Genomic DNA, 72,089 nt, shown 5'->3' on the forward strand with positions numbered 1-72,089 from the left:
TGCCTGACTTTCTAGATGACGCATGAGGCCCACAGAAAGTATTTTCTTCTCGGAGGAATATTCTCCTTGTGAGTAATTTGAACTCAGCTATCTCCACCAACTTAAGAGTACACATAGGTGGCAGGCAAACAGGGTTCCATCCGGAGATGGTGCCAAGGAAGGGAACTTCACAGTGTAAGTTGCCCATCTGCAAGATTAGCAATGCCTGGTTATTTGTGTGCTCAGCTGGCCTCCTGAGACAATGCAAGCTACTGTCCTGAAATGAGACTCCAGAGCAGAGTCTTTAAAATTGCCTTCTATATGTGTATTTTATAAATAGTCCTAATGCACCTTAGAAGAGGCCAAATGGCATGTAATACAGTTCAAATACAGTTGTTAGTGAGAGCACTAGATGATCAGTTCCTTTTGGAGATGCTTTGACACTGTACATTCTCATTCGTAGCTTCTTTCCTGGGCTCTAACTGCAGTGTCCTTGTTTGAACAAATAGCAATGAATGCCATGCATTCAGGGAAATGTTTGCACTGAATTAGGGTTTAGGATTGTTCTTTGCATTGGTCCCATTCCAAGAAGTAACTGACTCGTTTTATAATGGAACCATCCTAAAAGGATAAATCAGGGTGACCCACTTGGAGTCTTTTAAAACAATGGCTACATCTGCATTTCTAAAAAAACGAAAGAAAACGACCGGGAACGGGAACATCCCAAATCAGAACCATGCCCAGAAACAAAAATATCCTTCTCAGGGAAAAAAAAAAAGAGGAAAGAAAGAAAAAGAGTAAAACCAGGGAGGCATTTTAGTTCCCTGTCACGTCAAGCTGATCATAATTGGCTTTAACTGGCACTCCAGCCAGGCCCATCTTCCACGAACTTGTTAGGCTAAAGCTACCCATTTCTTGCAAGTTCACTTGAGAAGCCCTTATTGTTTTGTCCAATTCATATTCTCTTCTTCCTACAAAATGGATGCCTTCAGACCGAATTACTGCTGGCGGACTCGCTATGGAATTAGTAGTCTTAGAGAACTTAGGCTAGCATCTGGCTTGGCATTTTAGGGTACAGCAGTGTCTTCAAATAGTTTGAGGGGATTCCATATCATTGCCCACAGGAGCAAAAAGGGCACTTAAGATGCAGAACAGTGTGAGTATGCCTCCAGTCATGACTTGTTACTGTTATCCCAGATTTAAAAGAAATAATAATTCAATGTTTTTTTTTTCTTTTTAAAATTTATCATATCGAGGCTGCAATATACTTTGCTCCACAGGGCAATGAAAGTGTTTACCAAGTTTGAGTTGTTTTTGTGTCCATAACATGCAGTGGAAATCTGAACTCTGCCTCCTTTTCAGAGCATGGCTATTAAGTAGCCTCTGTATAAGTCCACGTGTTTGGAAAAGAACAGTGAGCTATTTAGACACAGAGCTCCTGGACACGGTTTTAACAGCTGGGAAGCCTGTGTGGTAGAAAAGACTGCTGCATATGATGCTTCATGGTGACTCTGTGTCTACCCCAAGATGGGGAAGCTAAATCACAGCCCTTGTAGGCACACTCTACCAGGCACTAAAGTGATCATCACACTGGCTACCTCCTGCTGAACATATGCTGTGTGCAATGTGGTTTGCAGAGCCCCAACTGATATATTTCTTTCAATGGAGGTATACAGTTATTCCACTTTTTTGAAAGGAGAGGGATGAGTTAACCAAAGCTGCAACCCCTGAGTCAGAAAATGATTTCAGACATAATTACATGTGACTGTCAATAAATATCGTTTGTGGTATGCTAAAGTATCGTCTAACTATTTGTGGGTGTGAACTTTCTGTTCTCCATACAGAGTTAATGGAGAAAGGCAAGAAGAGAATAGAGAAAGGTGTTTGGGGTAAAAATGACTGCAGACTGCAATGCATGGAGAATCACAGAAGGCCCCCAGCATGGCCAAGTCTCTGCAGGCAATCAAGAGGCAGATGCAGAGTGGAGGATACATGTGAGCAGGAGCAGACTAAAAGTTTATTGTTTTGTTTCTTCTTTTTCTTTTTTGTAGCGTGCAGTGGTTACTGCAGAGGTTCATAACTAGTCAAAGAGCTGAGGATAAGTTACTGTTGAGTACTCAGTCCTAAATGGAACCTCTGTATCATCTCCTCCAAGGTTCAGGGAGCATCTTGGAAGAGGGGACAGAAAGAATGTAAGAGCTAGGTGTTGTAGAATGCTGTCCTCTGGGCATGGCATGGCCATTGTGTACTTGAACTCACGGCAGCTGTTGCTATGCTCACAGATCCAAATTGCAGTCATCACTGTTCCATGAAGGATTAGGCAGGAACTCATGCAGCCCTACCCCGTGATGGAGAACTGTAGATAGTTCCTGGTTCCTGGGAGAGGAAGGGTTATTTGCTTCCATGATGTAATCACGTGTAAGTTGCCCTCACATGTACTCCTGTATGTAAGCAATGCTAATTAAATTAATTGGGTCAGAGAGAGAGAGAGGGAGGGAAGGAGAGAGAGAGAGAGAGAGAGAGAGAGAGAGAGAGAGAGAGAGAGAGAGGAAGGAGGAGGAGGAGGAGGCGGAGGAGGAGGAAAAGAAGGAAGAAAAAGAGATGAAAGTAGGAGGGGCCTGTATAGGAAGAGAAAGGAGGTAAGTGGGAGCAGGATGGGACATGAGAGGGGGATGGGGAGTCAATGCAATCAGTCATGTATACATGGATGCAAACATCAGAATAACACCCATTATTGTATATAATTAATACATGCTAATAAACTTTGAAAAAGTCCCACCAGTTGATGAGATAGCAACAGAATGTGCAGGAAGAGAATGCTCAGACAGCATCTTGACAACTCAGTGAGTTACTGTGATATGTGAAGGGATCATTTTCCTTCACAAACTACAGGCCAGAGACAGCCATATGATACTGCCCAGTTATCAGGAGTTGGTTAGAAAACTCTTGCCCATGTCAGGAAGAATTACAGATGTGCTATAGAAAACTTTACTTCTCAATCTGTAAGGCTTTTTTTAAATGAATTCACTATTTTTACTTAAATAAAGGTATTTGAAAGGGAATTTGGTCTATTCTTAATAAAATCTTTGATTAATAATTATATTTCTTTAAAACATAGGAGAAAATCAAAATAATTTTGAGACTAATAGTTTATATGTCACTCAAATAATACCCCCATGGACCACCTTAAGAAATCCTATTCTAATGTAAAGCAGTTCATTTTTTTTTTAATGACCTGGTATTTATCTGCAACATTCAAAGCATTTTATGTGATTTTTGTTTGTTTGTTTCATTTTTCGAGACAGGGTTTCTTTGTGTGGTCCTGGCTGTCCTGTATCTCTGTAGTTCTGTAGACCGGGCTGGCCTGGAACTCGGAGATCCACATGCTTCTGCTTCCCGAGTGCTGGGATGAAAGGCGTGCACCACTACCATGGCCAGCTCATGCGCTTGGTTCCTGATGCTGCCCATTGCCCAGGGTTAGGGACCAGGTGGCAGAGGCAGAGCAAGAACGCTGGTGCCCGGATTGCAATGAAATTGTTTCCACTCCCTCTCCTTGGTTTGTTGAGGAGCTGGAGGGCGATGGCTGCCCCTGCTACTTAGGGTGCTCTGCGCATTTATGAACTGGATTCATCGTTTCATGCTGAGTGGACTAAATATTTTAACGCTATCATAATGGTAAAACAATGGCTTTCGTTGTCTTCAGAATTCAGTAAGGGATTACCAGGGCCTGTAGATGGAAGTAGGGTCAAGTCAGGTGAAGAAGGGGTTAGAAGTGGTGAGGTACACTTCATAACCATTTGCTGTTACTGAGTTCCTTTTATATATGATAGCAGTGTCTCCATTTCATTGTGGTGGCAATTGTGCAGTTCAGTCACAATGAGGATTGTTGGGTGAGATGCTTTAAGTGCCCGGAGAGAATATGAACTGAGTTGTATTTTAATGATGTTCTAAAAGCGAGTGACAAAGGATACAAAACATACAATATTCAAAACATGTTGCCCATAAGATTTAAGCCTAGTTAAGTCACATAATTGTGTTCTTCTCTTGATCTTAAGAGACCATTGAGGTCTGTCTCATGTCCCTTAGCTAATGCCTCTCTAGAAACCATCTGGCCTGTCACTGCTCACACATAGAAAGGTCAGATCCTGATGCCCTGTGCCCTTTGGGACCCTCTCTTGGCACTGTAGACATTTTCATTCCATAGCAGAAGACTTGGCTGCATCTTGGGAAAAATGACCTGTATTCCACAGAACACGCCATGTGGTCCAGGAAGACCACACCACCAACTGCTCAATTTTTCTAGGAAGTACCCAGGGCCAATCTATTGTTTTAGCTTGTAAAAACAGACATAAACATAAGCAAATGTCTAATCACTTAGCTTTTTATCAGTCCCAGAGTAAAATAGTTAAATTATTTAATACCAATTTGAAGGGGAGTTTTTTTGGTTTTGTTTTAAACTAATAGCATAAAGATCATTTGTATGTTTTTTTTTTTTTTTGGAAAGCCTGTTTGGAACTAGGAAGGTGTTTAATATTATGCAGGAGTATTAAATATTGGCTCATATAATCTCTGAAGCACCCCGGGATGTGCTTAGTGAGGTGGACTGCTGTGTGTGCATGATTGTCACTGAAAGTCTGCCCAAAAGTGCACAGTAGGAGAGATCACTCTGATGTAACCAGTGTGGAGTAGCAGCCATGTGTCAGGGTGGGCTCACCAACTGTAATAAATGGACCTCTTGACTGGAGGTGACACTAACAGCAAAGGTTACATGTGTGTGGGTGTATACGAGACATTCCAGTTTTGCTGCAAACCTAAAAGTCCTCTCAAAACTGTCAAATAAAAAAAATCAGAGAAAGCGTCACCTAAGCAGAGACCCCATGCTTATTTTTCTTAGTTTACAACAGCCTTCGTTTATTTATCTTTCTGTGAAAAGATTGCCTCTTTCAGTCACAGATGTGGGGTTTTGTTGGAAGGTCTTCAAATTTTATATTTAAGATTTATATAAAAATCATTTCTTTCCTTAGCAACTAGCAATGTTGAAAAGAGCCAGCCGTCCTCTGGCTTGGATCCATATTACCCATTTGAGAACATCAGTGTGTGAAGCAATGGCAGTATTTGAGCATATGCAATTAGACTGAGTTCACAGCCTTCTTTCATTTCTCATGCTAGCCAGTTTAGTATGAGCTTCATCCCTATATTAAAAAACCACCATACTTACACACACACACATACACACATACACACACACACACACACACACACACACACACACACACATCAATCTGGCTAAAAACTAGAAAAAAAGTATTATTCTTAATATATTGTATGTTAAAGGAGGAGTCTTATACACATCTAAAATTTTAAAGGTAAATCTGGTCTTTCCAGACAGTAGTCTTTCTAAAATAGTTCCTTTCTTTTTGATGATGGTCTTCTCTTGAATGTGTTGTGAAACATTTCTGTGTCCCGAATGCCATCTGTACACAGAGTGGTAAAAAGTTACCCTCCCGTGTCCGGTAGAGTTTCCTTTAGCAATCAAGTACATGAGCTGCCAGGAACAACCTGTTCTTCTTTCCAGCTATTCAGTTTCATCACCATCTTCTTTTCACTCTTAGCAAGGTCTCAAGTGTACCCGACGGTTCTCTACCATAACACATAATAGAAGAGCAGTTGGCCTTCCATTTTCTTCATTCTGTTCTTACCATACTTTTGTGATCACATCATAATTTTAGCTATCATTAGCTTATATTTTGAGTGCACAGACTGAGATTTTGCTTGCTCTTTCCCTATAGTTGTTCATCGACATTAAACATCTAAATATGTTTAAAACAAGTCTAATAAATCCTTAAAGTATCAAATTGGAACCAATACAGACAAATCTGGGGAAATTATATAGGTGTGGTTCGCGTCTAACCTACCATCATTATGTTAAATCGTGATGTCTGAGGCAGCTGGTTGAATTTATATATTAAACATAAATTTTCTAAGTGACACTTTTACTAATACAGCATGATTTCACTTTTCTGAACTTCCAGTCTTATTTCATTAGAATGACTCAAATAGCTACACTAGAAACTCACAAAAATTTTCATCGGATTTAAGGTTTATGGAACATGTCACCTAAAAGATGTAAAAGCTACATAGCTCTCATTTCTTTCTTTTTTTATGCTGTTATTTCAAACTCAAAAGACTTACAATGAATGGAAATGGGGTTCAGAACTGAATGGGAATATATTAAAAATCCAAATTTGGACAAAAACCATTTTATATTCTGTGTGCATAACTATAGTTTTTTTAAATTTATTATTAAACTGTTGAGAGGAATCAGTGTACTCCAGGATTTTAATGAGTCTGTGAATAAAAAAATTATTTTCACATTTTCTTTCTGAGCTAATATTAATTCAGATGATAGATGATGTATATAATTTTCCCTATGATCCTTCAAGTGACCAGATTTCAACCAGCCATGACAGTGGACATGTTGTGTCGTTGCACAGTGGAATAGACAAGGCAATGGCTATTGAAAGTACAGAATGGACATACCCACAGTCCAGTGGTCACTATGACTGTCATTATTATTTGACTTATTTAGTGATGTATTTTTTTGTGGTTCTAACTGCCTTCCATGGATTTGTTTTAATACAGTCTTCTCAAAGCTGAATACCTGAACATGTGCCTTGCACACCACACTACAAAAGTGGGAACGAGAAGAATGATCCACTTAGTAGGGAAAGTCACAGCTTCCCATGGCTCCAGAATTACTGCCAAACCTACGAAATCTGTATAAATGTCATAGCAATGGCTGCGTGGCACAGACTGCTGATGGAGTGGACTGCAAGATCCAGACTGGATATAGGATGATAGAGGATATAAAGGCGAAAGAAGCTTTGTGTCCCCCATTAAGAAGAAGAATGTGAGAAATGTCAAGGATCGTGAATGGGGTGAAGGTTAAAACCATATCTTCTCCAGAGTTTTTAAGGGTGGGAACTATAACTAGCATAGGAGGAATTTACCAAAGTTCTCAGCTTTGATTGGTTTTGTCTGTATTGCAACCCTCAGCCTCTTGTGTAAATAATCACTCTGCATTTCTTAAGTGAATATTTCTTATTTGATTGAACTGTACAACCACTCTCATAAACTAAAAGGTAACCGGTAACCTTTCCCTCCTTCCCTTTACCCTCTTTCTGCCCTTCTCCGACTTGCCATTTCCTCTCTAGTATCAAGCATGCAACTATGTCTTGACCAGTTCTCTGGGTGAAAAATTAAAAGTTCATGCCACCACAGGCTGACTATATAATAATTTAAAATAGTAAGAGTGTGGTGGTTTGAAAAATATAAAGCATTTTTAGTCATTTATCATTAACACAATTCTGCAGACAATGGGACCTCCATTTAATCATCTACCTCTCTGGGCTGCCAGAGTCCTTTGGGTCCACTCCCGACATCAATACTAAAAGGATCAGGCAGGCTGTTTAAATCAGTGGAGATTTAAAGCAATGTGGAAGGAAGCTGGAAAAGGAAACTCAAACCTCCACACCCGCCCACCTGTGTTTCAGCTGCAAAGCTTCCAAGAAGAAAATTAACAGAGAAAAAAAGAGACCAGGAGTGGAACGGAGAGTGAAGAGAGCAGTCAATGGAATTGCTCCCTGAATCAGAAATGGAATACCCCCTCGACTCAGGGTCAAGGTTCTGCTGCCGAGTTAGATTGTTTCCTGGTGCAGCTTTCTTCAATGAATCAGACTGCAAAAAATCCTAAGGGAAAAAAAAAGGCCAGGGAAAATGAATCAAAGACTTAGGGATTCTATCCTATCAGGAAGAAACTGCCTATATCCAGATGAATCCATTCATAGCTTCTACCCCTCAGTAGAATCGACTGTTTAACACACGAGTTCTGTCAATTCAATGCACTTTCTAATCTGCTAGGTTGTACACGTCTTTGAAATGAATCATAATAAAACAATAGCAAGGGGAAAAAGCACTAACATTTCAGCAATGCAATTTCTTGGGCCAGATGGGAAACCACTTGAGCTTAAAATGGACTGAAATGAATAAGGGAAGAAAATATAAAACCTTGTGTATATTTAGTTCATAACCAAAATTTCCTGATGTGTGCTTCCTTATAATGTTTCCGAGTTTCAGGTTTGGCTTATGAAACATATTGGAGTCGAACTGTGGAGACTTCCATTAACCTACATACAAATGCACAGTGTGAAGTTATTTCTGGAATCTTCCACGTGACTGAACAGAACGCTCAAAATGAACTCTTAGGCTCCCTAAAAAACAAGCCTCTGTCCTTCACGGCAGCTTATGACCTACCCTGTCCTTCAGGTTCTTCAGGGACAGCAATGTCACAAGCTCTTAATCACCTGTTTAGTTCACTGCCAATGATACTTTCTTTTGCACTTTTATGCCTTAGATTAGGCTGTCCCCCCCCCCAACCTTCCTTAAGTGACTGGCAGCCTGGAATAATATGTTCTGGGGTTTATAAGTTGTCTGCTCATATCTATTTTTTTCATGTGAATGCTAGCTGCTTTTGAAGATAATGAGATAATTTTAGACCTAAAGAGGCTTGTCAGAACAGAAAATTTCCACATACCTTTTATAATTTAATTGAACTTTAATGGCTTTCCATGAATATTCCTTTTCTCTTCTACAGTCTAATCCAGGACTCCACACTACATGTGACTGTCTTCTCCTCCCTCCATGCCTGCTCCCTTCTTCTCATCTCCCTTTCATCTCCCTCCTCTCTTCCTTCTTCTTTTGCTTCCTTCTTTCTAGCCCTCCTCTACTGCCTGGTTTCCTAAGATGTTCCAAGATGATCCCAGATCTAGAATTAACCAGTTCTCTGAGTAACATGTTTCTTTATTTGAGAATGGTATCGACAAACCAAGATTTAGACATTAGGTATTCCTTACCACTTCTGGTTATTGCTAATTCTTATTCCTCCTATGGATAGAATTAGGGCCCCATTTGTTACTAATTCCAGCCTACTCAAACAAATTTACAACTCCAGCCCAGAACCATGGAGCTCCTGTTAGCATTTACCTTTCCTTATCCCCCAAAAATGTGTGGCTTGTGCTCCCCCATCTAAACCTACTCATCTTCTTGATACGCGTGTAGACATATTTTGTCCAGCAGAGAAGCACACACTTTTGACAAATGTACAAAGTCACATCACCAGTTGCAGAGTTCTGCGGCAAACACTTCATTACCACAAATTTGGCTCAGACTGGCCCTCTCTACAGTGTTAGTTTCCAAGCATTGTATGAAAGCAATCTCACTTTCTGTAGCCTTCCAAATCTGACTTCTTTCACTTACCAATAGGCATTTGAGTCCATCTTATTTCTGCATGCCTCAGTAAATAGACTGTTTCTCTTCATTTTTGAATGGTACTCCATTTTACAAATGTCCCACAAGTTTTTTCCCTCATTCACAATGTCAAGACACTTGCATTGTTTCCTGCATATAATTAAAAACACTGTAAATAAAACCGTAGTATATACACACATTGAAGTTTTCATGTGCGTATAACTTTCATTTCCCAGGATCAGATGCCCACAGGAACAATGTTTACAAATATTTTATAAAAATATTTAATTTAACTTTATAAGAAATTGATTGACAATTTTTGCATGTCTGTATCACCTTTATATTTCTACCAGTAATATACATATGACCATACTACCGCTTTGTGACCTTGCCTATACTTAGTATTATTCTCAAATCCTCTACCCTCAGGCCATTCAATTAGAGTCATTTTTTAGTGTTTTTCAATACTCTGTAATAATTTTGTATCATATCTTCTTTTAGTCTTGGTGTTGTTCATTCTATCTTCTCTGATTTGTTGAGCTTTTTTATTTGATTGATTTGCCTACTGAGTCCATTGGTTCCTGAAAGCAGCACTAAAAACTTTTGTTACCAATACCTCATTTAAGTTTTGTGCCCTCTCTGTCTGTTCCTTTTAAGATTTTGTTGTTCACACATCAGATATGCACTTGTTGTTCACATATCACACATACAGATATACACCTGGATATTATTACATGTTGTTGGGTAATTGATACACTTTCACTGTGTGTCTTTCTTCATAATAACATTCCTTCTTCTGAAGACTTCATTGCTCCCATGTCACCCTGGTCCAGGAGTTTTCTTTTGGTCAAACAAAACTCATGTTTAGGATTTTCTTTGAGCCTTTATAACTCTCCTGTTCTACTTTTCCATTAAAGAAGGTGTGTCTTATGAACAAAAGTCAGCTGAGACTTGCTTTCTCATCTTGACAGTCTTTACCTTCAAGCTATTTATTTTATATAATTATATTCCTGAATTTGTTTCATGTGGTGCTTTCCTACCCCCTGTTTTTTGTTTGTTCTTTACTTTATTTCTTTGTCAGGTGAACATTTCCTTCAATTCTATGGGTTTTTTTCCATATTGGTTTATTTTTCAATATCCTTTAAATATTTTAACAGCTTTCCTAGAGTTTAAAAATAGACATCTTCAACTAATCAAACTTATGATATTTTCCATATATCAAGATGTTTCCAATTCCTGTCTAGCCTTATTTCTGTAAACTTATTGGTACACATGCTTCAATCAAACTGCCTTGATAATATTTTTTCTATCTTCAATGGTTTCTACACCAATTAAAGATAGATAACAGCATTTTACTTTACCCTCATAAGGTTCTTTTCTAGCATTTTCTTTTATTGTTTAGACTGTAGTTTCAGACTGATATAATTCTTCCTCACCATGAAGAAATACCTTTGACCTTTCTTGGAGACTATGCCCTTTTGTAGTAGACGGCCACACAGAGAGTTTGGGGGCAGCTTGGGCTACATGAGACCCTGTTTCAAACAAACGAAAAAACTAAAAAGAATGTCTGAGAATTGGCAGTCGGGGCGGGAGGGAACCTAGGAGACTAGAGAAGGAAAACCAGATGCAAGTGGTGATTTGATGTTTGTTGATTTTTTTGAAGGGTCTTGGGTTTTGTTTGTCTGAGATAATGCCTGATTTTCTTCATTTTTGAAAGATAATTTTATGGGTTATTGAATTCAAACTTAATTTTCATTTTCTTTTATCACCTTAAATGTGTTACTCCATTGTAATCTCAGTTGAAGTCTACCATAATTCTTTCTGTTGTGTATGCTATATTTCTTTGCTTTCTGTCTGCTTTCAATTTTGTTTTCTGTTATTTGTTCTTGACAATTTGCATATGATATAACTATACATTTCTGTCTTTTCTTTTTCAGATGTCTTACTATTTTTTTTGGAAATTCTCTGCTACTATTTTCAGATATTTCTTCTTCATCCACTCTCTTCTCACTCTGGGATTCAAGTTACACATATATTAGAATATTGAAAATGATAGCAATTTGGAGACTCAGGGCTGTTTCCATTTCTCTGGCTCTATTGTCTCTATACTTAGGTAGTTTTAGCTTCACCTTCTATTTTCCTTTGGCTGTGTCAACTAAAGATGATCTCATAAAAGGGGCGTGTCTCAGTGGGTGATGTGCTTATTGCAATGGCAGGAGGACAGGTCCTCAAAATCCATAAAGCTGGGTGGTGGCGCATCTGTGAGCCAGTAGTCCTGGGAGGCAAAGAGGGGTGAATCCCGAGACATTCTTGAGCCAGGTAGCCTGGCATACATCTGAACACGCACGCACGCACGCACGCACTCACGCACGCACGCACCCACGCACGCGCATGTTTTAAAAGATGATTCCCCGGAAGGTGTTCTTCAGCTTTGATTTTTTTTCCTTTTCGCATTGCCATGTGATTCTTTTTCTTTTTGTACTTTCTATCTCTTCCAAAATTACCCACCTTGATATCGTGAGTCCTTCACATTTTATTTACAGTCATTTAAAATTTCCAATCTCCATCTTATCTCAATCTGGTCTTACTGGTCTCAACTTGGGGGATGTTTTTATTCAGCAGCCCTTTTTGGATGCCTTACGACTTTTCTGAACGTTTGCTATCTTGTAAAGGGCGTTAGAAGATGACAAGGACAGATGTGGTTCCTGAGGACGTATACACCTTTCCATATGCAATATCTTCAGTGTGTGGGTTTGGGTTAATAATGAAGATTATTGTTGCTGGGTGCCCCACTGCACCAAATTCCTGTAATGGCCGAGCACTCTCAGCGGGCACTGGTTGGTAAGTGCAATGCCCGCAGTCCACTTCGCTCTGCCTCCCCTTAACACTGCGTCTTGTTGTCTTCGTGGGCTTGTGCTGCTTTCCTGTTTCATTCTCAGAAGCACCCCGCTGTTCCTTGTTATCTGAAGTGTATTAGTTTGGTGGGCTAGGGAGGTGATGAGGAAGGAAGAGAGGAAGGCACTCTGCCCCACGTCCCATACATGTGACCTTTGCAGTTCATCCGCTTCAGCACCACAGTTCTGAGGTCAACTCTTGTTCTCTGTTCATTTTCTTCTGCTTACCTGAATTTTTACCAGTGCCTAAGGGAGAGATGGTGTGTTGTTTTTCTCTTTGCAGGATAGGTATTTTGTTTCGTGAGATGGAAGAAAAGTGTCCTGTGGCATTTCTTGAATGTCTTGTATGACTGCTGTTATCCTCCTTAAGTTTGCACCACAATAAAAATTTTCTTATGGATGTTTTTAATTTTTTTTCTCTGAGCACCCTGTAGATAGAATTATAAAGAACCTTCAGGAAGGCATGGCCATTGCTAATGTCTGAAGTACACAGAGGATCCGTACTATGTCTCAGTCCACACCCGTCTTTGTGTCTGAATAAGTAACTATGTGCAAGGCACTGTCTCTGGGGTTTGGCCTGCTTGTCTGCTTGAACCTCAGCTCTCAGTCTCAAAAACATGGAAAAATATACAGCTGATCTGAAGGTTACACGTTTTAAATTTAGAAATAGTTCTCTCTCTGTTCTAGCTCTATCTCCAAAGACATGCCTGCTTTTTCTCTTAGACAATTGCATATTAATATACTTGTAGGAGATTTTCCCTTAATTAGAAAAACCCATCCCCATTGATTTTTAACTTTAAGAAAGTACATACTGAAATTTTAAAAAGGAAAAGAAAACAGTTTCTCTTGTGAAAGCTGGTGAAGCTCGAGAAACACACATGTAGAAGAAGAAAATGATTTAGTTTCTTCTGGGCTGAATTGCCATTTACACATACTGCAAGGTTAAAGGAATATTTTCCGTGGCAGAGCTGGAGCTGAAGATTGGATAAGGACAGTATGTGAGGAGAGGGTTGTTTCTCCAATGTATGAGGTCAAGACAGAACTTCCAACAGCTTCTTGGTCTCTACTACTTTCTTCATTCCATGGGAGGCCTGGGGATGGCGAGACATTCTATTATTCCCAAGTATATTCTCCTTTCTATTCAGGGGAGCAAACGTTTTCCAGATCATGAATTCATCTATTTTTTTTTCTTTTCTTGAACATTTGTTTCCTATCTAATGGCACATACTTTGTTAAAAGTTGGGAATATATAGTCAAAAAGAACTTCTTAAAGCAGTTCATAGAATAGGCTACAAAGGAAGGTACAGACTGTACCTGGTAAGTTACACAACAGCGTGTACAGAAGTTTCATTATGGCCAGAGAACGATGTATCTTGACCATTAAGAAAGAAGGTTTTACTTTGGGGGCTTTTCATTTGCGGAGTATGTAACTTAACCAACTTCACTAACCTCTTCACTGCCCCATCATAAAGTGAGACTAACAATGATATCTCCTGATACAGATGTCAAATCTAATTATGTTCGTAGTAGAGTAAACTGTGTGAAATGTTCAAGAATCAGCTCTTGATCACCGTGTTAACCAGCATGCAGCATAACAGCAGCATTCAGAAGACAGCGAGTGGGAGCACAAGTCCAAAGACAGTCCAGGTTATATAGCAAAGTCCTGTAAAAAACTAATTAAATAAATAAGCAAACAACAACAACAAAATGGAACAATCCTGGGATATTAATTTGTCAAAAGGAAAAACTTGTTGTAGGTTTGCGGCTTTGGTGAGGAGCCTTGGTGGGTCTTCTGGAGAACAATGAAACAAAATGCAGTTAGGTAGGGGTCACAATCCCTTTTAAGAACCAAACACCAATGGTCTAAAGACCTCCCTCTATGCCTTATTTCCTAAAGGTTGAACCACCTCCTACTAGGCCATCCCAGGAACAAAGGGTTTAAGACTCAGGCTTGGTGGGGCATTCAACACCCTGTCTGTAGAAGCGACACACAAAGAGGATGATTTCATATGGCTTAATTTTAGGCACTGTGAATGCTCAACATAATGCCAAAAGTTAGTATCGGAAGTTGTATCATCTGCTTTACTCTAAAATGTGGAGTTCCAAGCTTCAGTGCCTGTAGACATGACTATCTGGAAACAAGGTCCTTGCCACGATATTCCACTGAGATAAGTATATCATGGGTGGGCATAAGCCCTAAGTACCAAGATAAATGTCTTTCTTCCTTCCTTCCTTCCTTCCTTCCTTCCTTCCTTCCTTCCTTCCTTCCTTCCTTACTTACTTACTTACTTACTTACTTACTTACTTTTTCTTTCTTTCTTTCTCTCTTTCTTTCTTTCTTTCTTTCTTTCTTTCTTTCTATTTATTTATTTTTCAATACAGGGTCTCTTTGTGTAGTTTTGGTGCCTGTCCTAGATCTCACTCTGTAGAACAGGCTAGCTTCAAATTCACAGAGATCCGCCTGGCTCAGCCTCCCTAGTACTGGGATTTAAAGGCGTGCACCATCACTGCCTGGCTTTTTTTTCTTTTTAAGATTTATTATGTATTATGGGTACATGCCGGAAGAGGGTACCATATCTCATTATTGATGGTTGTGAGCCACCATGTGGTTGCTGGGAATTGAACTCAGGACCTCCTGAAGAGCAGGCAGAGCTCTGAACCTCTGAGCCATCTCTCCAGCCGATAAATGTCTTTATAAGTGTATAGAGACTGAGACTTGGATACAGGTTTCAGCGGAGGTGCACAGACACAAGGCCATGGGGCAGTGAAAGCAGATATTAAGACCATGCCTGCAAGCCTAGGGATATCAACGGTGTTCAGCATCTAGGAAGAGGCAAGGAGGCTGGTACACTAGAGTTGGCCTTGGGGAGGGGCACCACTATCTTCTGGACACTTGACTTCTGAATTCTTCCCTCTGTAACCATGAGATAATACTTTGTTTTTCTTTGAAGCTATCAAACTTGTGAAAAATGTGTTGCAGCAGCTGAAGGAAATGGATACTGGTGGTAAATGCTCAATAAATTACATCTGTAATGATTGATTGAAACTCAGAAGGAAAATAATTCATTTTGTCAGAGTAAGAGCTGTTAGAGAAAGGCACTGGTGGTTATCATTTAGGGAAAAATAAAAGGCATGCCAGATGAGGGGGTACAAGAACCCAATATATTAGAAAAAAAATGTAGCCCTGCACATGTGGTCTGTCAGGAAATGTCTTACTGTACTAATAGGACAAAACAACCAAACACGGTGGTACATACTTGTAATGTCAACACTGGGGAGGTGGAGACAGGGTGATTCCTGGAACTCTCTGACCAGCCTAACCAAGTCAGCAAGCACAGGGACAATATGAGACCTTGTACCTTGTCTTAAAAGAGAAGGTGGAGAGCTTCTGAGAAATGGTACCCCATGTGATCTCATATGCATAGCTACACAAACCCGCACAAGCATGTACCCCCAACACACACACACACCAGAGAGAGAGAGAGAGAGAGAGAGAGAGAGAGAGAGAGAGAGAGAGAGGAAGAGAGATTCTTGCTATCAAAACTAAAGGACTAGAAGTTCTTTTAGTCAAATCTTAGTTGCTCATCTTAATTTTCAGATCATATCATACACATCACTCTAAATATATTTATATAACAGAGTGTCTATAAAGGGCTGAGGGGACACAACAGATTTCCAGAGGATTCAAAGTGACCTGAGAAGCAGAAGCAAAGCCATACTGGTGAAGAGAGGGTCTTCTTTGGACTCAGATAACTAACCCTGCTAGGGGGTCTGCTGGAGGTACAGCTGTTAAGTCAAAGGTGAACTGCAGGAGTGACATGTGACAGAGGCCAGAGAGGGGGAGGGCAAGAATAGTTATGTAGACAAATGGCCAAGTAGATGGACAGAGCAGGTCCAGACAGGTGAAGGAGCAAGTATGCAGAGGACAATTTGAGCAGCCCATGTCTACAGTGGGGACAGGCTGGTGGGAGCTATTGCCATCACAGTGTTAGGTGTCTTCCTCTTTAGGAGAGACTCAGACCCTTCCCTCCATCTGACATGTCTAATAAATTCTCAGGGCTAATTTTCCCGATATTACTTTAGTATGCAAATGTGCTCCTATAGTCTTCATTTATTTTGATGAATTTATGTACTAGCACCCTTGTGAGTAGTGTTAGACAGATGATGTTGTCTATCCATGCACCTTGGTGCACAGTAATATGGCACTTCTCAGGGCACACTAACTTTTGGCATGAAAATGTCTGAAAAGCCATTGTTTTATACAGTATCTAATACCTTGAGCCAGTACCCAGCCTCTTCATAGCATAGGCCAATTGAAGGCTCCAACATGACTTGGTCTTTAGTGATCCCTGACCTACAGAAAGGGTGTGGTTATCAAGTCACTGACTGTTCACATTTCCCATTCACAGTGGCATGTTACTTTCATTCATAAAACCACCCAAGCCACAAATGATATCTGACATGGAAATAACAAATACATTTAAAATACGACAAAAGATAATTGTATCACATACCTCAGAACAAAGCACTGTTTCTGGGAAAAAAAAAAAAAAAAAAAAAAAAAAACTCCTAATGTAGAACACCTGCCTCAAAAAAATAAGATTTAGGAAAAACTGAGGGTACTGATCCCTGGCTGTCATTTCAGCACCTGGGTGGCAGAGGTAAATCTTCAGTTTAAGGTTTGCCTCGGCTGCAGAGTGAGACCATGTCTTAAAGCAAAACAAAAGTGAAAATAACAGCAAAAATTAGAAAAAAGGCAAGTTCCCACATTTAAGTATTTGGAAGAATCACTCCAAGAAATAAGAGAAGTCGTGGATGAGATAAAAGCCAATAAATTGCTGGATGAGACAGAAGGCATTGGGAGATGGGCGCATCCGTTTCTAGTGGAACAGAGGCAACATGCTGTCAGTATTTTCCTTGGGCATTCTCAGTGCATATTTCAGAAAAATAAATGAGGCAGGAAGTGGGATTGACTCAGGTTTGCACTTGAGCCAGAATGAGGTCACTCACCCAGAGAAGTGAGTCTATCTGTGACAAAATAGGACAAGTTCTCTTTTGTCAAAACAAATTGTGATGAGAAACTGACACACAAAGGGATAAGTTGACTTGAGAAATAGGGAGAGGCAAAGGAATCAGGGGTCATGATGATATTGATGGGAGGGTCAAGTGTTCATAAAAGATCAAGAGAAATACAAATTTCTTATAGCTTTCACAAGTTGAGAGGCAGGTTACAGATCTTCCAAAGGCACAAGAAGGAGAAGACCTCTATATTAAAAGTAAATGAGGAACTATATAGCTAGTCTTTGGCTTCATTTGAGCACTTCTCTTCTGTTTTAGATCCTGGGTTTAGTTTCCATTTAGAATTTGTGCTCAACTGTACCATCAAACTTCAGTAAAATAGATGTATTTGAATCTGAGACATTCAGGCTTTGGGACAGAAGGCCTGACTTAAATCCCGCTCTAACATTTAGTGATGAATTATCATAGGTAAGTAATTTTACCTCAGTTTCTTCATGTATAAATATACAATTGGTCCAACAAATACAGATTGCTCATCTACTTAATACTGTGTATTTATAAAATAGCTATCATGCTAGGCATTTTACTTAGTCTCAAAATCTGAACTTGCAAATATGACACTCTTGTCTTTCATCTAGAAGGCTTCTAGAAATCCTTTCCCCGATGAAAAGAAAAATCCAGGGCCTGGGGACATAGCTCAGTGATCTAGCTTTAATTCCTAGATCCACAGGGAAAATTTAAGACGGCTATGAGAAATTTTATTTCCCCCTCTGCCTCTTTTCCTCTTTTTTTTTTTTTTTTTTTTTTTTTTTTTTTTTTTTTTTTTTTTTTTACTTATTATAGGCTCTGTCACAGGAAATCATGATGAGCTATATCAGCCATCTTGAAATTATAACAAAAAGCCACACAAAAGGAAGGGGTATCTATTGACTTTTCTAATGTTAATGAATGGTTGTATTATACATTCACAGCCAGATTTTTACATTTGTAAAATAACTGAGTGCCTTTCAGATTTAGAGAATTAAGATTGGCACACTGATGTTCAAAATCAAGTCATGTAAAATGATAAATCGTGATAATTAACTTTGCTCTCTTTGACATTTTATTTAGCTATTTATTAACTTGCCTTTAACATTGTTATCTGTGCTTTCTCAATAGAGAATGTACATTACTCTTGACTATTTTTTCTACAAGAAAAGAAGCCCCTCACTCTCTCACTTCATAAAATGATCTCCATCCACCCAGATCTGCAAGTCTAAACCTTCATTATCATTCTGAATTATTCAGGTCCCTCCTAGTCACATTCAGTCTACCTCTAAGACCTATAAGTCCTATTTCTCAGATGTGTCTATAATCCACTGGAGTTGGAGTTTTCATGTGTCCTGCCCGGCTTTCTATGGCAAGATGAAGTTGGACACTCAAGGGTGAGAATGGGCCATGGCTGTTGTGGACAAAAGTACCTTTCATGATATGACTTTAATATGTCATTGTCCATGTTTGGTATTAATTTATTTGACTGATCTATAGGGTGATACTTTTTTTAATTTGTGGGAATAAGCTATTTATGATGCTGAGCCTTGTGATAGAACTAGACAGATGGAGCTGTTCATGTGTTCAAGGTACAGAGTCATCCTGCCTTTGCATTTCTACTCAAAATGAAGCCAGAGGCTACTTGTAAAATAGAATCACTCAGAGCAAGACAGTGCCCCAAATTCCATGGTTTTACATAATATGAAGTAGCTTAGATCAGGGTATTATCTTAAGGTATACAAAATGGTAAAATATTTTCACATTACCAGGACATAATCCTCTTAAACACTTGAAATCATCTCTAGATTACTGGGAACACCTAATGAGCTAAATGCTTTGTGAATAGTTGCTGAACTATATCAGTGTATAGGTTGGTCTGCACATTTTCAATAGATACAACTTTCCCCCCACATGTCTGCTTTTTATGGATGGTTGACTCTGTAGATACAGAACCAATGGATATGGAGAGATCACTGTACATCCATCTCATCCAACTAAAATAATAGTTTCACAAAAGCAAGTCTTTTACTGATCAGTTGCATTGTATCCTAGTGTTTGAAACAGTCCCAAGTACACAGTAACTGTTATTCCATTCACTTTCATTCTCCTTGTCCATTCCAATGTTCAAAACAGAGAATTAGGATTTCTGGCTGCTCAATAAGTATTTATTTGTTCAAGATATTTTGATTTAGTATGGGTAGGAGTGATTTTTTTCTATTTAATTATCAGCAAAGTAGTTCTGCCCAATTACATAATTTTCTCTTAAGAATCTTTGTATTGGTACCTAAAGTAACAAATCTTACCATAAACAGAGTATTCATCTTCACCTGTTGCCACCTTCCTTGTTAAAAGACAGTGTTTTTATATGAAGAGCTTTCTGTAGAGCACCAAGTCTACCCTGGTGGCAAAGAAATAATTAAAAGCCTGTTTTCCTTCCAGCTATGTGGCAAAATATTCAGGGAGTCCCTGTCTACCCTTGGTGTGTTGAGAGGTCCTGGTTTCTGCTGTTTTCCAAGGTATGAATATAGTTGAAATCCAAAAGAGCTTGGATTTTTATGCTTAAAATGCATGTAGTTTCATTTTTTTAATGTCAAATGAATCACCACAATTTCAGCACTTGATGGTCCTTATTATCGTGAAATATTCTGCAATTAACGAAAATATTTAGACAACATTCATTTGTAGAATCATAATATAAAGTATTCTCTGTTTTAAGATGAAATTTTGCCTGAGGCTAGTCTTTACAGGAGTTCTGTGCTTTCACATTACACATGCGTTAATAGTTTGTCTGAACTCGGCAATGAGTTTTAATCCTTGGCAATGCAAATGTTCCTCTTCCATTCATGAATCTCAATGATCTTCTCTAGCTGTTGATCTCACATCCACAGCCTCTCATCTCTTTTTAACACTGCTTTCTGTTCTAACTCCTGTTAGCTCCTTATTTCCAAGAGAATCCTTTTTTGTTGTTGTTGTTTTGACTAGCTGTTCTCCTCCAATGCTAGTCATCTTCTTCAGAGGAAGACAGAGATGTGATGTGAAACAGGGAGTGCTTCCCACTGACCTCAAATGATCTAGAGGCTGCCATCTTAACAGAACAGAGGACAGAACTCAAAAATGTGAAAATGAAAGAAAAATTCATTTTTGTTACTCTTTTTAAAATTTATCTGTAACAGTACACCCTATATAGAATATACATGCAGAAATCACACTATGACTCTGACATACTTCCCACGAGTGTGTCTCTTGCATATTTCTTGTCCCATTGATCTTGAGCTTGGCCATGAGAAGTCTTTGGTCAACTGAATGTGAGTGGGTGGGTACGACCCAGATATAAACATGCTTGTGTGATTTGCTTGATCTTTTGTGTTACAAAAGCACAAATAAGTAATCACTCCCCTTTATCCAGATCAGAGAATAAAACACAAGGGCCGGGCATGATCCTATGAAACTTACACTTTAGTTTGGCGCAGATACAGCAAGCCTGTGACAGCCAAATTATAACTGCCTTGGAGGACTGTGAGCACATAAGTTGATGTTTGTGGTAAACAGCTGAAATCTTGAAATAGTTTGTTACATGCAGAATTTGACTTCAGCTTATTTAAAACTCCTCCATGAAGAATTTTGTGTTCTTTATAATGTGTTCCCATGGTATTTTGAATCTACATCTATTACAGTGTCTCTAAATTGGTAAACTCTCTTATTCAAATGTGTTTATTTCTTAAACACTAAGTAACTGCCATAAGACCATGTCTCAATGCATGTCCTCAAACTGGCACATGAAGTGGCTGAGAACAACTCCAGTTCCTTTGAGTATTTAAAGGTAAGGGTATACAACAGACTTAGAAACAAATCCAATATATGAGGTTGTAGAGAGTGCATATTCTACTTATCATAGTGCTTTATTTCAGGGTTTTAAAAACATCTCCATCTGAAGAATAGAAAAGGAGGATAAACATTATGGTTACATGTTTGTGTCACTACAACAACATTCATAGGTTGAAATCTCAGTCTTCATCAAATGTGGCTGTTGGAAGAGAATTGGCTTATGAAGACAGTGCCCAATGGGGTGACATGTTATATAAAAGGGACCACAGAAAACTCTTTTGCTCTTACTCCATCACAGTAAGTACAAGGAGTGAACCCTCTTCAGCTCAAAACAGGGCCCTTTGTAGAACACACCCCTGTGATATGCAACTCATCCATTAAGCTTCCTGCTGTGAGGAAGAAATTTCTATTGTCCTTGTCTCTTCATTACCCAATCTTTGGCACTTGGATATACAGACCAAACTAAGACTAAGACACAGAAGAGATGAACTCTGATATCACAATACAAACATTAGGTAGACTTCATGAAGTTAGTATTGCTGTTTAAATGCTAAACAAATCTTAAGTCATTATCATTTATTACAGCCCACTGAAAAGCTACTGATGACTCTAGATTTATATAACATAGTTTTGATATTACTGGGCAAGTTCTCTTTAGACATGAGTTTTTATCTATTTGAACCATTTTTAAATTGACAAAAAGCCGTGATAAAAATAAGACCCAATTCAGAAGCTCAAGTTACTCACATGACTGAATAGGTATAGATAAAAATACAAGCTAGCATGAAAATGTTGAATTTGTCTATACTAGCTGAGAAACTGAGTCTTGAAGTTATGATTAAAATATGATACATACATTCTCATGTATATATACATGAGAATTTGATTTACAGCAAAGCAAATATGCTAAAATTCACAAAACATTGAGACTCTGCATTGTCAGGGAGGATAATTTGCATTTTTAAACCTGTGTCTGACATTAGACTATCAGGCATGAGTCTCATCTTATGAGAATTGAGAGACAATATAGTATCTATTGTCACAGTACATTCAAACCCACTGTCAATGAAATAATACTGTTAACTTTCCATAAATGGTGGGAGGCACTTTTCCGCTGAGCACAGTGCCCCTTTAGGATTGTGTAATGTGCTTCTGGGTATTTTCTTCAACTGAAGGAGACCTCCTCATTCAGGTTTGAGCTGCCCTTCTCTGTGTCAGCTGCAATGAATCTCTCCTGTGGGTGTGCAAAATTAAAGACCCACACCCAAAGAAAGCTGTTCTTTCTAGGGATCCTATGTTTGCATTGCCCATGCATTCATAGCTGTCAGAACTTGGAAACAAATGTTCATCCTTATAATACAAGGGCATCTCTTTTTTATTATTTTTGGAGTTAGTATAATTACATCATATGCCTCTTCCATTTCATCTTTCCCATCACTCCCATACTCCCCTCCTATGACATCAGGCCTGGCCACTTAGTATTGAATAATCAATTGCAGGGGGTGGGGTGGGGTTTGTTTCTTCCCTAAGTAAGATTGTTTCTCTCCCTGTCAACAAGGGATTCTTTTGCATTAGGGAAACTCAATGAACTTTTATGGTTGCTTAAGTCCATAGCTTCTCATCTTATAAATGTGTCTTTTCATTTTAATTTCATTGGGACAACTCTATTAGGCTACTTTACCTCTGTATCTTCCATGAGGTGAGCTGAGACTTCCACTAAGCATGAACTACTCAACTTGTCCCTACAATAGTCCTTCTCCCCTCTACCATATAAGCTAATCCTTGGAGATTTCCTATTAAAGTACCTTTGTATGACTCTGTATCTCAGTTTTTCTGTTTTGTGGGAACCTTCTCTAAAACACAAAGGATGTCCAATTAATGTGAATTACAACATAGTCAACTTTAATTTAATTAGGTACTTGGAGAAATACAAAGACAAAAGAGTGGGGTCTTATCCTACAAGGGTTCTAAAAATGAAGCAACCTGTGAACATATGGTTAACATATAATAGAAGCACAGTGAGGAAAGATTCATTGGTTGCAACCCCCTCTTGTAGTTGTGATTTGTAGAAGCACCATTGACTATCCATATTTTCTCTATCCCTTTGTAGTTATTCAGGAATACAAGACAAGCTTTAGCCAATGCAGCAAAAGGGAAGTGGGAAGGATGTTTAAGCTGAAAGCCATTGCTTTTCTTTTCTATTATAACAAAGTAGAAGTCTCAGGTCATTTAAGCAATATGAAAAAGTAGCAGTCATCAGAGTCACCAGATGTACCCCACAATGGCCTTTTCAAAAGGAAGAAAAGTTCTTATGTATAAATCTGTAAGGTAAGAGATTTGATTGTATGACACTCCCTAGCCCATCCTGGTGACCAAATGACATTTATCCAGACCAATTTCAAAATAAAGGTGAGAATTTGTGATGATTTTAATGATAATAAACCCATAGACTAATTGATTTGAGTATTTGGTCACCAAGGAGTGGCACTATTTGAAAGAATTAGGAGGTGTGTCACTGGGGCTGGGCTTTGAGGTTTCCAAAAATCCCATTCCAAGCCCAATGTCTCTCTATTCCTGCTGCCAGTGGATTCAGATGTAGAACTCCCAGCTAATTTCCCAGTGCCTGTCTGCCTGTGTGCCGCCATGTTCCCCATCAAAACGCAATAGGCTAAGCTTCTGCAACCGTAAATAAGCCCGAATTACAGCTTTCCTTTATAAGAGTTACCATGGTTATGGTGTCTCTTCACAAATATAGAACACTGACTAAGACAGACTTGTAGAAAATATTTCAGATCTGTGACGTTTCAACTGAAAACTGAATGACTGTGGATTGGTTCCTATGCAAGGAAGAGAATAAGTCTTTATTAGGAAGTGGAAATGGACAAAGAACTCATCAAACCTGGTGAGTCAGAAGGATTAAGCTGTGATAATGCATAGATTTTGTGTAGGGGTAAACTTTCCTAGGAAGGGAATCACTGAGAAGGTTGAATGCAATTCACATGAGATGGAAATAATGGAAGTATGAAAAAAGAAAGATGGATGTAGCATGTACAGAGTGTTGTCATTTATGTAGAATATTCAGTGTGACTATGAAAACAGTACCATGAAATTTCTTCTTAGTTTATTTTCTTTGTTTACTGTTTAGCCCAACATAACAAAGGTGCCTCATACTCATACTCTATGGGTATAGCCCAATGTCTATAATATGGACCTTAAGATGTTTTAGAGTTTTCTACCTTGTTCAGCTACAATATATTAATATTTAAACCTTCAAGAACATAAATATTCTTGTGCTACAAATTATTGGTGGTGTCATTATCATCTTTAAACTAAGGGTAATAGCACCACTTACATGGAACATTTCCTAGGAAGATGAAACAGAGAAATGCATACAAACTATTTGTACCTCAAAAAGGACTGACTAGGTTTCCAGTACCGATTTCTTTATTTGTGACCAGGCCTTAAGTCCAATTAGAGAGCTGTTGGTTACCACCAAGGTATGCATGCCATTAGTATACCATTTATGGTTGTTGTGCCTTGCTGTCCTTGATGTGATTCATAGGAATTATACCTGAGTAGGACTGTTAGGTGCTTCTCTCCAATGGAAGCTTGCATGGTACCTTCTGACACATGGTACCCTTCTGAGGAGGAAGCTTTCAGATCAGTGAACCAGCAACCCAGGCTAGTAAAGTCACAGATCTTAGGAGAGAACCTACCACCACCACTGAACAACATAATTCCTAACTATACCCTTACTATTTGTCCTTATACCCACAGATAAGTGTATCCCCACATCAATGAAACTTCTCTTTGGAACAGATAGGAAATGTTAAAAAGAAACCACAATTGATCAAAAGTCATAGTTGTGGGGTCTAGTCCCAGTGGATACACCTACAAAACACTCATGAACCTAAGACTCAAGAGAACTTTGTGGAAGAAGCAGCAGAAAATGATAAGGACCCAAGGAACCAGGAGTTTGCTGTGAGATAGTGTCTCCTGGAAATATCAGAAGCTACACCCACGAAGTCTCACCTATGTGACTTCTTAAACATGAGCTGAACAAAGATAACACCAACAGACATTCTAACTTGGATAAGAGGAAGACTCAATCCCACACAAAGAACTACAAGCAAATAAGAAAGGCTGAGAAATGAACTTTCCCAGGGGAAGAGGGCTTACACACTGACCATGACATATGTGAGGTAGAGATAAGACAAGTCACTCTTCCCTTCTTCGACCATGGGGCCTCAGGGATCAAACTCAAGTCCTCGGGCTTGGTCACAGGTACCTCTATCCACCAAGTCATCTTAATAGGTCTTGTATTTTTTTATAGGACAAATACCATGATATAAATGACCCAAAAGACAGAAAAAAATCAATAAAGCTGAACATGAAAGTGATAAATATAAAAAGGCAGTAAGATCAGGCTCTAAAATCAGTGTCTGGATTTAGGCAGAAGGATGGATACTTGGCTTCTGCTAACACTCCAGAGGCCCAATCTGGGGCACAAGACTGGCTGACAAGAGAATGTGGTAGGAATTTAGGAAAGACTTCCTCTTTACTTTCAGAGTCTTTGTGAAATAAGAGAGGAAAAAACCCTAGACTTTCGGAGTTGCTGTCTAGGCCCCAGCAGTTGAAGTAAGTACACAGCTGACCATTAATTGCCATTTAATTAGGAGAGAGCTTATACAGCACAATTAGTACTGTTACATTAGTTTCAAAATGAAAGATGCCCCAACTTTTGTTATGCTTTGTAGTATGACATCCCCGCATCTCCTGGCACATTTATGATTTCTATAAGAACAAATGCAGAAACTGTCTTGAAGATTGACACAGCCCATCTGCTTGAAAATAGCTGGTGTTGCAAAATGCCATATTTTCTCCTAACATTCTCTTACATTGAAGCAGACTGAAAAAAAAAACAGGTATTATTAAGAAATGATCTTTTGAAAAAATTTAATTAATAAAAAAACTAAATTAGTTTGTTAATAGCAAATTAGCTAGTTCAAGTTTTCTTCCCCCAATGGATAATTGTTTGAATTTACCTGCTGAGGCATACCAATTTTTTTTTAGGAATGAATCTAAATTTAGTTTATAGTAGCACATGACAATAAAAAAAAAAAAAACACAACCTCTGTTTTGTAAGAATGGCTTTTTATTCCAAAATTTAGAAATGAAATTAAGGACTGAGGAAACTAAAGGAAAATATAAGGGTTTTCTAAATATTATGCAGGTCAGAGATTAAAAAAAAGGTGGGGGGCTTCCAAGTGCACAGGATTTTGTTGTTGTTTGAAATTTGACATCCATTGTTTTCATGTTTCAGGTAAAGCAGCCTCATGACTTCTGTGCAGACAAGCCACTCGCATTTCAATTTAAAGTAATGGTGTGAGCAATTTCACTCCATTACTTCTGTCTCCAATAGGTTCACAGCATCCATGTTAATGTCTACCAACAAAACATGAAAAGAACAACGGCTTCTCATTTGTATAATGGGCTTGAGTGAGATGGTGGTTGTTCTCATGGATGAATACACTAAGTGATTAAAATAATTGCTAGTACTCAGACACGTATGGTCGAACAGCATCCCATGCTATCTGATAGCAAATGGAACAAAAGCAAAACCCTTTATATCATATGGGAAGTCTCTTATCAGTGCACTGGGGAAACTCATTCTTACTCCATGTCTACCTTTCCAAAGGTCTCAGACATCTGTGACACTGAATCTAAGTGTAAGGAAATGTAAGGTTGAAATTTCCCACTAGACATAGTTTGTGGAACTCTTGCTACTAATGATATCAATTAAATGAATCTTTTCAGAGTAAATGCAAAATTAAATATCTGAAAGGTCTAAGTACATCAAAAGTCTGTGACTGGGTAGTTAAGTGTATATAGATGCATAGTAAATATTGTGCCAAGATATTTTACAACTTCTAAGTAGAAATCTGGGTTACTTCAAAGACTAACACTCAATTAATATTCCAGTACATGACTATATATCTTAGTAAATGAATAAAAATACATAGATAGATATCTGCATAGTTGACTTTCCACATTCCATATTGAAATCATTGTGTGTTTTTTCTATGATGATTACTCCACTCTTTGAATACACAGTACACATACTTGTTCTTTTTAGTCAAAAATATTTTTCTTCCTGATTTTGATATTGAAGAATGCATTTTAAAATTCCTAAAGCAACAAGACCTATGGTTTATTATAGGCAAAATAAGACATTCAGCACCAAAGATATGCAAGTGTATTTGATATAAAATTTTTAAATGAGAGGTTAGCTCCTGGGAACCAGCCTTGCTCCACCATCATCAGAGTGGCTTACTCCTGCAGAAAATGGGAAGAAGTAGAGACCAACAGCCAGACAATGGCTCAGACAGTGAGAGACCTTAAAACACTCAGCCATAAGAGGATGTCTCCATCAAATCTCTCCCATCAGGGCTCAGGGAACTCTGCTGAAGAGGAGGTAGAAGGAATGTAAGGGCCAGAGAGGGTAAAGGACATCAAGAAGTCAAGGCTTCTGGACACAGCAGGGTTCAGTCACATATGAACCCCCAGAGACTGTGGGAGCATGCACAGAATCAGCATGTTTCTACATCAGATGGGGTTCTAGAGCTGAAAGGCCAGGTGGACACATGTCCCCATTCCTAACCCAAAAGCTATCTCCAAAAAGTTAGTTTTCTCTGAAGGAGTCTCACTGGGGAAACAAACCATACCCAGGAAGCAGATGAGGACCCCATGATAAGCAGTAGATGACCAACAGAAAACAAATGTAATAGCATCTTTGGAGGTTCCTTGTCTCATAACTTTAAGCTAGGGTATTTTTTCTACCCTACAGATCTTTTGCATACATATTTTGGTTTCCAGTTTTGTGGATACTTGTATAACCATTTTTTATATGAAGATTTTTTTACATTTTATTTTTTTAATTTATTTTATTTAATTAACACTTTTTTCATTTATTTTACAAACTCACCACAGTTTTCTCTCCCTCCTCTCTTCCTTTTCCCTCTCATCTACTCGGCTGCCCATTTATGCCTCCACCGTCTCCATTCAGAAAGGGTCAGGCCTCCCATGGGCTTAAACAAAGCATGGCTCATCAAGTTGAGATATACCCATATTTTTAACAGCTGTATTCAGAACAGCAAGCGAATGGGATCAGTCTAAATGTCTAGCAACTCATGTATGGATAAGGAAGATGTGGCATATCATATAAACAATGCAATTCTGTTCAGCCATCATGAAATTTGCAGGAAAAATGGATGGAACTGGAAAACATTAAGTGAAGTAACCTGGACTTAGAAAGACAAATGCCACATGTTGTCTCACATAGGTGGATTCTAGTTCCAAATGCTCGATTATATGTATTTATGTGGGAATGAATGTGGATAGCAGCTATCAAACTAGAAATTGGAGCATGAGAGGCAAGAAAAAAGCTTGAAGAAAAGAGTTGGGGAGGGTAATAGAACATGTGGGGCATGAAGGTGGAAAGGGAATGCTAGGGGCAGAAGAGTCCAAAGGAGGAGGAGGACCAGGGAAATGAACAAGGGTAAGAGGTGTTGACGAATGAAGTGTGTATGAAAATGCCACAAGGAAACACAATACCTTAGTGGGTAATTAAGAAAATACAGCCAATTTTTAAATCCTATTACCTATAAGTGTTCAGCTTTCTATAAGAACAAAGTTAGGTTTTCCAAAAACTATAATCTGAAGAACCAAAATCTCAGACTCAGATATCACAGCGATTAAAATGGCCAGAAACAGATTTAAAAAAAAAAAATAGTGTTAATATGTTGAAGGTTCTAATGGAAAAACCAACCAGTAGCAAGATCATGAGGACAGTACACTGAAATAATTGAGAGCAATTACTGGGATAAACCTGTTGCAGTAAAAAAAAAAAAAAAAAGAAAGAAAGAAAGAAAGAAAGAAAGAAAGAAAGAAATGACTTCCACAGTTTTCCAACAGCCTTGACATAGCTAAAGAAAGGATCCATAAGCATGAATATACATCGAGAGCTATGCTGAAACACAAGGAGAGGAAATGGTAACAGGGAGCAAAAGCAGAATTTATAAGAAATGTGGACACATGTACAATGTATAATTCACACGTAATTTGAATAACAGAGAAATAAGAAAGACAACACAGATTAAAAATCAATGAAATATTACTGACTATTAACTTCCCCAAATAAACAAGACACTTAAAGACCAAAGGATACCAAGAATGTCAGAGAAACTCAAACAGGATAAATTAAACCAAACAAAACCAAGTGTCCACCCCCAGGCATGCCATGTACCTATTGTAAACAATCAAAGAAGAGATTATCTTGAAAAAGGCAGAGATATAGAGATATGGAAACCTCTTTAAACAAACAAGAATGGAGGATTTCATTATTCCTAGGCCAGCCTTGGAATTTGTTAAAAGAAGTTTTTCAGAAACAATGAAAATACTGTCATAAATCTGAGTCTTTATAAAGAAAAAAGAAAAAAATCATAAAATAAAACTGGAAACTTTCATTCTTATTCTTAGCTGACTTAAAAGTCAACCTTACTCAACATTAGACATGTAATTAGATAATTATGACATAAGGATACTTGGAAGTCATATTATAAGGAAGGAATCAGGAATATTCTGACAGACATTTGCAGCAAAATATGAAAACAGTGTGTTATGTTTTAACACTGGATTTTTAAGTTTTAAGATGGATTTAGGTTCATTAAAATGTGTGTTGTAGCCAGGCAGGGGTGTCACATACTTTTAATTCCAGCACTTGGTGGGCAGAGGCAGGCGGATCTCTGAGTTCGAGAAGACCAGCCTAGTCTACAAAGTAAATCCCAGGATGGGCCAGGGATATACAGAGAAAACATGTCTCAAGAAAAAAGAAAAGAGTGCTGTAAAAACCAGGATGACAAATAACTTTTTCCTTTAAACAATGTCATTTATATGCTGAGAGGATAGACAAAAGGAAGAAGAAGGAGACAAAATATACAAGGAAAACAGACAGTTACAAAAATGGTAGATACTAATCCAATTATGGCAAACAACTAATTTAAATGTGAATGGTCTAGACATTCTAACCAAAAACCAGAGATGAGAGTCAACTTAAAAGAAAAGGGGGGAAGGGGGACTGCTGGAAAGACAGCTCAGAGGTTAAGAGCACTGACTGCTCTTCCACAGGAGCTGGGTTCAATTCTCAAGGCTCAGAGGTTAAGAGCACTGACTGCTCTTCCACAGGAGCTGGGTTCAATTCTCAGCACCCACATGACAGTTCACAACTGTCTCTAACTCTGACACCTTCACTCAGACCTACATACAGGCAAAACACCAATGTACATTAAATAAATAACCTGTTTTTTAAACTCTTAAAAAAAAACCTAAAACAAGAATTCATCACTTATTATCTACAAGCACCCAACCTAAATATAAAGACTAGAGTAGACAAAGATGAGAGAAATGGAGTAGCTATTTCTTGATAGCTTTATTAATTTATTACAATAGAAAGTATTGTCAGAGATAAAGGCTTTCTTTTTTCTTATTTCATTTATTTCATTGTTTTTGAGACAAGATCTCAATAGTAAGCCTGGTCTGGCCTTGAATTTGTGGCAATGCTCCTGTCTTCACTGCCCCCCCCCAAATTCTGAAACTATAGATATGCATTATCAGACATGTTCTTTTCTTCAAAAGCAAACTATCATAGTTCACACAGAAACATTGTCTGAGTTGCTCAATGTTTGGCAAAGGAAGAGACTTACATTTAAACACTTCAAAAACCTGAGTCATCGCACACACATGTTTGATGTGTTGATTCTAGAAAGCATTTAAGGAAGAATAATGCCAATTCTTCATATTTTGTCCCAGAAAAGAGAAGCAAAGAGAAGAAACTTTCAATTCACTCTATGGAACCAGAATTTGCCAAAACCAAATAAATAAATAATTAAGATTACGGACCAATACATCTCACAGATATAGATGCAAAAATCTTCAATAAATTGTTAAAAGAAAAAATGCAACCAATAAGCAAAATTCAATAAATATAATCACCCTATCAATGGCCTAAGTATAGATCAATCCATATAGAAAGCAAATATATAGAATATATATATATATATATATATATATATATATATATATATATATATATAATGTAAAGAAAGTAACACATTTTGTATCAGTTACTTTCCTCTTGCTGTGATAAAACATGACCAGGATAACTATTTTTTTTTTAAAAAAAAGGAGAATTTACTTGGGCTTATGGCTTCAGGGAGGCAGAATTCATGATGGTGGAGTGAGGATATGGTGGTGGGAACAGCTAAGGGCTTTGTAAGCAGGAAAGAGACACTACACAGAGGGAACCAGGAATGGTAAGAGGCTTTGAAAGCCTCAAAGTGCACCATGGTCCACCCCATCCAACAAAGACACACCTCCAAATCCTTCCCAGGCAGTTTCACCAAGGACCAAGTATTCAATCACTGAGCCTATACGGGCCATTCTTATTCAAAGCACCACATGGGGAAATATCCTGTAAGGAAAATAACCCTTATTTCATTTAATTATTAACAAATGATATAATTTTCTTAATAAAAATTACCATGAATCTATAAAAATATTCTGAAAATAATATAGCTGGAACATCCATGTAATTACATTCAAGATTAGGAAGCCTGTTGTTTTCTGAAAGGAAATGAAGGAGCAGTGGACCTGGGGGAGAAGGGAGGTGGGGGGGTGCTGGGAGACAGGGAGGCTGTAGTCTGGATGTATTGTATGGGAGAAGAATAAATTTTAAAAAATTATATGCACACAGACACACACAAAAGTCAGGTTGTTACATAAAAATCTGTGAATTCACAAAATTTGAAATTTAAAAGATACAATTTATAATAACACCAAAAAGGAAGGGAAGAAATACTTAGCTACAAATATATCAAATGTAAAGGAGTCAAAGATAATATAGGATATATTCTATGATCATGGATTGGAAGACTAATACTAATCTGTCAATAGTTGATTTATGAATTGCTGCAGCCTCAGTGAAAGCGTTCCCATGCTAATTTTCATATATGAAAAAAATGATTCCAAAATTTATGTGGAAAGGAAATATGTAGACATAACAACATGGCACTAAAAAAAAGAGAAAAATTGGTAAACACACATTACCTTTTTTGAAAATTTACTATAAGACAACAATGACCATTGTAGATAGAGTGCTCTTGGTTGAAAAAAAGAAAAGAAACAGAGACCAGAGGAATTGGATCTATATAAATCTAATCAACTGATTTTGGCAAAGACTGCTAAATAAAGAAAGGATAAAAATCTTTCCAACTGAATCTAGCACAATAATATAAGTTCATATGCATAAGTTGAACCTATGTAGACTTTTACTGCATACAAATTTGAGTTCAGAATGGATTGTGTAAAAATTTTAAATGTCTAGAAAAAAACATAGGAGAAAAACCAATTCGGATTTGTTTTGGTTATGGGTTTCTATGTGTAGGACTAGAAACATGATCCAAGAAGTAGAAAATGGTAAATTGGTGCTTATTAAAATTAAAAATTCTAAATTATAAAAGTCATTACTGAGAAGACAAAGAGAAAATCTTGACAATGGCAGAATCATTAGCAACAATGTATGTGTATCTACAACAAGTCTATAGCTAGGTATATAAAGAATTATTATAATTCAGCAGTAAGCTGATATAAAAGAAAGAAAAATAGCTGGGGAGTGGTGGTGGTGGTGGTGGTGGCGGCGGCGGCGGCGGCGGCGGCGGCGGCGGCGGCGGCGGCGGCGGCGGCGGCGCACGCCTTTAATCCCAGCACTCGGGAGGCAGAGCCAGGCGGATCTCTGTGAGTTCGAGGCCAACCTGGGCTACCAAGTGAGTTCCAGGAAAGGCGCAAAGCTACACAGAGAAACCCTGTCTCGAAAAACCAAAAAAAAAAAAAAAAAAAAAAAAAAAAAAAAAAAAAAAAAAAGAAAAATAGGGTAAAACATTTTTAACTAACACTTCACTAAAGGAGAAACATGAATGGTCAATAACTAAATGAGAAGATACCATTATGCACTTAACATTATAACAAAGTAGTTTTAAGTGGCTCTACCAATACTGTGAAGAAGGCTGTGCAGCAGAGTCTGTCGCTGCTGTGGAGAATGCAAAATCATGTTTTACTTAGTTTCAGGTAGTTTTTTATGAAGCTGAAGATAATCTTAACACACAATTTGACAATTGCAGACCTGGGCATTCAACCAAGAGATCTGAAAACTTATATTCACACAAAGACCTGCATTCACATCTATTTAGAGAAGTGTGTTCATAATTGTCCCACAGTGAAAGCAGTCAGGATGACCTTGAATGGATGAATGGCTTATCGTAACAATGGAATATTATTCCATGGTAGAAAATGGCAGGAGCTATCCAGCAACTCCAAACCACATTTGAACATTAAATATATATTGTTTAGTAAAAGAAGCCAATCTGAAAAAGTGATATATTGTATAAATCTATGGGGTATTTTATTAAAAAGACAAAACTGTAGATATAATAAAGAGCTTATCGTAAACTAGGCAGTCAGCAAATGAGGAAACATTTAAATCAGAAACACAGGGATTTTTCTTTTTAGGTCACTGCAAACATTTTTAAGCTATTATATACCTTTGTCGAAACCCATAGAATTTTCAAGCACAAAGACTGCACCTTAATTCATGCAAATTTAAGAATACCAAGTGGGAAATCAAGAGATTCAAGAAGAGAATGCAGGCAGTGCCTAAAATAATCTAAATGTGTTATAAATATATAAACTAGCTTCACTGAAGAAGGTGACAGGAACCAGAGGAACAAGTCCTAACCCAAAGAAATTTAGGAAGATTTAGATTTTTAGGAAAATATGTAAGACCCAAGACAAAATAAAATGTGTATAATCATTCTGATTGATTCCGTTCTGTCCAATAGGTATGAATTAAAGATCAAAGCTTCTGAGAACTCTTTCTATCTCTCCCTCCACCCCTATCTCCTCTCAAAACTGAAATGTTAAGTAAATGAATGATCTGTAGTAGAAACCCAGGTTCTTCTTTTCCCCCCAAGATACGGTTTCTCTGTGTAGCTTTGGAGATGTCCTGGAACTCACTCTGTAGACCAAGCTGGCCTCAGACTCACAGAGATCTGCCTGCCTCTGCCTCTCAAGTGCTGGAATTAAAGGCATGTGCCACCACTGCTTGACAGAAGCAAGATTCTTTTTTTTTATTTTAAATTTATATATTTCATTTTGCTTTCTTTTTTATTATTAAGATATTTTCTATTCATTTTACATACCAACCACAGATCCCCCTCTCCTCCCTCCTCTCCTTCCCCCCACAGCCTTCTCCCCAACCCAACCCCAATTTCCTCCTCCTCTAAGGTAAGGCCTCCCATGGGGAGTCAGCAGAGCCTGGTACATTTAGTTGAGGCAGGTCCAAGTCCCTCCCCCTGCACCAAGGCTGTGTAAGGTGTCCCACCAAGGGCACTGGGCTCCAAAAATCCTGCTCATGCACCAGCAACAGATCCTGATCCCACTGTCAGGGGGCCTCTTTGACAGTTCAAGTTGAACAACTGACTCACCTATGAAGAGGGCCTAGTCCAGTCACATGAAGGCTCCACAGCTATTGGTCCACAGTTCATGAGCTCCCACTAGTTTGGTCTGGTTGTCTCTGTACATTTCCCCATCAGGATCTTGATGCCCCTTGCTCATAGAATCTCTCTTCTCTCTCATCGACTAGACTCCTGGAGTTCGGATTGGTGCTTGGCTGTGGATCTCTGCATCTGCTTCCATCAGTTACTGGATGAAGGCTCTATGATGACAATTAGGGTTCACCAATCTGATTTCCGGAGTAGACCAGTTCAGGCACCCTCTCCACTATGGCTAGGAGCTTAAGGTGGGTTCATCTTTGTGGCTTCCTGGGAACGTTCCTAGCACCCTGTTTCTCCCTATTCCCATGATGTCTCCATTTATCATGGTATCTCTTTCCTTGCTCTCCCACTCCTGTTCTCTTATGTTCTCATTCCCCATTCCCTGTCCTCCATTGCCCTCCCCATCCCCATCATGCTCATGGAGATCTCATCTATTTCTCCTTCTCAGGGAGATCACAGAAGAATATCAAATGGCTGAAAGACATTTAAGGAATTGATCAACACCCTTAGTCATCAGGGAAATGCAAATCAAAACGTCTCTGAGATTCCATCTTACACCTGTCAGAATGGCTAAGATTGAGAACACTGATGACAGCTTATGCTGGAGAAGATGCAGAGCAAGCGGAACACTCCTCCACTGTTGGTGGGAGTGCAAACTTGTACAGCCACTCTAGAAATCAGTATAATGGTTTCTCAGAAAATTGGGAATCAATCTACCTCAAGACCCAGCTATACCACCTTTGGGCATATACTCAAGGAACGCTCAATCATACCACAAGAACGCATGCTCAACTATGTTCATAGCAGCATTATTTGTAATAACCAGAACCTGGAAACAATCTAGATGCCCATCAATTGAAGAATGGATAAAAAAAATGTGGCACATATACACAATGGAGTACTACTCAGCAGTATAAAACAATGACATCATGAAATTTGCAGGCAAATGGATGGAACTAGAAAATATCATCCTGAGTGAGGTAACCCAGACTCAGAAGAACAAACATGGTATGTACTCACTCATAAGTGGATACTAGATGTAAAGCAAAGGCTAACCAGACTACAACCCACAGCTCCAGAGGAGCTAACAAGCAGAATCAAGATTCTTGATATCAGACATGTAAGTCAGACAAGCAAGGGGAAAAAAAAAACCTACAATGAGCCATTTGCACACACATCTAAGACAACAATTAAGGGGAAAGGAGGCCATTAACTTGAAAGAGACCAAGGGTTTGGGTTTGTAGGGAGGAAAGAGAAGGAGAAAAATTGAAAACATGAAGATTGAATCTTCCAGGCTTAGAGAGTATCTTATGATTCCAAAAAACTTTGAGGGAGATACTTTGCTTTGTCTAATTCCCTCCATCCAACTCACAGTAGTTCTAACAACTACTAGAAAATAGACTTTAATGAATCCTGGCTGAGGGCCTGTCCCAATCACTGCTAAAGTGCCTGAACTCTGTGGAATTCATGACACCCACAATGACTCCTTGAAGCTTTAAAAGGTTCTTGGTGATAGTCTGAAAGTTACACATAAAGTTAATGAACTGAGATACAAGAGTAAAATCGCTGTTACATTAATTTAATCTCAAACAAAACATGCATGATACAAGTACTCTTAGAAGAAAAGATATGTAATATCTTTCCAAGCCAAATGTATATTTTAAATTTTTAAAGTGTTCTTCTCATACAATAATCTGTCTGTGTTTATTTGCTTTAGAAAGTGAGCAAAGACAGGAAAGAGTAGATTGCTATTGACAAATGTCACTAATTTTATTTCCTCCAAACATGACCAAATCATGAGTAATATGTTCATATTCACAGGAACCACAAGATAGCAGATTTTTCCCTAGGCCACATTGCCCTTACAAAAATAATTTCAACAGGCTAAACTGTCGCTCAGTTTAGAGCAGTGCAAAATACATTTCCCTTTTGGCAATCAGCAATTTTTTCATTAATAGACAAGATTGATCATTGTAAAATTCCTTTATCTTTTTATACAGTATTCCACAGCTCAAGGTAGTATCACAAGGTCAGAATAAATATAAAACCCATCTTTATTCAAAATACATTAACAAAGACAGTAGGAACATTCTGTGCATAGCCCAACAATGAAACACACCAAAATGTCAGAACTGCTTTAATTATGTGAGAGTACCAATTGTTCTCAACACAAATCAAACTTGTAACAAAAGAAATAAAATTACTTTTAGCTTCTTCACACACCTACTTATCTCACAAAATTTACATCTTCAGAGGCCTTGAACTCTCAAAAGTTTTTTTTTTTTTTTAAATTTAGGCATGAGAATATGTATCTTCTCGTGCCTTTTCCTTTTGAAAGGCCCTTCATTTGGCCATACCCACAGTGTAACTCCATTCTCTCAAAAATGGGTCAAATAAATATAGAATATTTAGCCAAATTCCTTCTGGCTCTATCTTTGTTTTCCATATGTAGCTGTAAAAAAAAAAAAATCAGATGTGCTCAGACAGCATCCACATTTCCTTAGCTTCTCCCAAAGGGATGGATTGACCCAGAATGGCAGAGGCTTGTTATTTCCAGAAATTATCTACACACATGCAACATCAAGTCTGGAAAGTCAAGGGATATATATAATTAATACTCTAAGTTTTAGTTCATGAACCTATAGAAAGTAGAAAATGAGAAGAAGCAGCCAGGCAGAAAGTCATATCAACAAACAAAAATAGGAAACACATGTAACTCAGTCTGCAGCAGATTAGCACTCTGGTCATCCATTTTTATTTCCAGTTTGTGTCCCCCTTTCTGGGGGATTACATCACGAAGAGGTGAATGTTCAGACAGGGAGTAGCTGGGTGGATGAAGCATGGCCTGTGTAAGCTGGCTCTCCAGAACCATGTAAAAGGTGGTTAGTAAGGCATGGCAGCCACCTGCATTCCAGAATGGGAGAGGAAGAGGATTCCACCGGGCAAGCTAACTCAACTAGGTGGAATTGATAAATTTCAGTTCTGGGTAGAGACCTTGCCTCAGTAGATTAAAGTACAGAGCTGTGAAAGAACACTCCTGAGGACAATTTCGAGTCTTCATATATATGTTCACACATGTGTATCTTGCACACAGATCTATCTCCACACATTAAACTCATATATACATGCATCAAACACAAAAAAATTCAGAAATAAAAGCATCAAATGTTAAAATTTTCACCTTCTCTTCTTCCTCCCTGACTCATCCAGCTCAAGTCCAAGAGAGGCTAGGACCTTACCCTTTACCAGTATAATGTAAGAAGTTGAGACATGGGTTAAAATTTAAAGGACTTAAAGTTTGTATAACTGTCAGCAGACATAAAATCTTAACTGGTAGATTCTAAACATATTTTTTATTTTTTAACCTAGTTTTATGTGGTGTTCAAATTAGTTTCAACCCAGAAAAATAAAACACTTTTTAAATACATTCTTTCTTCCCTTGTGATCTGCATTCTCATGTATGAATGGATAATCACAGAAATTAATTGTTTTTTTTTTTATGAGATTCTTTAGAACTGAATCAAAAACTGTTTTCCTATTTGGGGTTCTTCAAGTTTCTTCTGTCAGCCCACTCCTGCTACAGTCAAAGCAATGGGACCATTCAAGTGTTTGCAACAGCACATTTTGTTATGAAATTCAAAGACAAATACGTCTTTATCTCTCCAACTCTCCAATTTTGTTTGTGCCAAAGAGTGGTAAAAGTGAAAAGGAAAATATTTGCTGGAAATTGGGTGAAAAATATTGAGAAATGTAATAGATACAAGTGGTATTGGTCAGGTTTGGATTTCCCAATGCCAATGTGGAAATTTTATTCAACTAAGTTGACTAGCTAAGCTACTTCAGGGATGCCTTACACAGGGTGCTAGTTTCATAGCCTAGGGCTAACCTCAGCTTTATATCCCTGAAATGTGATCTTTATCTGTGCCACGTTAAATAAACAGGCTTCTGGGGACTGACTCAGGCTAAGAATATGCATGGAATCCTTGCAATACAACCCCTGCTATTAAAGCCCAGAGAACATCGCAAAAGAGGGAGTGGAAATCTTGTAAGAGCCAGAGGAACAGGATGTCTGATGTGAGATAATGTTATCTATATTTGACAGGGAAGATGCATCCACGAAATCTCAAGAATATGATTGCCTCTGTCCTGTCTGCAAGATGGGCTGGGGTAATAGTGGTGCAAAACTTGTGGGAGTGACCAACCAAAGACTGATCTAACTTGAGCCCCCCCCCCCCCCAGAGAGGGAGTCCACGTCTGACACTGCCTGGATGACTAAATACCAGAGGCAGGGCAGCCCAGAGACCCAGGATAGAAGTGCATATGACTTGAGGGAAAAAGGCAATGAAATGATTCCTAATGCTATTCTGCTCTACTCATACATCGGTGCCCAGCCCAGTGTCATCAGAGAGGATTCATCAGGCAACTAACTGATGGGAGCAGATGCAGAAATCCACTGTGCCTGATTGTATGGCATTATGTTAGGACATATTTGTTGGGTATTCCTGGGAGGCCTGCTTTTTTTTTTTTTAAGAGAGACAGAAGGCAAGTGGATCTGGGGGAGAAGGGATGTTGGGTGAGGGACAGGGGGGAGTAGAGGAAGGGGAAACTGTGGTTTTGATGTAATCTGAGAGAAGAATAAAAGAAAAAAATAGGATTGCCTAGACAAGACCTGAAAAATGACAATACCAGTTGGCATGCCAATGTAGATGGGTGAAATCTCACAGGACCACACCCCTAGATGAAGAGTTACAGGAAGTTAATAGCTGCTGAAGGAAAGAAAAATGGATCTTCCCCATCAGCAAATACGCTGATAAGTTATCCAGTCTCAAGAAGTCAGTTTTAAACACATAGACATAGGAAAAAAAAAAAAAACACTGACAGCACCTGGCATGCTATGTTTATATCTATACTTACGTCTGTCTTACTGTCTATCTATCTATCATCTATCTTTTTCTATCTATCTTCTATCTATAATCTATCTATGTATCTATGATCAATTACTTATCTATCTCATCTATCTATTTTCTATCTATATATACATTATCTATAAAGCAATTATTTTAAAAGAAGTCCTGAGTTTGGTGAGAGTCACGCAGGAGTTGGAGGAAGAAAAAGGGAAAGTGTGAATGATATAATTATAGTATTCTTGTATGAAATTCATTTAAACATCAATTTAAAAAGGGCCACTGGGAACTGATCAAGGCTAAGCATATGTATAGAATACTGACCAGAAAGTTACCAAAACATTGAAAAAAGAAAAAGTAGGAACATCCTGGGCTCCTGAGTTCCATCGGCTGTTTGATATATTGGTGCCTTAAGGAAAGAAATCTGTAAGAAAAATAAACTCATACAGGAAGACTACTCAATGAGCATGGGAAAGGAGCAGGTGAAGCTAAATTCAGTCCAGTATTGTCTCCTACCATAATACAAATACTTAGAAGCTCTTGGTATATAGAGATGAATAAAACTCTATACATAGGAAGGCCATTTATGTAGGGAACAGGAACTTTACCACATCATTTCATACCAGCTGGAGACAGCTGTCCCTGGTCATCTAGTGGCTCTAACTTATGCTTTCATACTTTTTGCAATGTTCAGCAACGTAAGTTCATGCAGAGTAAGATTACTCAAGCAATAATGGAGTTGTTAGAAAGTAATTATTAGTCCAATGAATTATTAGGAAGGATTATATAAGAAGGAAAGATGTGTCAGACCTCATTGCCATTACCTCCAAACAAAACTTGTACCCCTTGCTCCACCTGCACAATACCGAACTGTCCACCTCCTCTGCCATCATACTGCCAGCAATTTAAGATGTTTTCAAACAATGCGAATTATTTCTCATGATACCTGTCACTTTTAGACAATCAATTGAAGGACCCCAGGTAGACTGCCTGTGTGTTCTGTCCAAGAGAACCTGATAAGCTAACACATGGTATTTTCATTTTTTAAAAATTCTTCTCATACATTACATCCTTACCACAATTTTCCTCCCTCCATTCCTCCCAGCAGCCTCCATCTCCCCTCTCCCTCAGATCCACCCCTACTCTGTTTCTCTCTCTCTTAAAAAAAAAAAAAAAAAAAAAAAAAAGCAGATCTCCCAAAGAGAAGGCAATCCAGTAGATGATACTTTCAACTTCTTGAGGCCAAATCTCTCAATATATGCATTTTTCCTTAATACATAATCTCACATATCCCAATCATGTAGATATACTTTCTTCATAGTATGTTCATGATTCACACACATAAATCCACATAGATATTTGCTGTGGGATGGTCTGTATGTCAAATTGCTCTGATTGGTCAATAAATAAAACACTGATTAGCCGGGCGGTGGTGGCGCACGCCTTTAATCCCAGCACTCGGGAGGCAGAGGCAGGCGAATCTCTGTGAGTTCGAGGCCAGCCTGGGCTACCAAGTGAGTTCCAGGAAAGGCGCAAAGCTACACAGAGAAACCCTGTCTCGAAAAACCAAAAAAAAAAAAAAAAAAAAAAAAACACTGATTAGCCAGTGGACAGGCAGGAAGTAGGTGGGACAAGGAGAGAGGAGAATTCTGAGAAGCAGAAGGCTGAGGCAGAGAGACACTGCCAGCTGCCGCCATGACCAGCAGCATGTGAAGATGCCGGTAAGCCACCAGCCACATGGCAAGGTATAGATTTATGGAAATGGATTAATTTAAGCTATAAGAACGGTTAACAAGAAGCCTGCCATGGCCATACAGTTTGTAAGCAATTTAAGTCTCTGTGTTTACTTGGTTGGGTCTGAGCGGCTGTGGAACTGGCAGGTGACAAAGATTTGTCCTGACTGTGGGCAAGGCAGGAAAACTCTAGCTACAAATGGTGCCCAACGAGTTGGCAAGAGTTTCCACCTAAAACCTGAGAAAAGATTCTAAAACAGAACTAAAAACAGCTTCCTAATTGTCTCTCTCAAGTGAGCAGCAGCTGTGGGTTTGAGTTCCTGGCGGGTTCCTGGCAGTATGGCGGGAATGAGGCCTCTGCAAGTGACACATTAAGCTGCGTGGTGGATTTAGCCTTTGCTAGTACAAAACAAAAAGAGGTTTCTGGGCTACACGCTGCTTTGATAGAAGCATAGACCCACTATTTCTGAGAATTGATGGCTCCCAAAGCTGGCGGAAAACGTACCACTGCCATGTTGGGAAGCTGAAGTGGGAGGAGCCAGCAGCCACAGCGCCTTTTCAGTCTTAGAATGGTGCAGTTTAAAGCAATAGGCTCAAGGTAATATAAAACATAAGCCACATAAAGATGGCTACCACACGGAGAATCTGGATTATGTTCTCTTTGATATTCGTAACTAAGAAAAACATTTGATTGCAAAAGCTGTTGAGTTATGCCAAAATGTATATTTTAAAGGTACCTTGACTTCAAAATTTGGCTATAAGGATATGTTGCTTTGGAAAAGAGGCTCTGCTTTTGTTTCTACAGAAAGCCAGAGGCTATGGATTTGTTCCAGATTAAGATACATCAGATTTGACCAGCCAAGACCACCTGAAAGGTCTCCGATGACACCATGGCCCAGATGATCCAACATCCAGAATCATTTCAAGGCAACTGGCTCAGACGATACAGTCTCATGGACTACTCCATGATCCTAAAATTTTCTTTGTGTCCCCACAAGATACAGCGCCCCCTCCAGCAGGAAGTAGTAAGAGAAGCTATGCCCAAATTCCCAAATATACCAAGCTGGCTTTGGAGATGTGTAAAAGTTAAAACCTTCCTTTTTAAAAAAGAAAAAGGAAGTGCTGTGGGATGGTCTGTATGTCAAATTGCTCTGATTGGTCAATAAATAAAACACTGATTGGCCAGTGGCCAGGCAGGAAGTAGATGGGACAAGGAGAGAGGAGAATTCTGAGAAGCAGAAGGCTGAGGCAGAGAGACACTGCCAGCTGCCGCCATGACCAGCAGCATGTGAAGACGCTGGTAAGCCACCAGCCACATGGCAAAGTATAGATTTATGGAAATGGATTAATTTAAGCTATAAGAACGGTTAACAAGAAGCCTGCCATGGCCATACAGTTTGTAAGCAATATAAGTCTCTGTGTTTACTTGGTTGGGTCTGAGTGGCTGTGGAACTGGCAGGTGACATCTTCTTTCAAAATCCATCACAATTTATCCATAAGATACACTGAAAATAGCTCAGCAAAGCATGACTGTTCTCCCATAATTCAAATTTACAAAGCTTGTGACAGGCACATGTAACTCTTACCCAAATTTTATTAAGAAAAATATGCCTAGAGTAAAAGTACCCCAACTCTACCCACAACCAACAAAATCACCTGTCTGTTGAATCTCAGCTCTCTTCCTAGTTCAGATTTCTTCTGAACTGGAGATGGAAGACCTTTATGAATTACATTTTCCAAACTATTTTGTCCAATGGCTATTTGTCTGTGTTTGATTTTTGGTGCTTAGTTGGTTGGTTAGTTGGTTAGTTAGTTGATTGGTTGGTTGGTTAGTTGTTAGTTGGTCGGTCGGTTGGTTGGTTGGTTGGTTGGTTGGTGTTGAAACAGGATTTGTCTATGCAGCCCTGGTTGTCCTGGAACTAACCATGTAGAGCAGGCTGTCCTCAAACTCACAGAGATCTGCCTGGTTCTGCCTCCAGAGTGCTGGGATTAGAGACATGTGCCACCACTGCCTGGTTTATTTGCAGATTTTGATGTTAAATGTTGACAAAAATTTTGAAGGCAGAGAAACAAAAGGGGTGTTATTTTCTCTGACATCCTTTTCTTCCTTCCTTCCTTTCTTTTTTTTTTTTTTTTTTTTTTTGTTTGTTTGTTTTGTTTTCTGAGACAAAGTTTCTCTATATAACAGTCCTGGCTGTCGAACAAGCTGGCCTCTTCAAATTCACAGAGATCTGCCTGCCTCTGCCTCCCAATGCTGGGATTAAAGGCATGCACCACCGCCGCCGCCGCCGCCGCCACCACCACCTAGCTCTCTGACATTCTTTTCAACTTTGTAGATTAATGATACAGATGACAGTGAGACTCGGATGATACTAGGGCCTCACTTCCCTTTCTTGCTTCTTATCAGCAATTGTTAATACATAGAACTTTCATTGTCCTCTAGTTCCCCTTGGTTCCACCATTACGATTGTAGCCAGTCACCTCGGTGTTATATTCACCCCATCCAACTATTTAACACTAATCATATTTTCCCCAACAATAATCAATCTTTGATCAGTTCCATTTTTAACAGTGATATTTAAATTCCTGATGGAAAGAAATGAATAAATGTTGAAATTGGAATGAAGGATAAAGTGAAAGTATTAAATGAAAAATAGCAAGTCAAGGGCACATGTGCAGAAAAGAGAAAGCTATTGTAAACTATCCAGAAATAATCACTTCGGATTTAAATTCTTTTATCTGTGTATCTGTGAAACTATTAATACTAATCTACAGTTGAAAAGATATAGCAAAAAGTAAGCTAGAAATAAATTTGGTTAGCTAAAGATCAGAGCCGGTAAGTTGTAGAAAAGGATAGATGTGTGAAAACGGAAAGCCTGAAAAGGGAGGAAATCATGATGAAATGACCATTGTGAACTGTATTTCATTGAAAGGACTCAAGGCCTGTGTTCATTTGCTACCACTAAAATAAGCAGCAATGCAGCAGGAGAGGATACAGCAGTTGCTGAAGAGATTAGCATTTACAGGCAATTATCTGCTTTCGTAGCTACGTGAAGTAGAAGAATCTGGCCAATGTTGAGAAGACCGGGTGCTTCCTTTAAAAAAAAAAAAGTTGACAGAACTATTTATCTATAAATTTTGTGGCTGTGTTGGGGGGCCATCCCCCCCCCCACATTTCCCCAGAGTTTTATTGGGTAGGAGCAGCAGGAAATATTAAATAGAAGGATAGAGGGGAGAGAAACAGATAGAAAATAAAGGATAGCCTCAGGAGGGCCTGGATCCTAATCCATTGGACCTGACTGTCTCTGCCCGAGGGTATTTAAAGGAATGCCAAGGGGTGGCACAAAAGACCTCTCCCCAGCACAGTCAAGTGCAGACCATCTCAGACACCTGCACTCAGGCCCGTGGTCCAATTATCCTCTCTATGCAGACCTGCTGGGTAAAACCACTAGGAAACCTGAAAATGGGCTCCAGCAGATGTGACTCTGGGAATTAACTATGAGAGCAAGGACTTTCTAAAGATTCCACAGATGGTAAAGTGCTTACTGTAGAGGCATAGGACCTGAGCTCAGATCCCTAGCACCTAGGGCAAATCTGGATGTGACTGGACATGCCTGGACCCCCCAACACTGGTGGGGCAGGTGGATCCAGAGGCTCACTGGCCAACCAGCAGCTTAAATGGTTAGCTCCAAATTCAGTGAGAGAACCTGTCTCAAAACATAAGATGACATGATCAAGGAAGCCATTGATACCAACCTGTGACCTTCAAATGTATGTATGAACAAGCAAGCACACACATTCTTACAATACACACCCACACATACACATACCTACACACTCAAATAAATAAATAAATAAATAAGTTTTTTTTTTTTAAAGATTAGAACCTTGAACTTGTAAAGGAAAACATTTGTGGAAAAGTACCCTTAAGATAACCTGATTTTTTAAAATAGAAAACACAATGAAAATCAAGAACCACCACAAAAAAAGAAAAGAAAAGAAAAAGAACTGTCTTACAAATAAATGAGTTTCTGTGAACTGAACTTTCACCTTAATTACTATGTTAGATTTGAAAGCCATGGTGCATGAGATAACTGAAGAAATGATGAAATGGTGTGGTTTCAGCTGATTTCCCAGAATCCACCTTCAGTTGCAACTTTCTCATTCTCTTGTTTGACAAACAGATGAAATAATCCAGAAGCAGAATTACAAAAACCAAACAAAACTCAGGTGCACAAGAGGTAAAATTTCAGCTAAAATTTTAAAATTTGAAAGTAGTGTAGTGAAATACAGACAGGAAAAAAATAGTTTTTCTGGATATGATTCAGAAGAGAGCCAAGAGGCTTGAATAGTTCTAGAATACAGGGGTTCAAGAATGTATCAAAAGAAGACCTGAACACTGAATTAGGGTGTTTTGTGTACCAACACAAGAGGTTTAGAAATGTCTTTTGATACAATCAACAATACAATAATGCAAACAGATCCTAGCTGCAAAATCTAGACTCTGAGTTACTTCTGCTGTGTAGAGATGGCCTCTTAATCTTAAAATATAAACTTGCTGTTTTATTTAACTTATTTTTCTTTCTAGGTGGACTTGAAATTTTTCTGTGATAAAAAAAAATCACTCAGTATTAAATTGGCTTTAATAATCTCCAAACTTACAACTTATCTTTAATGAGGCAGAAATTTCTCTGAGGCCAATGGTACATGTTTCTGCAACCACACCAAGGAAAATGTTCTTTATCTTTTCATTACTGAAACTTATGTCTAACATAAGTGTAGAGTTTGAAAACACACTTGTAGCTTACATAACTTGGTATAGTGAAGCACACTTGGTCTTGCCTGTATGAACTATATCTGTGCATTAAACACATGGAGATAACAGAGCAGGATGATTACCTTTGTGATCCTAGCCGCTTTGACATGTCTGTCAGGCAAGAATACTGCTGTTACAGCCACATACTATAGCTATTGTTAGAAATTCTGACTGTCTGCATTCAGCAGCTGGGGATATGGAAACAAATGTCCTTCCAACTTAAACAATAGAAGAAACAACCTTTTTAATGAAGTAGTTGCTTGCTCTAGTGAAATAGTGCATACCACTTGCTAAATATGCAGTCATTTCAATTTGTATTTTTCCTAACAAAAAGCCATTTTACACATCTTTAATAGAAGTCTCTTTTTAAAACTCAGACTACTTGGCAGTCTTTGGTTCCCTGTGCTCATTTATTTATCTTAAATGCCATATCTTTGAGACTTTTACTAATGTCATATCTAAGAGGACCAGAAAATGGAGGGGCCTCAGGGACCCACAGGACTTGGGTAGGAGTCTCTCCAGGGTAATGTTCCTTTGGATTACTGACCACACCTGGCTGAACACAGGGATTGTGTCCAAAGTCACAGTGATCTCCTTGTGTTTCCCAGCCAAGCTTTCACAAAGACTTGGGTGGTGAGCTTAACAGCAAAGCTGGCTTAGCTTGGCTGGCACTTGCTATTTTGAGAAAATACTCAAAGGTCCTTCCCGTCATAAAACACTGGAGAGAGGAAAGCTAGGAAAAGTCCAACATTAATTTCTTGAATTTGCACTTACAAAAACACACATCTTCACCAAAATTAAGAAGACTTGAGAATTTGGCTCTCAGCAAAATTCCACTCCTGGGATAGCAGGATTGAATGCAGATTTCTGCTGTGGGCAAAACCTCACTATTATTTCTAGACAATGGGCTTTCTGTAGTGAACATGGTGGTACTCTGTACACAAAATGGCTATGAGCCAATTCCCAGTTTTCTCCAGTGAGTTTGCCAGATTGGCTTAAAGGGGAGAATATTTTCATACAGACTGGTAATGTGTCTGATGAAACCTAGGGGAAATTATTCTAGTTCCCATTTTCACAAAGAGTGAATGACAGTCTGAGGGTTAAGAGAAAATACATTTAATTGCTTCCAAGAGATTTGACAGTGACCCAACATTTCTTTAATATCTGTAGATACTCTTGCAGAAGTTCCGTGTGCACTTTTGTGATCACCAGGACTTAGATCATTACTTCCCCAACTTTAACTGATTTGTGAATCACTTATTCAAATGAAGAATCTGATTCTGAATTAACGGCCTGGGACCTAAGACTCTGCACTTAACAAGCACTATATGCATGGTGTTGAGATGGCTGGCCTTCTTTGCACACTGTGAATAGTAAGGAATGAGATGACCACATACAATTTACATGAGTTATTCATCAACAAATACTCAGTACATTGAACTGAAGAGTACAGATGTGCAAACTGGTATCCACACACCATGGAATTGTATGAGTCAATAAAGCATTGATACATAAAAGAAGCTGGATAGATTTCCAGGATATTATGGGAAGTGGAAAAACTCCAATCCTGAAAGTTCATACTCTTCAACTGCGTTTGTATACTATGTGTTAAATAATCATCTTAGGAATAAAGGGTGGGTTGTGAGTGAGAAGATCTAAGCCCCTAAACACAGTGTTCCACTCTTAAATGTGAGCAAACAATAAACAAACAGACACACTCAGTTTCTCGCTTCTGCAGGACTAAATCATCCTTAACTTCATCTTAACATTCAGTTAACTTTATTTCCAGTTCACCCTTTCAACTCCCTCACATGGCCAATATAATTGACTAGGATCTCTGCGACTATAACGAATCTTTAAATTTCTAACTTTATTTATTTAAAATAAACACAAACATAGTTGCTTAAAACCAACCAAAATTCTCTCCTCTGAAATGTAACCGAACTCTCTAAGTATTTTCAACTTGTGAGTAATACGTCCAAATCAAGAATACTGTCAATAGTGAGCTACTATCTTATGTCATCTCTTGCAAGGGAGTTTTGTAAAAATGCCTCCTCCTTGGTGCATCTACAGACTGCTGCATGGTTAATTTTACTAGTGGTATCCTCCTTCTCCCCTTGAGCAGCATATAACTTGTCCTGGTAGCAAAGTGTACAAGATTAAGCTAGACAGGTCAATCTACCAGACAGTTTCATTTACCTACCCACATACATTCTTTCTACTCCCTCCCAGTGTTCTTCACACCATTGTGTTGACCTCTGTAGATAATAGCAATGGACTTATTATGGACTTATTTGTTACTTGACTTTTCAATTAGATTCAGATGGGAGTTGAACAAAGGGACCCTAATAAGATAGGCGTTGTCTTGGCTTGTTCTCTCCTTGTGGAATCATTATGCCCTGGTTATCTTAAATGACCAGAGACTACATTCCAGAGCATTTGTAGTGTATTGAACTCACAACTTTTTTTTTTCTGGTCCTTCAGTAGTTACTTCCCCACATGTCCCTTCAGAAAAGCATGAAAGTGGGAGTCCCTATTCTTCCAAGCACTCAGTAAAAACTCTATTCTTATAGTTTTTCTATACTTCAGTCAGATCATTGCAAGTTGGTGCTTTCTTAAATGATTTTAAAATTGTTCATTTTGAGTGTGCCACCTGCTCCTGGCTGATATATAATGTAGGAACATATTTTCTTTTTGTTTATTGCCAGATGTTTACTCTCTTTATCTCTTTTTTGTCTTAAACCTATTTCAGCAATCTGTTCCTTCCTAATGGACCACAGGGGATGTCAAGTAAGGGTACCTGGGATTGACTAACTCCCTAACAAAAGACATCCTTAAGACAGCGGCTTATCCTTTCCCCTCCTTTCATAATTTAGATGTTTGGGGTAAATGGGCTTCTCCAAGTCAAACATCAGCCTTAACTAGCACCCAAAGAAAGAAGAGGGGACATAAAACTGTCAAGAGCCTGGGCTTGAATGACATCACTGATCAACAGTACTACATTAGACTGTTGCTATTTAGACTTCTCAATAATAATGCAATGTGCACCAGGAGGCTTAAATTTCTGTTAATCGGGTTTTCTTTATCTGCAACTAAATCATTCCAAGCTGATGGAGCAATCTATCTTTAGTGCAAATATAACCTTGCCACTTTCAGGCTATGCAAGTGATTCATCGTCAGCTGCAGAATAAACTCCTAGTATGGCATGCAACATTTTGGGGATGCTACTGCAGCTTCTTCACTTACAGCATGCTTCACCTTGCATGCCACACTTTTCCTTCCCAGCTCCTGTAGTTTCTCACAAAGCATGTTGTTTAGTCCTGTTTTTATATAAAAGGCTTTCTCGGGAACATCTTTCTCTTGTGTTTCTCTTACTCATATTCAAGAACATATTTAATAGACTATGTCTGCTGATTTTTAATCACCAAGAATCTGGTGTGAGCTCTTCTGGCAGTGTGATTTGTGCAATGGATTTTGTGTGGTGTGTTGCTGTATTATGTATCTGTATAACAAAATACCAGACGCTGATCTACTGATAGCAAATTTCACCTCCCACTTCAAAGATAGGGCCACACCCTCAGATTGGAACCCGTTTCCATTCTTAATCCCTTCCCCCACAAAATTATTTCCAGCAAATTCATCCTTTGCTGCAGTTTGGAAATACTGAGTAAGAACCAACACTGTTCTTCCCAATGTCTTGATCCCATCATGATTTAGAGATGACTAAAAGGTAGATTTAGAAGTCAAAGAAGCACTAAATTCACATCGATGCTTAAATTATTAGGGAAAGTGTCTTAGGACTAAGGCACCATGGATTTGAAGTTTCCATCCATCTAGCTCACTTTCCTTTCGTTTTTAGTGAGGTTTCTAAAAACCATCCCTACTTCCTCAGCCCCCACACTCTTCTCTGAGTAAGGCAGTGCAGTGTGGCTTCTGATCCAGTTCTTCTGGTGATACTGTTCTTCCAGATGTTTCCAATTCCCTCCACAGTTGCTCAAGCTCAGGGATGTGTGCCAATCCTTATCTCACTTGACCATTGAGCATTCCCCAGGATGGACCACTTCATCCTTTATGCAATTCCCTTCTGGTTTTTTTCTTCAAACTTTCTTGGCTGATTTTTCTTAGCTTTCCTAGACTCCTCTAAATATTTGCATTTCTTGGATCCTCATACACTCTCTTCTCTTCGTGTTATCACTTCTTCCTCCACATACTACCCTTGGCTCATACTCCCCAATCCTGAGATTTCTGTCACTATTTACATATTAGCTCATCTCCCAACTGTCAGTACTGCCTGTTCCGAATACAATCTTCAGGGGTGATCTTTGCACAAGTTGTTTGTAATCTTGTTTAAAACTTCTCTCACAATCCTAGAATAAAGGCTTACAACCTCCTCCTCATGTTTTCTCATAGTAGAATGTAAACTAGTCTACCCCTTCTGGTAAGCTCTCACCGACTCTCTCCCTTATTGCCAAGAGCGGAAGGGTGATTCATTTATCCTTGCTGAACTATGACTTTAGAAGCATCTGCCCCTTCTGAATCCTCATCTGACTTCAGAAACGTGCATTCCATGATCCTCTCCTGCCAGGTGGAAGGTCTCTGCCTTTATGGGAAAGTTTGAAGTTTCAGAGAAGGTTTGGAATGTTAGTAGACCACATATGCAAATCATCTACCCTGGGCTGAAATTAGCAGTCTAAATGAGTGAAGACACAATTGCATTTGCACGTTCCTGACTCTTGGTTCCCACTGGAGTTAACATTGATAAGAAAGCCATATGCCTCTCTAAAAAATATTTTCAAAGTTGGAGAACTTTGAAGGAAAGTCTGATCTCCTATGACTCAGTATGATGATTAATCTCGATTGTCAACTTAACATCACAAGAATTGCCCAGGAGATGAGTCTCTACCCCGCCTGGGAGGGCTAATCAAGGTAGGGTAAAGGGTAGGCAGTATCATTCCATGGGCTTCTGTCCCCAGGCTGGATGTTCACAAAGACAGAGCAAGCTGAGCCGGGCAGTCGTGGAGCACACCTTTAATCCCAGCACTCAGGAGGCAGAGGCAGGCAGATTTCTGTAAGTTTGAGGCCAGCCTAGGCTGTAGAATTAGTTCCAAGAAAGGCACAAAGCTACACAGAGAAACCCTGTCTCAAAAAGAAAGAAAGAAAGAAAGAAAGAAAGAAAGAAAGAAAGAAAGAAAGAAAGAAAGAAAGAAAGAAAGAGGGAGAGAAAGAAAGAGAGAAAGAAAGAAAAGCAAGCTGAGTAGCACTCCTATGATTCTCTGCTTCCTGGCTGTGGATGCAATGTGACCAGCCACCTCACACTGCTACCACCACGCCATCCCTGCTATGAAGGACTATAACCTCAAACTACACAGAGTCAAAATAAACCTTTCTTCCTGAAGTTGTGTGTGGGGGGGGGGGGTGTCACAACAATGGGAAAGGTGTATCATTGCTATACACCCAGTTCCCACCGAGAAGTTCCTCTTACAGGGCCCTGTCTTTGCTCTATTTCTATGTCTTTACTTTCTAATGAAGGGACATCAAATCACCAAGTAAGCAGACTTCTTAAGACAGATTAAATTCCCAAGATATTGCCTTTACTGAGGCTTTGGATTTAGTTGCCAGGAGAAAAGAAACCCAGCCTGCCATTCCATGCAGGAAGATGCCCATCCTTTTAGGAGATTGCAATTTAGAGTATCTGTTTACCATGGCATAATGGTTCTCAACCTGTTGGTCTAAACCCCTTTGGCAAAACTCTATCTCCAAAAATATTTATATTACAACTCATAACAGTAGCAAAGCTATAGTTATGAAGTAGCAATGAAAATAATTTTATAGTTGAGCATCACCACAACATGAGGAATTAACTGTATTAAAGGGTTGCAGCATTAAGAAGGTAGAGAACCGTTGACTTAGCTGCAGGAGTAACCTTTTCTACAATGTTTCTTAAAAGACAGAATCAACTATTTTGTGATTCTCTCTGCTTTCTATAGAGTTCCCCTGAATGATTTCAGACACAGATGGGAAAGAAATGTCACTTCTTAATCGTGGAATGTTTCCGTATACTTCAAATTGGAAATGGGAGATGGCTAAATTCTAAAATAAATTACTATGGAAGCTTCCAAACCTCAATTTAACTCTAGTATCTTTTTAAAAAGCTGGGCATGACTGTGTATACCAGTAAATCCCCAGTGTTGAAAGGAAAGTCATGTGGATCTTGGGAGCAGGTTGGGTCAACCAGCCTCACCAAAACAGTTAGCTTCTAGTTCAATTAAAGACCCTATCTCCAAGAAATAAAGGTGAGACTAGAGGAACACGTTTTATGTGGCCACTAGTCTACATGTGGCCATGCAAACCCACACATCCATGAGCACATACTGCATGCACATCACCCTCCCTCACACACATCAAAAGTTTAAAAAGAATGGTAATATCAAATGCCATGGATTTCTCCTAGCATGGTTAACATGAGGTACAAAAACACCGAAATCTCCATAACTCCATAAGATTCACCACTGGGTTTCCAATGGCATTGCAGTGCAACTTGAGAGTGTCCTGAACACTGTAGTGACCCAGCACAGTCACCAACGGAGGCACAGCAGTCCGTGCTCATCTCGTAGAATTGCAAGACAAAATCATATTGATCATCTTAGCCATGGTGCTATGTCTATTTCATAGGCCACAGAAAGGTAAATCGGATCTTCAACTGGATCAAGAAAAGGGCTCAGAGTAAGTAAGTTGTCTTATAATTCTGATCAGTTATTTTTCATCCTACCACTGAAATGTGGCCTCAAATAAAATGGTGATTACAAGACTGCAAAGGTCTTTGCCTCTGAGGAGATGATTTTAAGGAGAGGGGGACCTAGTTGGCACAGCACAGCTCAAGCCAATCACCAGCTTTGGAACCAGCCATTGCAAGAAGGTTTTTGGGAGTTCGGGAAGCACACTAAAGGACTAACGCCTAAATCTGACTGAAGTGGACTCTTTTCATTTTCTTTGTGTTTCTTTTTCAAATATTCTAATTTCATTCGTGTAAAGAAAAAGTAATCAAAACAGGTGATGTGACTTTTTCTATGTCTTAAATTTTAAAAGTCCCATCTGTCACTAATTACACATTTATTTCATTATGCAGTATGATGAAAATAATTACTTGAGGTTTTTTGTTGACAATTTAGAGTTTAAAGTAAATACTAATTATTTTTGTTATAACTATGTATTAAATTAAATAATTCACTGCTAGACATTTTCAAGGCTCCAAATAATTTTATTAGAACCACATAAGAAAGCAATTATATAATTGGTGACACATATGCCCATCTTACAAATCCGTCTTATAAAGTTGGAAGACTTCTTTTTTCCTTTTCCTTTTTTCTTCTTTTGGAAGCAGAGATGGCTACTTCATGTGAACACTGCAGCATTTTCTCATGATGTATGTGGCCTAGCAGGCCAGCTGTTTGGCTCAGTCATTCTACTAAAGTAGTCACTCCTCACTTAAGACGTAACAAGCATGGCCTTAAGATAAAAAACAATGTAGCTTGATAACTGCTAATTTCCACTTTCAATTCCTCCAGAAATTAAAATCTCTCTCCCCAAACTCCAACCAGAAGTTGCTGTGAACTCCATTTGGAACTTGTGCTAATAATAATATTTTCTGGAATAATAACAACAGGTTTGGATTTAATTAAATATGTTGCTCACAGAAGCATCTGGTTAAAACATTCATCAATGGCAGTTCCTATGGGATGTCCAAATGGGAGTGTTTTCACTCCACGACACCATCCTAACGTGTGTTTTGGAATTTTCAAATAATTAGTTGGGCTTTGTTTTGGGAGAATTAGCCAGGATGAAAAAGCAATGCTTTCCTCGAATTACAGTGATAGATGGAAGCCAGTTAGGGAGGGACAATCAGTCACATAAGCAGCCTTTGAGAAGCTGTTATGCAATGCACGGTATTAGGAGTCAAGTTTTTCTTCATGTTCACACATAACTCCTATTATCATTCATGAGCATTATTCACTTATCAAGCTAAGGGCACATCCCTTCCCAATTAGACTAAGCTGCTATTGGCAGAAAGCCACTAAAAATAGCAGACATGGAGCTCCAGAGTGTATGACTAACCTTTCAAGAACTAGAAGCCACCTTTGAAGTAGCTATTATTAACATGGTTTGACTGAAAACATTACAGAGAGAAAATTTCTGAAGCTGTGACTTGTTTTGCACTCAAAGCAAATGATGACAAAGAGTTATTTGTCAAATGTCACTAATACTTTAAAAATTATTCTTATTTCTTATTATTGTATGCGTGTGCGCATGTGTGTATGAGATCTCAATGTGCCACGGTATGTGTGTGCAGTTCAAAGAACAACTTTTAGGAGTTGATTCTCTCCTTCCACAATGTGGACCCTAGGATGGAACTCAGGTCATCAGGGTTATGAGGCAAGAGCTCTTATTCAGTAAGCCATCTTGTAGGCTCCAAGTGGCACAATTCTAAGGTTTCATTTAAAGTGAACTCCTAGACTGGAGTTCCATACAATTATAATTGAGTATTTCTTACCACTGAATCCTTAACATATAGACTAGCACAAGGTTTAGGAAGACATAGTGATTGAAAGAATGAGTGGTTAGAATATGCAATTCAATAAACATTTATTTTGAGTCTACTAGGGGCTAGATACCATTAGGGACAGGATAATCAAATATCTACATTTGCATATGTGTAAATGTAAATGAGAAAGACTAATTCTGATGTCAAGGTGTTCACAATATCTTAAATGATGCTAGCATAGACAAAACTCATTCATTATAATGTTGTCAATACAGTGATAAAGGAATGCATAAGATGTTAGGTAGGTGGACTTAGATTAAGTCCTATAGGAAATATGGTACATGATGTCTTAAACAAATTGATCTACAAGGAAATGTTAAGGTTTTAATAATCACTCAGATAACTCAAATGAGCAAATAATTCTTCAATAATTTCAACATCAAAATTGGCTTCCTGATTTTGAGAAATACATTTCAAAAGAATGCATGAAAACACTATTTGCACAATTAAATGAAAGAGGAGTAGACAGTTACTGACTCTTTGGGAGTGTAATGGCTAAATTCTGGAGACAGTGATCAGCTGGGTGATAATGCACAGGAACTAGACATGGGAAAGCCTGGGCCTCTCTCTTACTTGTCTCCTTCCTTTCCTTTTCTTAGAACCACTCTGAATACAGACTACTCCCTCAAAGCTAGATACAATACCATCTTAATCTTTTAAATTCTTTATTTAGCAATAAATTAAGGCACATAATAGATGCTCAAGAAGTATTTAGTAAATGGGGAAAGAAATTAGGTGTCATTTTTGTAATAAATGGTGAGGATTTTTGTATTTTAGTGACTGAATTAATAATGTAAGACATCGTCCATCTATAACAATTGCAGCTTTCCTCAGAAGACAAAGCCTTCTCATATGTAGCAGTAAAAACACATACACTCACTTAATCATTGGAAAAACTATGGTGCCATAAACATAATAACAATAGCATCTGTCATTTGCTGAGTGTTTTTTATACGGCCAGCATTTTAATTGGATTATTTCATTTAATCCCTACAGCAATTAGGAAGTAGATACTAAAGCTACCTCTTCAGTTTGAAAATAAGGAAACAGAGTAGTTAAACAACTTACCTTAAGTCTCAAGTCTCACAGCTAGTAGGTAACTCAGCCAAGAGTTGAATCCATGACATTTCTTTCTGGAACTTGTATTTTTGTATTTCAACATTGTGGCAAAACATGTTTGTTTTCTACTGTGTGTCAAATGGGTTCTCTCTCTCTCTCTCTCTCTCTCTCTCTCTCTCTCTCTCTCTCTCTCCCCCCCCCCGTGTGTGTGTGTGTGTGTGTGTGTGTGTGTGTGTGTGTGTGTGTGTGTGTGTGTGTTGGGTAAGCTTTCCTAGTGGCCATGTTGAGTAACTCATAGCCCTTCTCTATCTGCCAAGATGATTGCACCAGCCATTAGTGCCCGATCCAAGAATGCCACTGTAGAGTCTGATTACATCCTCTCAGCTCATCTGGAGCCAGGGCTCTGTCTTCACTGGTCAATGGTGTTTAATAAAAAATCATTAAAATTCTTTCCTATAGTGTAATTATAATGCTTAAGAATTGTAGGCAGAGAAAAGGAAAAATTAGAATTCACCCCAGGAAAGCATGTGGCAAAAATAAATAAATAAATAAATTACCAGTACAATGAACAAGTGAAGGACAGGGTACAAGAGCTGGCTGGTTCTGAGATTAGAATTGAAAAAAAAAAAATGAAGAAAAGCAAAGCTAGTGAAAGTCAGACTTGCAGTAGTGACCAAGAAGAGTGAGTACCAACAAAATGCTACTGCAGTTAAGGCTGTATAGGTAAATGAAAGCCAGAACAGTGGCAGAAGAAATTCTGCTGCATAAAACCTGAGAGACTGGCCTTCCTGGACGGCTGGGCAATGTCATGGTGCTTGGATATCAATACTCTTTAATTTATGGATGGAATGCCCACAATCTTACTCTTACATGTATTAATTTCCTTTTATAGCAAACACATAAATTTAAAGACTTCAAAGATCGCACACTCATTATTTTACATTTCTCTAAGCAGAACTAGAAACAGTTCTTAGTAAATAAAAAACAAGGAATTGGTGGGACTGTACTTTTTAAGCACTCTCTCAGAAAGAGTTTGTTTTCCTTATGATCTCTTCCTTTTGAATCCATTCCATGTGGCATATTCAGGTTTCCAACACTGACTCTTCTCTCTCTCTCTCTCTCTCTCTCTCTCTCTCTCTCTCTCTCTCTCTCTCTCTCATTCACTCATCAAGGTCCATGTGATAGCAATGGTCCATGCATACAATTCAGAGCATTCTCACTGTCTCAAGGACATTCCACTTAATTCTACTTAACAGAAAGATCAGCCTATTGCATTTGTGATATGACTTCACATATTCACATTCCTGGGGGTTTAGGAAGTTGACATCCTTGAGCAGCTGTTATTGTCCCTATCATACCACTTATATTCTTAACATAAAATTTATATTACTTGAGAAAATCTGAGTAAGTCATTTCAAAACCACAAAATGACATAGATTATGATAATGACTATAGATTATGACTCTGATAATTGAGTAAAGCTTCTGTTAAAATAAGTAAAAACAAAAGTCTTAACTTATAGGGTTGCATTTCCACCTAATGATTCAATATTAGTCTACTTCCTGGTCTACCTTTTCTTCCTCAATCTATTGTTATTTCACTGCTTTAATCCTCTATTGTGAAAATTCGGCTCACTCAAGACAAGTGCTAAGATGCAGGGCAATAAAGAATAGGCAGTAAGCAAAATAGGGATAGAAGCAAAGCCATGGACTCTTGGAAGAATTGCTTAAAGGGGATGTGTTCCTAAAAGGGCTCACAAAAGATGAGGTAGCACTGAGGACAGTTCTGGTCCACAATGCTGAGGTTATGAGTGCTGAGGAGACTTGGGCCTAAAACTATACTTAAGTCAGCTAAGTTTTGTCTTCGATAAGTTTTCCATATCTGTGATTATTAGAGTATACTTCATGGTTGAACTTATACCCATTGAATGAACAGAGTTAATAAATGAATAGAAGTAAACAACCAGTAGATAAGAAAATGAGCAAATTAAAATGGCAGACCCAAAGCACATAGAGAAATAAACTAAAGCATAAAACATCAATTTCTCTCTCTCTCTCTCTCTCTCTCTCTCTCTCTCACACACACACACACACACACACACACACACACACTGGAGTTCCGGATCTGTAAAGAACATCATCTTGTATCCAAAGAAATTCCATAAACCTGGATGTTTTATTAACCTTTTATGCCTCATATTTTTATCTATATAATGGGAATAATGATTGTCTACTTATTTTATAGCAGTATTTCAAGTACAAACTAATATACTAGAAAAAATTGGAAATACATGATGAGTAGATAGGTAGGTAAATAACTAGATAAAGAGACCGAATGTTAAATTGTAGTTACCATTGATTTTGTGATACTATATGTTTATTTTGTCTATTATGTGATTAAAACCACCTTATGTATCCTTTTGCATAATTTAATTAAAGATAACTAAAAGCAAATGTGGAAACTGAGAAATCTGAATACAAGATTAGTTAGTCATGGAAATCAAAGTGGATTCGCTAATATGGATGAGGTATGTTTAAGAGGTAATGAATGCTAAGATATTTCTTAAAGACATTAACTCTCATTATCAAGGATTTTCTAGGTCTCACTGTTTTCTGTTAAGATTTATTATTGTTGACATTCTTGCTGATGTCTGGTTTTATAAAAGGAATAACATCAAGCTCATAGGATTTTGACATAATTGAAAGATTATGAGTGTAAAATGCTTAGTGTAGCACATGACAAATGGTTGATGACTTGATCACTACGTTTAACATCACGGTAAGTACCAACAGAGGACTCTGTCAGTGTTAAGTATAATTTCAATCATTTAATTATCAACTGAATAACATGATCTTTACAAAAGTCCTGTGAAGAATGGATAATTATCATCATTTTCTGGAGGATCTAGTTGGCAGAATAAGTAAAGGGTGAAAATCTGACTGGAGGGCCAAGAGGAGGGCTCAGTGGATAGAGTATGTGCCCAGCAACTGTGAGAGCCAGAATTTAGAGCCCCAAAATGTATATAAAAGCCAGGTCAGCATGCCAGCTAATTGTAACACTTGGGAGGCAGAGACAAGACCTTCAGGGCAGGCTAGCTTGGCTATCTAGACTCAAGGTAAATGAATTCTGGGTTCAACTGAAAGATAAAACCTCACTAAATAAGGTAAAGGGCAACAGAGGAAGACACTAACATTACATTTCCATATGCACAAGCACACACGTACCCTTGCACAAACACTCAGCCTGATTCACAAGTCCATATTCCACATTTCTGTTAAAACAAATATCACCATTACTACTGTTGCTGCCATCAACATCATCAAACATGATGTTAACTAGTAATGATAGTCATATAGACTCTCACTGGTTGCTCTCTCTCTCTCTCTCTCTCTCTCTCTCTCTCTCTCTCTCACACACACACACACACACACACACACACAAACACACAAACACACATACACACATGTACTGCAAGAGATACTTATTATTATTTGCAAAGCATTTAGCATATACTCAGGAAGAGTGAGTTAATTGTCCGGAATCTCGTGGCCCATAATTCTTAGAGGCAGCGGGTATTTTCAGGATTACCACTGGGACTACCATTGCATCAGAGCAACAGTGAATGTTACTTACTGGTTTCAACAAATTTGCTTATTAGTTTTAGCAAAGAGCTGAATGTCAGATCTGTTGGCCAGAGATTTGTCAATCTGGCTTCATGACTCTATTCCAGTGAAACCTGAAATTATTTTTTTCTGAAGATTTATTCAGATTTCACTCAAACCACTTCAGTATTAAGTTGCATGTTCTATTAGCTGATGTTAAAATTAATTTCTAGTAAATGATCTTAAAGCAAAATCATGGGTGCTAATATAAGCAAGGCTAGTGAAAATAATCCCAGGACTATGTGCTCTATTTTCTCACTTAGTTATAAAACAGTATCTATAATTGGCATCAGGCAAATTTTGTTTGAGTACTGATAGAGTTCTTAGTGTTTCTTTATCCTGAGCTATCATGAAAGCACTTCTTTGTCTTGAAATACACTTTTTTCCTGTTGTATAAACTATGTTATAATAATTATGTTTATTTGCATGATGATTATATTAAAAATTTGAGAAAATAGTATGTTATGTTTAAGTACAGCATTTATGATAGCTTATTCAAAAATAATATAAATGGTGATAGCAACCAAATGTACCTTTGAATCCTAATTGTAGCTAGAGTTTTCCTGCCTTGCCCACAGTCAAAACAAATCTTTGTCACCCGCCAGTCCCACAGCCGCTCAGACCCAACCAAGTAAACACAGAGACTTATATTGCTTACAAACTGTATGGCCGTGGCAGGCTTCTTGCTAACTGTGCTTATAGCTTAAATTAGTCCATTTCCATAAATCTATACCTTGCCACGTGGCTGGTGGCATACCGGCATCTTCACATGCTGCTGGTCATGGCGGCGGCTGCAGTGTCTCCCTCTGCCTTCCTGTCCTTTTATTTCTCCTCTCTGTTAGTCCCGCCTATCCTTCCTGCCTAGCCACAGCCGATCAGGTTTTATTTATTAACCAAACAGAACAACTTGACATACAGACCATCCCCCAGCACAGCCAAGTGCAGACCATCTCAGACACCTGCACTCAGGCCCATGGTCCTAATCATCTTCTATACGGACCTGCTGGGTAACGCCACAAGGAACCCAAGAAGGGCTTCCACAGGACATACATTAACATCCCACAGCACCTAATCAATCGTTTACCAGTTTCAGGCATGATATTTTTTTCCCAAGTTTGAGGTCCTAATTTATAAATGGAATGTCATCAGACACATAAGATGGCTGACATAATTGGAAGATGATAGATATAAAATGCTTAATGCAGCAGATGACACATGGTTGACAAACACTTGGCTAGAACTTGTCTATGCAAATTTATTTATAGATATTTTCTTTAGTTTCAATACTCAGAACTTTCAAGTAATAAATTAATTCCTTGGTAGGTATTATTTCTTTAAATTGAACTACTATTCACCTATGTATGCAAACCAGAGCCTAGCAGGCCATCCTTTACAATCCCTGTCCATGAATCCCTTCTAGACAAACTATATCACAAGTCTTGTGATTCTGTCCATGGCATGTAATTGAGTACATTTATATTCCCTCTCTCCATTAATACCACAAAACAAACATTAGCATCTGAATAACTTTTTTCATAAAAAATAATTTGAAAATTATATTTTCCTAATATAGATTTTAATATTCAAATATCACTCTAACAAGTAATTCCTGATGTATATATATATACATCAAAACTAGTGTTTTAAAAAACTAGTGCAGGCCGGGCGGTGGTGGCGCACGCCTTTAATCCCAGCACTTGGGAGGCAGAGGCAGGCGGATCTCTGTGAGTTCGAGGCCAGCCTGGGCTACCAAGTGAGTTCCAGGAAAGGCGCAAAGCTACATAGAGAAACCCTGTCTCGAAAAAAAAAAAAAAAAAAAAAAAAAAAAAAAAAAAAAAAAAAAAAAAAAAAAAAAAAACACTAGTGCAAGTTCAAGCACTGTATATATATATATATATATATATATATATATATATATATATATATGCCTGCATAGAAACTTAATTCTCTGATGGACAAATACTGGGCCTCAAAATTACTATATACTTCTATCTGAATTATAACATTTCCTTTATTTAATTGTATTTTGATAATATGTTCATTGGTTTAGTACTTGACCTTAAATCAAACAAGAATATTGTGCCAATTTGTGGCAGTCACTATTTTACCTCTGAGTACTCATCTGAGTTGCATTCAATTTCCATAATATGAACTCTAGCTGCATAAAGTTTCAAATTATTTCTGAATTTTATAATAGAAAAATGCACAGTCCTATAATGGGAGAAAATTAGGCTCATCTTTGATCCCAATCCACAATTCCATAATTTTTAATTTTAAATTGAAATAGAGAGTTCAGCTGAGATAGCCATAATATGTTTTAATTGCTTATCCCTGCTCTTGCGTGCTACAGACACTTACTGGCTTGAGCTCATTTACACATATAAATATCCATATTCAAATACATGTAAACAACTATAGAGCTTTTGGGAATACTGCTTACCAACCCACTACTTTGGTAACTTCTCTTGTGAGTTTCTCAGGAAATTAAGCGTGTAAGAGCTAAGTGCTAAGGAAATGAGAAATGATCAGTAACAAGCGAAGTGATGTGCTAATTGATGGAAGAAGCTTTATTGCATGTACCCCCTCCTAGTAATGGAAGAGTGAGGAGAGCCCAAGTTCCCTCCACCATCTTCAAAGAAGTCTTTGTTGATTCAGTGACAATATACTCTTTATGATGTATAATATAGTACAAAACAAAAGCCCTAAACTAGACTCGCTGTGCTATTCAAGCTTCCAAGAGGGTCCAAAATTACACCTAATTTGGATCCTTAAAGTTGCTGGCAAAAACACAGATGGGCAGCCCAGAGACTTGCCCTAGCTTTGCTCTAAAGCTGTAAATTCTAAAACTGATGGGGAAAAGTGGAGAAAGAGTGTAAGTAGCAAGAGAGGGATTGATGAAAGAAGTTCTTGAGATTAGGTGCCATGAAATGGCTTGCAGAGCCTTCTGTCTTGGTCTGTTTTCACCTTTGATCTGTCTCTTGTTTCTTGGTCCCTCTTCAGCATTTCCTTTTGAGTTCAATGTCTCCTGAGAATCTTTACATACAAAGTTTTCTTCAGTAGTACCAGTTTCTTACACCCTTCATTTGACTTTTTTTTTTACAGCCTTAAAATTCTCACTTCTTTCTCTTCTTAAACTGTACATAACTTGTATCTGTTGAAGAAAAATATGTATAACTCTTGTGTTTAATTAGAAAATTCCATTAGCCATTTAAGTTACTTTTCCTCTTGTCCTTTGAAATTAAAATTAAATGATGCTTCTTGTGCATACTCTCCCCCACTTTATATATACATTTAGTGCTTTCCAGAAAATACATAGCGACTAATCCAGATCTGACCTTCTGTTTGCACTTAAATTATTTTTCATGTTGAATATATTACTTTCACTACCTCCTAACACCAAGGACAAAAACTGACTTTAGTAAAAATATTTGAAGCATTGATCTTATGAGGGTAAATAATTAGCTTACAACTTCATTTGTGAGTTTTGGAGTGTTAATTTTATTTGTAATTACATGTGTGTATGTATCATTTTGGGTTTGTTCATGTGAATGCGATGCCTACAGAAATCTGAAAAGGTGTTGTGCCTCCTGGAGGTAAAGTTACAGGCAGTTGGGAGACCCCTGACATGGATGCTTTGAATCAAACTCTCATCCTCTGCAAGAGCGACACAATCTCCTAACCGCTGGGCATTCTCTCTAGCCCTTCATCCTTAAGTCTCAAAGTTCTTGAACTTATAAATGGTACTGTTCAATAACACATTTTGAGTGCCTGGATGAATATATAATTGAGAACAATGATTTATAATACATACATTGTAAAATTATATTTCTTATGAGGACCAAGACACAAAAAGTGGAACAATATTTTCCCATAAAGAAAATAAGTCCAGTACCATTAGGAAAAATAAAATATAAGAATTTCATTGTCGGGCTTGTGAGTTACCTAAGGGGGTTTGAGCATTTGTTGCCAAGCTGAAGGACTTAAATTCAACCACCCAAACCTACACAGTGAAAGCTGAGAACCATCTTTCACAGATTATCCTTCACAAGAACACCTCTCTCTCTCTCTCTCTCTCTCTCTCTCTCTCTCTCTCTCTCTCTTTCTCTCTCTCTCTCACACACACACTTAAAAATATTTTAGAGGAATATAATTATCACAAAAAGTGAGTCATGAAATTTCTCATTATTACCAGTTTCTGTCCATAAATAATTTCATAATTTTTATGGATTCTAGAATTTAATATAAAAATATAATTCTACTTGTATGTGACAGCACTTAAAAGAGGACCATAGAAGAATCATCATTGTCATCAATGGGACTGTATTGGGTTAGCATAATGAAAGAGATTTAAGCTGTCATAAAAATTATTTGGATTGCATATGTACTTGTGCATATAGTGGCACAAACCTGTTAACCCAGCAGTCAGGAGGCAGGAACAGAAGGACTGAGATTTCAAGGCCAGCCTGGGATACAGAATGAAACCTTGTTTCAAAACAAGCAAAGTTATTTGGGAAAGTTTCCCAACCTTTTCATCTCCAAGACATGTGGAGATCCCTTCCACAGTCCATGCAAGATGCTAGTAACAGAGAGAGAGAGAGAGAGAGAGAGAGAGAGAGAGAGGGAGGGAGGGAGGGAGGGAGGGAGGGAGGGAGGGAGGGAGGGGAAATAATTATGAGGAAATTTGGAAAATTTTCTAAGTGAATTTTGAAAAATGATTTCTAATTGAAACTGTTGATGAATATTCTTATGGATTCACTGGTAAGTCAACTAGCAAATCAAAACTTGGGGTTTCTCAAATGTCTGAAGCTAAAATATATTTGATAACGAGAATCCAATTACATTCTGCCTCCACTTATGATTATGGCCCAATTCAAAGTAAAACAAATACATTGCATGTTTTGTTTTCCAATGTATTATTATGTTAGGCTCTAGGACAGAATGCCACCCATTTTTAGTATTACCTGCATGTTTTAATTTGCTGATTTGTATCCATAAATTGAATTAATTAAATATGATGTTCACTTTTGTGGTCATTTATGGGTTAACACATTACAAGATAAGTCCTAGCCATTACATATTTTGTAAATGCCACAGGTATCTGAGGATGGTGGATCATTAATGTAAGCATTTATGAGCAAGAGATTCACCCAACTATAATTATCATAACCTATGTAAGATATGAAAATGCTTTGAGCAAGATGGTAGGGTAGAAAATGTATGTAACAAAAATATTCAAAAGCTTTTGAGAGTTAAGAGAATGGGATTTGGTAATGATTCATATGTGGTATTGAGAGAACAAAGTTCAGCATGCTTTTAAAGATATTGAAAGGGTGAGATATGAATATTGAGAGACCAAAAGTGGATCCTGGGTCCAGTTTTAAACAAATTTATACTAGATGATTACTCAACATTGTAGTTAGAAATATCAGACAGATATTCATTGTAAATACCAGAATACAAGGGTAATATAGGAGCTTCAGATATTTCACCTGGAGCCAGGAATTGGGGTGAAAATATCACCACTCCAATCTCCACAAACTCAGAGAAAACTATGCTTAGAAACACAATAAGCTTCTGAAAATGAAAAATAAAGCAAAATAATGGAGACAGTAAAGTCTACAACTCTGAATGTTCCCTATTCCAGGAATACAAGGTTGGTTTTCTGTTGAAAAAGTAAGCTCAAGTGATTAGTTTAAATTACAGGACCAAAATGATATTTTCAGAGACTTCTCTTGGAACGGGTTTGAAGGAAAATATCAGGGAAAGATGAAGGAAAATTTGAAGAAAATTGCTGTTTGTTTAAAAGGGAGGTGATGAATCTGTCATGCAATCGTAGCAATAGGAACGAAGTAGAAAGGGTGAATGCAAAACACACTGAAGGGCAAAGTTCAGCTAAATGGATGACAAATTGAATGGAGGTGACTCACTCAAGATGATTGAGTTTCATTTTGAGTTGACTCATTAAGTACTGGCAAAATGAGTAAGAATCACGGGCTCGGGGAGAAGGTGGGAGAAGCTGCTGAATGAAGTTAGGCAGAAAAGTGGTGAGGTTTTCCTCCACTCAGATGTGTTTTAATTAGTGGTGGAGCTACCCAGGAATATTTACCATATGATTACATTTCTGTGATTATAGCCGAGCAGAAGGCATGATCAGAATATGTAATTGATATTAGTTATCTGTCAAATGTGTATCCTTTTTTCTAGACACAAAATAAACTATCAGCAATGACCCAGTGAGAGATAAACACTTACCATGGCACTTCAGTGACCAGTACAAACTTGTTAGCTGTGAGCTGGAGGCAGGGGGAAGGCTGAAGGATTGAAGTGGAGGCACTGTATAGAAATAAGGCATTCAGAGGTGTTGGGGAGTGGCATTTTAACAACAATATTGGAAACTGTTTGAACATTTGCCAACTTGCTTAGCTCTATAGTGTATACAGACTGAAAAGTAAATTCAAGCATAAAACAGTATGACAGATAAAGTGGTGGCTGGGTCTTCTTCTCTGGACTTTTATGATTACGAAAGGCAGTGTTGCTGAAAAGAGTTTAGGAGGAACATTGGAACTTGCTGAGGGTTAAGGATCTACGTTTCCGAGAGGCTTTCCAGAAGATTCTAAAATAGAGAGCTCTTTTTGCAGTGACTAGGAAAGTTACTTGGGCTCTGCTTTCATCCACATTAAAAAAAAAAAAGTAGATGGAAGAGTCACTCCTCACCGTCAAAAATGCACACCTGACCACAGACCAACGTGAAGTTGCATTATTTACATAACACAAGCTTCTGTGTCTAGGGTTGCCTTCCCACCATGTAGAACCCATGTGTTGCATAGTAAATATCTATGACTAGTCGGCATCTCAGGAGCCCATAAAGATTATGAACTGTTACAAACAAAAGCCAGTGAAACAGTGGTGGAGTAGATTGCCTTTGCTTTCAGGGTCGTCTTTTCCCAAGTCTACTCCATTTGAGTCCCACAGCCTTTTTGACATGGTGAAGGAAGAAGACCTCTGTTGAGTGTGATGCTTTGTTTGTATATGGTGTAATTAAAACACCTCAAAAGAGAGGAAAATGCTCTCTCTATTCAAAAGTGTGCAGATGTACTGGAGCTTTATACAGTCTGAGTCAATTTCAGTGGAAATAAAAACACTTAGGGTGTCATAGAAATAACATTTGCTAAGGAAAAGTTGAGCTGGCAGGCTGATTTAATTCTGATAAAAAAAAATATTGGTTTGAATTTACAGGCTAAAATGGTTATAAGCCACTCTGTGATCTGCCGTATTTTGCCTAAGTGGTAGTGCTTTTTTTGTTTTTTTGCTTTTTGTTTTTAACTTAAAGGAGACCCAGTCCTGTGGCTAAATAAATAGTCTGAATCATTTAGCAGGTCTGAGCTAATGCATTAGCAGAAGGATCCATAGGTACGACAGTACTCAAGACTTGTATTTGTGCTGTGTACCTAAAACATAACCTGGGAATTTAACAAGAGCCCATCCCACCATTCAGCAGGAAATACCAAGAAAGCCTGTTAGAATCACTTAATACCACCTAAGAGGAAGGCCACACTTAAGGACTTAGGATTTTCAGGCTGCTGTTCCCAAGGTGCCAAAAGCTTATTGGCTCCATCTGAATCAAACAAAACTGCCAACCTTCCTGTTGACTCTAGCACTGCTTCCAATCTGCTTCGTTATGAGTGTGCAATGCAATTTTGGAAACATAAACCTCCCCTGGAGCAGACAACCAATGGTCTAATCGTTTGTTTTTGTTACAAGAATTGAATGTATGGAAAAGGCTCTCCACTACCCCCACCCCCACTACCCCTTCTGACATCTTGCTCCACTTGACAGCTGACAAAAATCAGTTTTGTTCATCTTGGCAAATACAAAGAAAATAGAGAAAAATTCATTGTAAAAAATGAGTTTCAACAGACTTGGACAGCTCCCCTGGAACCTTAGGGTTATGCTCAGACCAGGCTGGAGTTGAATAGTCTTATGCTAATGTTCTCCTGGAAGTTGTAACACAGAATAGACTCTTATGCATTCCTCCATGTTCTCTGGGACACTTCAGATTTCTATACACTTTCTTGGAAAGTGATAATGTTTTGTTGCTGTTCTTCTGATAACATGTCAACCTGCAAAACATTTATTATAAAAGAGCCTAAATTAATTCTGATATAAGTCCTAAAACTGATGTATGCATTCACTGACATGAGAAATTACCATATGAACAGGAATAAAAAGGAAGTAGTATATACCCAATAAGGAAAGCAGATATCTTAAAATTAGCAAATATTTGTCATTTGTCCTGTGGGTAACAATTGCCTCAATGACAACACCATTTTGTGAGGAAATTCTTTTCCCTTGAACTTGGAGGAGGCACAGAATTCTTCTCCTTGAAAAGCCCAAAAATGTCACTATTAATCAAAATTAGTAAGCAAAGTAAGTTCAATGTTTAATCTTCAATAGTCTGTAACTGCCCTTAAGAGAAGATATTTGGAGCCAGGCGGTGGTGGCGCATGCCTTTAATCCCAGCACTCGGGAGGCAGAGCCAGGTGGATCTCTGTGAGTTCGAGGCAAAGCTACACAGAGAAACCCTGTCTCGAAAAACAAAAAACAAAAAAACAAAACAAAAAAAAAGAGAGAGAGAGAAGGTATTTGTTTGTTTGTTTGTTTTATTTTTCAAGACAGGGTTTCTTTGTGTAGTTTTGGAGCCTATCCTGGATCTCGCTCTGTAGACTAGGCTGGCCTCAAACTCACAGAGATCTGCCTGCCTCTGCTTCCCGAGTGCTGGGATTAAAGATGTGTGCCACCACCACCACCTGGCAAGAGAAGACATTTTCATTGAATTATCTCCCAATTCTTTTCTATCTGACTCTAGCTAAAGCACAAAATATTACAGATGAAATATTTTATTCATTTATTGAGTAATTCTGATGATTTCTAGAATCTACAACCTGTTGAGTATTAAACAAATTGGGAATAAATTGATGTTTTTAAACAAGGTATCCTATACTTAACTGAAATTAAAACAAGAAATTTGAACACTGTAAAGTAAAAAAGAAAAACAGCCATGTGGTCTAGAGTAAGTCATTACATACACAGATTTCTATCACTCTTCCTCCTTTTAGATAAAAATCAAAACCATTAATACACTCTCAGTATTTTATCCAATATATATCCTAAGTCTGATAGCTAGCCGACATTCATGTTATACCAAAGAAGACAAAGCATGAGATTCCTGACAGTCTGGAAACAGTGTGATAGAAAAGATGCAAAAAGAACTCTGAAAGGGAAGTCCAGGCTTGTGGGTTATAACTGTAATTCCTGCTATTGATGATGCAGAAGAAGAAAGATCACAAAATCAAAGTCCAAGAGTTCCCTGGAAAATTTGGCAAGACTGCATCCTAACACAAACAGTAAATAAAAGTCTGGAGATGTAGTTGAAGTGGGACATACTTGCCTAGAAAGCTGTGGGTTGAGTTCTCAGTGGAGAGATGAGACAGAGAGAGAGAGAGAGAGAGAGAGAGAGAGAGAGAGAGAGAGAGAGAGAGAGAGAGAGAGAGAGAGCTGAATAATCTCCACTACTATTGCAAATAGACCCCTTCCAGAGGAAGGGCAACTCTGTGCTCAAGCCTGGAGTCCCTTTTCATCTTCATGAGCCCCAGTGTGTCTCCCACAGACCTACCCTACAAACCTAATCTCATGCTGGGGTTGAGTAAGTACTTGACAAATGGTAGCTATTTTTATTACGTGTTCTCCATATATTTACGGAGCCAAAAATGAGTGGAAAAAGAAAACTTCAGATACAAGCCATCTGTCTTTGTCACTGTGTTTTGCCCTTTAGCCCGTCTCCCTGCCCAGCCCTTCATTACACAGCTTACTATGGTCTGTGCCTGCAGAAAACCATAATAAATGAGGATAGAGCAGAACAGAAACAGGGTAGTCCTGATGATAGCATTTTACTGCCAGATCCAATGGAACCTTAAGGAGTCATGGAGGTTTGAAAACACCAATATCAACAAGCTCCATTTATATTTAAAATCGCTTAAGCTGTGTTTCTTTTTTGCCAATGAAAAAGTCCTTACACTCATATAATGGTTGTTCTTGATTCTTCTCTTATTGACAAGCAGCCACAGTTTTTAAAGAATACTATCTTTTCTAGGCTATGTATTGATAAAAGTCAATATCATGCATTTCAGTTTTTGATGTATGCCTGTGGGTGTTCTGTTGTTTAATTAGGTTGAAGTCAAAAGCAGACCTACTAATGAGCAAGAAAAGGAAAAATAAAATTGGGGGCTAGAGTAAGATCAAACCCAAATTTGATTATGTCATGACAGAATTATGAATTAGGAAGTTCATTATTAAAAAAAGAAAACTATAAACAAGTATGAGATTTGACTATTTCTTGTGTGTCCAGTGTCTGGTTTCTTGCTGTAAGTTTCTATGAAGTAAATGAAGCCTGGCTTTTCATTTATTTGGTTTTTGGTTTGGGTTTTTAAGTGAAAAATCCTAAGGGACCATAATGACCACTCACTCCAATATAACACTCTTAGGGGAGCCATAAGGTTCCTGTAATTTAGTGACTGTTCTATATGTATGTATTGCCATATAAATCAGTTTGTTCCTAGTAACTTGCAACATGCAACACCTCATCCTCTTTCAAAAAGTAGTTATACTTAGATGGCTCCAGAAACTGAATATGTTTCTCTTTGTAAATATTAGTCTATGTGGAAACCTTTAATTCCAACTTTTATTTGTATATAACTCATAAAATTTTAACTCTCGTCTCTATTCTATATATTTCAGTGGGCTGGCAGAAACATCGAAGCAGCAGTTGTGGACCACAACCTGCAGCATTTTTCCCACTAAGGATGCCAGCAGAGACTCTTGTTTATGTGATGTGGACCAACACAGCCAAATATAATTGCTCCCTGCTTCTACAGCTGGGTCAGATGACCACATGCCTGGGTTCCCTCCTTACCTTTAACTAGCCAGAGTCCTGACCACGCGCACCCTGTTTCAGCTTGAAGCAGTCTTGAGAATTCAATGCCCTTGTTCCCCCACTTATTTCCCTAACTCACCTCTTTTTAAAATAATCAAAATGGAGGAATATTAATATTCTGATCTACCCCTTGGCACCACCCTGCATCCTGACATAGAGGAAAAACCCCTCCCTTTCCTCTCTCTCTCTTCTGCTCTCTCTCTCCACTCCCATGAGGTATGCACACCTTGACCCCCCCCTCTTCCTCTCTCTCTCTATTCTCTCTCTCTCTCTCTCTTTCCTATCTTTCTCTTTATCTCTCTATTATAATAAACTCTTGGCCGGGCGGTGGTGGCGCACGCCTTTAATCCCAGCACTCGGGAGGCAGAGGCAGGCAGATCTCTGTGAGTTCGAGGCCAGCCTGGTCTCCTAAGCGAGTTCCAGGAAAGGCGCAAAGCTACATAGAGAAACCCTGTCTCGAAAAACCGAAAAAAAAAAAAAAAAAAAAAAAAAAACCTCTCCACATGGATGCAGCACCTGGGTGTGAATGACTTTCCATGCACCGCCCCCACTGCATCTGCCCAGTGTGTCTTCCCTCACACATAGTCCCTGGTCTGGCCAGCCTTGGGTCCCCCCTGTGTGCATAATTCATAGCAACTTACATATACTGTGTTCATCAATTTTATATATTACAAATTACTATATTACATATAGTAATTAAATTACCTAAATGTGGAATGGAAAGTGTATATTAGTTTCTATCTAATTTTTGTTTATTCATTTTTATAATGTTTTGTCATCTGTAACACCAAAGTCATAGAGTTAAAATTATGCTAATAAATTTGTATGTCTAACCAAAACATGAACAGTCTAATTAATTTTAAGTTTCTTCATAATGAATGCAAGGAATAATAATGAGGATGATGACAGGTAGGAGAAAATAAAGAAGAGAAGGAGATTTTAAGTATTACTCCATTAGATATAATGGAGATCTAATAAATTACATGATTTCAACAAAGTTTGTTGAATGTCATAGGAGAAGCACTATGTGTTCCCAGAAGGGAAGCATCCATGTTTGTTTAAGAAGACTAGAAAGAACTAGAGTGGCTTTGTTGAAGAAGATACCCCTCACATGGTTTTGGAGCTCCATCAAACTCCTTTAGATCCTAAAGGGCCACCATTATCTAGGGAATGGTCCTGGCTTTTTGTCTTTGAAGCCAGTCTAAACTAGAATACCAGGTCCAAAGTAAAGCCACTGTCATCATTTAATCATTCAGGAATTTTGAACAAAGCACTTGAAACTGGGAAACTGGAAGTGGTTTTATATTATATTTAATATATTTAATAATATATCTAATCCTATTCTATTAGGTATAATGGAATATATCTAATGGGATATATCAATACAGATATTATTAATTTCAAATCACAAAAAGTCAAATCTGAATAAACTGAGCAAGAATATGGCTTTGTTCTTCATGAAAGAAAGACTTTAAGGACACTCAAAAAGTAGTTGCTAAGCAATCATCCTGAGTGTAAGTGGCCCTGGATTTTGTCAGAGATTCTTCTAGAAATATCTCTTCAATACTAACAATGGCACTTATATTGGTCTTAACAGTAAATGTGTAAT

The sequence above is a fragment of the Peromyscus leucopus genome, chromosome 20 (genome assembly GCF_004664715.2).
Source record: "Peromyscus leucopus breed LL Stock chromosome 20, UCI_PerLeu_2.1, whole genome shotgun sequence".
NCBI lineage: Eukaryota > Metazoa > Chordata > Mammalia > Rodentia > Cricetidae > Peromyscus > Peromyscus leucopus.